Source organism: Nuphar pumila, chromosome 9 (assembly GCF_984573655.1).
Source record: "Nuphar pumila chromosome 9, dmNupPumi1.hap1.1, whole genome shotgun sequence".
Lineage (NCBI taxonomy): Eukaryota > Viridiplantae > Streptophyta > Magnoliopsida > Nymphaeales > Nymphaeaceae > Nuphar > Nuphar pumila.
The window spans coordinates 56731282-56803370 of record NC_143257.1 but is presented as its reverse complement, the minus strand read 5'-3'; the positions used below and the strand labels follow the sequence as shown (position 1 = coordinate 56803370).

General features: G+C 37.2%; 2 pseudogenes; both read left to right on the top strand.

Moving 5' to 3' along the window:
• The first annotated feature begins 30513 nt into the window (after positions 1 to 30513).
• Positions 30514 to 31826, top strand: LOC149828600 (K(+) efflux antiporter 5 pseudogene; annotated as a pseudogene).
• Positions 31827 to 39119: 7293 nt separating this feature from the next.
• On the top strand, positions 39120 to 69577 carry LOC149828599 (putative sugar phosphate/phosphate translocator At1g48230 pseudogene; annotated as a pseudogene).
• Positions 69578 to 72089: the final 2512 nt, after the last annotated feature.

The window sequence follows — 72089 nt, the reverse complement described above, 5'->3', positions numbered from 1 at the left end:
ATTTAAGAAACTTGAAAAACCATGCATTAACTAATGTAAATCAATAAAATAAACCATAAAAAAGTAAATAAAAATTATTTCTATGCTATAGAACGTAAAACAAACATGAATAAACCATGAAAATAAAATAAAAATAGGGAATCAATGGATGGAATTTGATATCACCTTTAAAACATAGATTTAACCCATTAAAAGGGTAAATCATATATTTTATTGGTTAATAATGTAAAGAATCATATTAAAATCAAATCTAATGGATTAAAATCCCTGTAAATCACATAAAACAGGGTTATATCACCTTATTGGATCGTTTTTGCTGATTCTTGAGGGTTCTTGAGGTTAAACCATGGTTGGATCTTCATAAGGAGGGGTGTCCAAGCCTAGATCTTGGTTTAAGTCATTAAAAACACTAAATAAAATATTAAAAATTGAAGAAATTATTTACCTTGGAGTTGCAGCAATGGAGAAAGTCTGGAGAGTAGAGTGAAGCTCCAAGAATCCAATGGGAGGTGGCTGGAAAAATCATCCCCCATGGGGCCTCTTTATAAAGAAAATTTGTTTAGGTTAAAAAATCAAGTTTTCTAAAATTTTTGGACTCTCTAAGGGGGGCGATTTTGGGGTGTAAAGACTATCCTACCCCTAGCCTAAATTATCCTATTTAATACCTAATTAACCCCCAGACTCTCCTAAAAAATCCCCAAATGTAATGCCACTTGGCATTTTTAACATTTGAATTTTAAAACACCTTTTAAAAACCTTTAAAAACACTAGTTTTAAAAACTAAACTTCAAAATGAGTTTTTAAAATGAATTTTGACTCTTCTAAACCTCTAACACTAACCAAGACACTGACTAACCCTAGTCTAGCCCTGACTTACTCGAATATGGCACCACCCCGAGTGGGCCCTACTTGAGTTTTTACAAAAAGATGATTTTAAAACTTGAAATTGAAGGAGTTTTCAAAAGGATTTTCAAAGACAAACTTCAAAGTTATAATTTTTAAAATGGCATAGGGTTCTAACTGAGTTAGAATTCCTCTGGATATGGTGCCAACTGAGTGGGCCCACATCGAGTTTTGGAAATTTTGAAATAAACACTGAAAATGGCTTTGAAAAAGGGTTAAAATCGACATTTGAAATTCAAGATCTTTGAAAATAGGGTCCCAAGCGAACTGGAACTCCGAGTTAGAGTCCTGAACTCTTAGAACTCTGGGATTTTAAATTTTAGAATTCAAATGTAAAAATTTTTGAAAGATTTTACCAAGAAATGATGAAATAAGTCAGAAAACACAGTCAGGGTTAGACTCCTAACTCGAACGAACTCTAAAATAGAGCTTTGAACTAACTGGACTCTGTAAAATGACCTAAATTTTGAAAGCAAACGAAAAAGATTGAAAATGGAAGTAAAACAGACTTCAAAACAGACTTCTGACCGGATTAGGACTCTGAGATAGAGTCCTGATCGGACTGAAACTTTCAAAAATTTAAGAAATTTGATGAATAGAGGAATTCAGAAGCGACACCACCTCAATGGGTCTCATCTGTGAATTGAAATCGATTAAAATTTGAATTTGAAATGAATCCATATTGTTTCCTTGAGAAAATATTTCGAAATATAAAGTCCTGGGGTTGGAAAATGACAGAGTGTTGAATAAAAACCCAGGTTTTGAAATTGATTTTAAAATAAAAGCTTTAAAATTCAAATCTGGATTGAATGTTTTGAAAATAGGAGTGCTGGATCTCAAGAATGAGGTGCAATGTCATGCAATGCTATGCAATGCGATGGAATGATATGTAGAATACATGCAATGATATGCAATGACACATGAAATGGACAAACACTGGATGAGGGTGAAAATTGGGGGTGTTTACAAAAAAGCAGGATGACACATGTCTTCCCCTACTTTTTCTCAGAAAAGTAGATGACACATGTCATTTCTAGCTTCCTTCAGAAAAAGTAAAAGACACATGTCACTCCCTACTTCTCCCAGAAAAAGCAAGTGACACATGTCACCCTCTGCTCTTCTCAGAAAAAGCAAGGGACATGTGTCTCTTTCTGCCTCCTTCAGAAAAAACAACAATTCAAATATTCAAACTCCAGGCTGAGGTGGCGCAAATCCTGAAGTCTCCTCCCTAAATTCATTTTTTGAGATGGTGCCACGTGTCCCTTTCCCTCCTTTTCCTCCCTCTTGCCACATGGCATTGTAGGAGCCACCCTGAGGTGGCGCCACATGTCCACCCTCCATTCCTCCAGGGCCAACCTCCATTTAAAATTCAAATCCCCCTTTGAGGTGGCGCCATCTGAAGAACCTCCTCCAGCAAGCTGACACTTGTCAGGTATGGAACCATCCTGGACTGCCACATGTCCAGATCTCCTTTCATCAGAAAAAGTAAAATTCAAACTCCTCTGAGGTGGCACCTTCTGAGCCCACTGCTCTGTTCTTCTGACACGTGTCAAACACCTTTTGAGGTGGCGCCATTCCAGAGCTCCCACTTGGCTTCATTTTTATTTTTATTTTATTTAAAATAAAAGTAGCCCACCATGAGGTGGCGCCACCTGAGGGCTCCCTACAAAAGGCAAATTTTGAATTTCAAACCCCAGAGAGCACCCCCTGAGGTGGCGCCATTTGGGAGCCTCCTGCAGAAAAAATCAAGCAAGCTTTTTAAAAAATTCCAAATTCCCCTGCTGAGGTGTCTCACCCACAAAATTCTCATTTTTATTTTCTCAAAAATCCAAGTGGCACCCTTTGAGATGGCGCCACATGGAGGGCTCAGATTAAGCCACTTTGAATTTCAAAATTTTCCAAAAATTCTATAAAAACAAGGCCCCACGCCCAGCTTAGGGGGCTTCCTTTTGGACTTTGAAATTCAACCTAGATTTTCTTCAGAACACGATTTTAAACCTTGGAATTCATGCCCCTTGGGCTTAGTGGAGAAGGTGCAGTGAAGTACCTACGTTGCTCGTGCTGTGGCCAATTCGATTCAAGCGTGGGTCGATCTTGGGGAATCATTTGAAGCCCTTGGTAGCAGTCCCTTTCAAGAGTTTCAAAGCTGCGTAACGAAGCAAGGTGCACCTCTTTTCCTCTTGATTTCATATCACGATTTGATTCGGGAGCCGTTTGAAGAAAGAGCTCATCCGAGGGATGGATTGAGCTATTCTCATAAAATGACATATATAAAAATATATAATTATACTTCCTTGATGATTTTTAGCATTCATGCATTTAGCTAGATTTGATTTGCATTTTATTTTGTTAATTTAGCATGTTTCATGAGTTAATTAGGATTAATTTAGCATTTATTTCAATTATGCTCAGTTTCAGTAGTTCTCTATTTTTGTCAGTCAGTCCACACGTCATTTCATGCATTTAATTTTCATTAAAAATTCTCAAAAAATCATGGAATGCGCCCTTAGATTCGTAGAAATGTGCCAAAAATTTGGAGAGATTTGAATTCGTTTACTGCGGTAAACGTTCAAAAAGGTGAGTCGGGTTTTACTACCCGGGATGCATTTTAAAATTTTATTTTCAGCTTGTAAAATCGCGATCTCCCTCATGGGAGATCAGATTTTTTATCCGAAAGATGTTCTGAACTCAGAAGGATGTCTAGTTTTTAACATGATTTTCTACGATTTTTGTGAATTTTTTTAATGTCTGAAAAAAATCTGAGAGTTTGGGACACGTGTCAGAGCCTGATTTGGGCCTCTGAGACTTTGGATCGACTTAGGTCGACAGGTTCTCTTTGGGTATTGATCCAAATCCAAATCTGTAAAAGGTGAATGTTATGTCCGAGATGTACTATGTTTGCATCTGAAAGCCTGTGATTTTTAGAATAGTTGTGATATCTGTTTCGGATTTTTCTTGTCAGTCACCTGTTTGGTCACATTTGTCTGTTCTGTCGATTCAGGAATGAAAAGTTATATTTTTATCCATGTTTATGTTGATCAAATGCCAAAGTCATGAATATGAAAGTTGTCCCTGTAGGTGTCGTGAGTAGCTCTGTTAAATATCAGAAATTTCCATGGCATTTTTCTATTTTTTAGTATTTTATATTAGATTAGGTTGATTTTACCTTCGTCAGAACCAAATCCCTACTACCGAACTCACCATGGCTCAAATCCCGAGGCTGTAAAAACCAAAAATGTTCCATTTCGGGTCCTTTAACAGTCTTAAAAATATCAGAAGTTTTTATGGTGTAAATTCTGCATTATCATGTTAAGCATTGCATTTGGTTCGGGTCTGTAGGCGAAATCCACCATTTTTAGGACTTTCTTTAAATTTTAGCATTCAAATCATATCATTTCGTAAAGTTTATCATTCTAGGCTGTTTATCAGAGTATGTAGATACTTCATACCGAATTTGGTGTAATTTGGAATTCATTTAAGGTTTGATTTAGCCATATCATCAAAACAAGGACCCACGGGACCCAGTTTTAAGCGAAAAACAAGCGAAATTCGTTATTTTGGATAAATTGCAAAATGCCAAATTCTGATTTTACAGTCCTAATGTGTTTAGCAGCATGTCATAATGTCTCATACTGCATTTCATCATCATTTGATTCAATTTGAATTTCGAAATCTCAATTTTACCAAGTTTTCCTTCAAAAAAACCCTGATTTTAAAGGTATAACTTTAATATTAGGGGTATTTTGGTCATTTTGACCCCAATTCCGAATTTTAAACTATTTTCTACCGAATTTCTTGCATTTTCATCATTTCAAATATCAAGGAAGCATGATAATAGGGTTTATATCCAATTAAATCCAATAATTTCAGAATATTATTGGAAAATCTAGGAAAAACCCACATATTTGAGCTAACCCTATTTCAAGTTTGGCAGGGACATTCAAATGAAGGAGCCGAATTCGGCAATTTCCTTTTATTTCATTTATTTAGTGATGTAATAAAGTGAATTTTGGAATAAGAGATTTAATTTTCTGCTTAGACTAGGATGCATATCATATAGTTTGAATTCCTGCAATACCATGTTTATGTGATTCATGCACATTATTTCAAAAGCACTATGGATGTCCACGAATGGCACATGCACCAACTCTTAGGGAGTTGATGAACTCGGCGGAATCCATATTTACGGCCCTAGTCGGAATATGGACGAGACCTAGATCCATCATCTTTCTACTAGTCACATTGAGCCTACACTCTTAGGCTATCTTAAAATGCACATCATATTTTCAATTTTGCAAAGTATTGTGCATTAAATCAATTAAACTCTGAACATATTTATGGCCACAGTCAGAACATGTGAAGGATTTATTTTGACTTAATACACATTTTCCAACAAATTTCTTAGAAAATCTTTCAAAGTGCATTCATACACTCATATCATTTGCATCATGAACTCATTGGTTTTCTCATGATTTTCTTAAGAAAATTTCATTCTCAAAAAATCGATTTCTCAAGAAACTCTGAGGATTTTCCAAAATCGGTTTTCCCAAGCCAAGTTTTTCACAGTTTTCCATGGAAAAGGTTATTTTCTCAAGATTTTCAAAAGAAGTCTCTCACCTTTCTCAAAGATCAAAATCGATTTCCAAGTATTTCAAAGGTAAGATTCCCAGGATTTCAATTTCCCAAGTTCAGTTTTTTTTCTCCAATGAGTTTTTCCTATAAATTTTCCATCATTTTCCTAAGAAAGTTCTCAAAGTCCGAGTTTTCCTGACAAGCAATTTTCCTTCAAATGTTTACCTTTCTCTCAAGAATCACTTCTATTTTCCCCGGATTTTCAACTATTCATGATTTTCCCACATCTTTATGAACTTTCTCGTGATTTCAAAAGCCCTTTTTCATCTGAGTTTCCTGAGAAATTGACTTCCCTGAGAAATATCTTTCAACTCCGAAGATTTTCTGAGCATACATCATGTTTTCCAACTTACATTTTCCAAAGTCTCATAGCACATGCTTGAATTCTCTGTGCATTTAGGATAGAACACAATTTCAATGATTAAACTAAGTCAAGCACCATTTTGGTTCTTAGTTCGATTACCCCTGTTAAAGGCGGCATGAACGGTCGAACCTCGTACCGACAGGTCGAGCCCCATCCCATGGATTTTCCCGCAATTTTTAAAACGGAGGCGAGTATTTCAAAACAACTTCCAAAATCCCGTCAAGTTTGAATCGCGAAAGCATTTCCCTCTCTCTTTCGCAAGGAAGGGAAGACGGAAAAAATTTCGCGACGATAACACCCACCTGAGCCCACCTGACCTGGTCTGAGCCTGCCTGACTTAGCCTGAGCCTGCCTGACCTGGTCTGAGTCTGCCTGACTTAGCCTGAGCCTGCCTGACCTGGTCTGAGCCTGCTTGACTTAGCTTGAGCCTGCCTGATCTGGTCTTAGCCTGCCTGACCTGGTCCTAACCCACCTGACCTAGGTCTGAACCTACTTGACCTAAGTCTGAACCCAGTTGACTTGACTTGAACCTGGTTTGGTTCAAAGTCAAAGTCCAAGTCCTTTTTCGTCTGAAGTTCAAAGTTGATTCCTTTTTGGAGTCGAGCCTCGTTCGAAGCATCGAAGCGTTCCGGAGCCGTTTCTTCCATGATTTGAAGTAAGTTCGCTTCATTAATCCATCTCTCTCAAGTATTTGATTGTTTGTATATAGCATATACTTTCTGAAGTAGTATCTTGCTTTAGTTCTAGATTGAGCCCTTTTTGGACACTTCGGTATTCACCCACTCGTCTTGTAATTATCATCGGATATATCTATGTTCAAATATGCAGTATATGCGTTTTAAAAATGGTATCTCGCCTTAGTTCTTGGTTGAGACCTTCAGAACACTTCGGTGTTCACCCGCTCGCCTCGTAACTATCGTTGGATACGGATCTAGGTGTATATTTGTTGATTCTGCCGACGCGTCCTATATCGCACAGGCTATGTAATTTACCTTTGTCGTCGCGTCGTATGATGCCAAGGCTCCCTGTTTTCTACATTTCCGATTACTGTACTTCGGATTATGCATTTACTTACGCCGTCGCGTCGAACGATGCCAAGGCTCCTGCTTTCTGCAATGTATTTACTTACGCCGTCGCGTCGAACGATGCCAAGGCTCCTGTTTTGTTATATATGTAGAATATTTCGTTCAGTTACACACCCTGAACAATAGTATATGCATTTCTTTACACCGCCGCTGTATAAAGCATAGGCTTCTGCTTATACTACATATATGGCGCGTAAATGAGCGTTCAAATGGAGATCAAACTCCAGATCGCCCATGCGATTTTCTGACCGCTCCTCGTTCAAGATTCTGCTTGACGAATGAAGCCCCTATTGGAAAGGCTTCACTTTTTGGCAAAATGCTCTTTACGTAAAGACTAAGTCAATTACGTATGGCCTGGCTATGGCTCAGGGTTCCTGCAACCTTGATGGATGCAAAGTACGCACAACGGTGCACATCTATTCCCCCGAATTAAGCGTGGCGATTTCCTACCAAAGAGGGGAGATGCCGCTGAAATGGATAAAAGAAACGCACGCTTTCTCCGTAAAAGAGAGGAAGTGCTGCAAAAATTTATGAAGAAGCTAAGAATAGCTCAAAAAGAACGTAGCATGATACTCTGACATATAGCAGAGTGCTACCCAGTTCATGGTTTGCCTTCTACAATATAGAAGGGTTCGTCGCACCACTGCCGATAGAGCAGGGGAGGTGCTGACGAAATGGTTGGCAGAAGAGCTGCCGGAACCAGTTGAACGGCATAATGATGTCCATTGATGGAACGATGCCAGAATGGCTCGTATCCTTGTGCATACGATGGCACATTGCTCGTAAGGGCCGCTGAGCCGGAGTAGAGGTTGCGCCTTGAATAGGTTTGGACTCGTTGCGTAAAAATACGCTGAGTAGCTGATCTATTTAGATTGAGTCATATGCATGCTCATTGAGAACGGTTACGCAACCAGACTCGTAAGGGCCGAAGAGCCAGAGTGTGTTGTTTCCACCCAAAGAGGTGTGATGCTCGTGGTGGCCGAAGTGCCAAGAGCGGTATTTTGCATGCATATGAATAAGACTTAAGGTCGCATATGCCCCGCATTTGAAAATTGTGTTAGGGGTACCCCCTCAATAATGACTGTGTTGGGGCGAACTGAATGGGGTCAGGTACATACTCCCCTAGTGCTAAAGCACGGGCTGCCTAAATGGCATACAAATTTTGTCCAAGTAATTGTAAGACTGGCAGACACATTTAGGAATTATGCTCACTGTGGAATGACAGTGATGGTACAACCTTGAGTGACACGTATTTTACTTTAAACCTGATAGAGTCCACGATGGCCTCAGTCACTCATGGGTTTTTGGGTCATAGTTATCCTTAAGATCTAAGTATTGAACCCAACTACTGCAAGTAGAGGATGCATCCGAATATGGGCCTAGTAGGGTTCTCCCAGTTGAAACACACTGCCCTACTATGGATAGGGTCAACAGGCCTCTGGGGTATCTAAAATACATAGAATAATCAACCCCCAGAACGTCGCGTTGATGCCCGGACAATAGCTCTACCTGCATACCAAAGGCGGGAGCGGTTAATTATCAAAACAATGCATTAGTTCTAGGTACAGCGATGCTTGAATGTATGTGTGGATGGCCGTTGTTGAGTCAGTCCTGCATAACCTTTGTGAAGGTATCATGTTCGGTATACTACTGGACCGACTGGGCAAAGACCCGTGTTGTATCCGCACGACTAAGCGAAGCTTGAGGAGCTGTCTTTAGATGCGTGGGATACGGATGTGCCAAGTATGAAGACTTGAGCTAGACATCACTTTGAGACCCGAAAGAGGTCATGGCTAAGTCATAGAGACTTAAGCGGTTATTCAAATCACAACCCTGAAAAGGCTTGCTCTAAGTCATGAGGACCCGAGCGAATGCTCAACTCATAGCCCTGCGGAGGCTCTTGCAATATACGCTAAGTCTTGGAGGCTTGAGCGTCGTTATTGCACATTGCGACCCTGATTGGTCATTATTGTACTTGAGTTGAATGGATGTATTACTGCATGCTTGCCAGACCATCAGTGGTTCTGAGCCCGTTTAATGGGGATTTCAGGTGTTGGACCTGCGTGGCGATATGCGGAGCAAGGCGGCATCGAGTTCCAGGGTTTCTCTAGACAGAGTTGTACTGCTTCCTTTTATTAAACCTACACTGCTTTTTTTAAGCAGTAGTGTTGTAATAAACATGTGGTTTTCGATAAAATGGAACACTTTGGTGGTCAATGAGTTGCTTGGCCACATACCTGCAACGTGCTCGGAGTTTTCTAAAACCGACGACTCATTATCGTCTCATTCCGTTGCTAAGAAAAAAAAAAAAGAAATTCATGAAAATTTTAACTTAGCTTTGTTTTGAAAATCTGGGGCGTTACATGGTACTTCCAAAAATCCTGCTTTCGAGCTGGTCGGGCAAACAAATCCTGCTTTCGAGCAGGTCGGTCAATCAAAATCCTGCTTTCGAGCTGGTCGGTCAATCAAATCCTGCTTTCGAGCTGGTCGGGCAAACAAATCCTGCTTTCGAGCTGATCGGTCAATCAAAATCCTACTTTTGAGCTGGTCGGACAATCAAAATCCTGCTTTCGAGCTGGTCGGTCAATCAAATCCTGCTTTCGAGCTGGTCGGTCAAACAAATCCTGCTTTCGAGCTGGTCGGTCAATCAAAATCCTGCTTTCGAGCTGGTACTTCCAAGAATCATGCTTTCGAGCTGGTCGGGCAAACAAATCCTGCTTTCGAGTTGGTCGGTCAATCAAAATCCTGCTTTTGAGCTGGTCGGTCAATCAAATCCTGCTTTCGAGCTGGTCGGTCAATCAAAATCCTGCTTTCGAGCTGGTCGGTCAATCAAAATCCTGCTTTCGAGCTGGTCGGTCAATCAAATCCTGCTTTCGAGCTGGTCGGTCAAACAAATCCTGCTTTCGAGCTGGTTGGTCAATCAAAATCCTGCTTTTGAGCTGGTACTTCCAAAAATCCTGCTTTTGAGCTGGTCGGGCAAACAAATCCTGCTTTTGAGCTGGTCGGTCAATCAAAATCATGCTTTTGAGCTGGTCGGTCAATCAAATCCTGCTTTCGAGCTGGTCGGGCAAACAAATCCTGCTTTCGAGCTGGTCACTCAAACAAGTCCTGCTTTCGAGCTGGTCGGGCAAACAAATCCTGCTTTCGAGCTGGTCGGGCAATCAAATCCTGCTTTCGAGCTGGTACTTCCATCAAAATCCTGCTTTCGAGCTGGTACTTCCAAAAAATCCTGCTTTCGAGCTGGTCGGTCAAAGCAAAAATCTAAATATTCCTTCCCAAGTTCAACTCAAGGTTTCATCAAAATCTATATTGAGTGATTATTTCACTAAGGATTCTTGAAAACTATGCCAATTTTGCTAAAATAGTTGTTGATTCCAATATTCTTACTACACAAAAGAATCACCTCAGATTACTTCTAGTATTCTTTCCAAAAGGGTGAAACTTTTTGCGAAAAAGGGATAAAATTCAAATCTTTTCCCTGTTGATCAACCGAAAGGATGTAAAGAATATCCTCGGTATGATTAGCGAAAGAAATATTCAATGATGTTGAAAAGCCAAAAGTGAATTGATATAGATCATGCCTATGGCGCATGTTTAAAGACGACTTCCTGGCAATTAGGCAGTGGAAATATCATAAGCATCTACTCGACCCATATCTCCTTATTCATTTACAGTTGCAATCAAATATCTGCAAAAGGGATCTCTCAGCTGTCATCAAGATGAAGACGAGTAGGCGAGCTAGACCCCTGGGGCTAAAGAAGATTTGGATCATCTCCGAGATGAAGGAGTTTGTGAAGGATCCTTTCAGGAAAAGTTCAGATCACCGTTGAGATGAAGGCGAGTGCAATGAACCTACCAAAAAACCCTAAAAGATATTTGATTTCTGCTATCACCTAAAGACCTTTTGAGCCAGTATCATCAATACAATCCCTGAGAAAGAAAAAGAAGGATCAAAACATCTCCAAGATGAAGGAGTTTGTGACATACCCTTCCCTGAAAGAGAGAGAAAAGTCATGACACATCCAAATGAAGGATGAAGTAAACGCCCGAAAAAGCTCAATGACTCAAAAAGAGTGCAAGAAGGATCATCGTGGGAAAACACCCAGATATCAAACTGCCGAAATTGCCAGAAGTCATCATTTCTTACGCGAAATTCTTTTATCAATGTCTTTTCACTACTTGCTTTTATGAAATTGAGAATATTTCTTCTCTTCTCATACCAAGGAAATGGATAGCTTCCTTGAAGAAAATCATCAGCGCTAAAATTTTGAATCTGACTCTTAAGACCAAGAAGTTAACCTCGTTGGAGGAAATACTCTAGATAAAAGAGGGAATATCTTTTGCACACACGTGCACATTTTCAAGCGTTTGAGCCAACTACAATTTTATCTTATTGGCAAAATTTTCTAGCTATTCCAAGAATGAAGTAAATATTCAATATCCATTTTGATGCAACCGAGAGTTGTTTATATTTTTCAGAAGAGTTGCCTCATTCAGTTGAAGTATCTCTCCTGTCCATTCACGGTCTTTTCACTCGAGGATTCCGTATGGTCGTCCCCTTCAGGTTAAGGGTTAAGCCTGGACCTCGCCCCTCGAGGTATCTTCATTTTTCAGGTTTTGGTTAAACCTGAATCTTGTTCTAACGAGTCTCCCTCATTTCGACGAGGTGTTTTCTTCCAGTCCCATCATGGTTCTTCCCATCGAGGAATCCATGCTTTGTATATCCATCCAGGACAGGATCCTACTTGAGCTTTATCTCACGAGGCATTTTCCAAAAATATCCCATCAAAGTTCTCATGTATTCCTTTCCCCATCCAAATTACCTTGATATATCTTCGTCCCATCCAGGTTAAGGGCTAAACCTGAGTCATTCAAAAAGCTGATCTTGCCTCTCCCACGAGACTGGATCTAAATTCTTATCTTTTCAACACTTCGGGATTTTCATCCAAAGTCTCATCCCGATTTCTTCATTTTCATTCAGTCATATCATTTTCAAGGATTTCGTCTCCCCCAAGCCATTCAAGATCAGTTTTTAAGCCTGAAAGCCATGTTTTCAGAATAAATTCTTCTACACCCAGCTCAGATCTGCTAACTGGGGCATTTTTTTAAAATTTGGAGTGTTTCTTTGCCACTAAGCTCGGCTTTCAACCGGCTTAGTAGCAAAGAGGGGCATATGTGAACATCCCAAAATTTTTAAAATATTGTAAATATTCCCTTTTTGCCCCTGACCCCATCTTCTGAGAAAATCAAAGCGATTTCCGAATCAAATTTCAGTTATTCTTCAGATTTCCTAAATTAAACCCCATATCCAACTCGATTTCAGATCTGGACCCAGTGTTTAAAATCCAAATATGAGCTTCGTTACCCAATTTTAAATCAAATTCTCAAAATTATCAAAATAACTTTTTGAAAAGCTCAGACAGCTCGTCCGGTACCCGTTTGGGTCCATCGTGTTGTATTCCTCAATTCGAGGTTTAAAGCTCGAATGTTTTCTCAAAACCGGGTCCAAAACCCATTTTTCTGAAGAAATTTTCCCAAAATAGCCTTGAAAACCCTCTTTTGTAAATATTTCTCAAAAATACAAAAAAAAAGTTTTAAATCTTTGATTTTAGGGTTTGATTCTAAAAATGCCAAAAAATGTAGAAAATGTCAAGAAAAAAACAAAAAAAAAAGGAAATAGAAAAAGAAAAAAACACAAAAAAAACCTTTTGAAAACACCTTTTTAAAAATCGAGTTTTATGAAAACACCTTTTTAGCAAAAATGTGTTAACCCCCCCCCCCCCCTCTTTGTAAAAAAAAAAATCTTGAAAAATAAGGACTCGTATGGAATTTTCTTTTCTTTTTTAATAAACCTTCATTAAAAGAAGTCGCAGAAGAGGGTTTAGGGCATCATTTTCACCCCTCTCATTCTCCTCCTCCGCCTTTTTCAAAGCTTCCATCGTTCTTCTCCTTCAGTCGCCCATCACCAACCGAACCCCCATCAACCCTTGATCCCCAACGGCTCGACCCCTCTGGATTCTGCTTCTTCTTCTTTAAGAAGGGATCGCAAGGGCAGGTTTCCCCCATCGCATTTCACCTCCCCACAGTTCAATCCATTTGTTTCCACCCTTTCCCCTTTTCTCTTTCCTTCAAAATCCATCGCTTCTTCACCACCGCACCCCTCTCCTCTTCTTCTTCCCTATGATTTCTTTGGTTTTTCCCCATTTGGCTTAAGAAAGTCGATCATCCCGACAGCATAGTTACAGATAAGTGACCACCTTCCTTTACTTTTTTTTTTGTAAGCCTTTCTTTCTGTTGGTTTTTAGCATTTCTCTGTTCTGATTTTTATTCCTCTTCATATATTTTCTGTTATTACAAAGCAAAATGATGGAATCGACCGGCAATATATGCAGGATCAATCCATCCATTGCGACATTAACGGAATCCATCGATTCCAACACCAGATTTCTTTTTTTTTTCTTTTAATCTGTCTCTTGTATTTGATCTCTTGTTTTAATGGCATCGGATTACTAGTAGTTCGTTCCATTTTATCGTATTCCTGCCTTCAATTTCATTGCACCAGATGGTTCATTATATTTTATTTTCTTTATTTTTCTTTTCTTTTTTTTTTTCCTGTTTATCGCCTCTTAAAGCATCCCCTGTGGCGTTGAATCGCTTATTGCAATATCAACTGATGTCTTCTTTTAAATCGTTGTAATTTTGAAAAGATTTTTATATGAAAAACATGTGAAAACCAGACATCAAATAGTAAAAACCGGTTCTCACTAGTGGATGAGACCGGGTCGAACTCAGGGAACGGGAATATTTCGTATTCAAGTACACAAATCTAACTATTCTTTATTGCCGAATTTATTGAAGTGTAAAATGTTTAAGAAAAGTAAAAACAACTAACTATTACAACAAATGAATACCCTTCGCAGAGGGCGTAAAGTGCAATATTTACAAACCCAATTAAAATTCTAAGTCTAAACTGAATAGTAAAAATCTTCTATCTTCGTACTTCGTGTCACGTAGTCTCTTCTGCTCCAATCTCATGCAATCCTGCACAAGTCAAAAGGACACGAGCAGTACCAGAAATAGAAATATACTTGCTAAATGATCTAATGAAATCACAATTCACTAAGAAATGCTAAACAAGTAACTACTTAATCTACTAGCAAAGCACTTAACAACAACTAATTATATCTAGCTAATTATTTACTAACATATAACAATTAACTAATATTCAATTAACTAATGTCGAACAAAAACAAGGAATGAACAAAATAAGAGATTTATGTAAGGAAAAACAAAACAGTAATTGAAACAAGAACAAAATAGTGAAATTCAACAACAAATGAGAAAATACTAAACAAGGAAAATGATTAAACTAAGTAATTTGAAAAAGATATGAATCATAAAAAAAAAACATTGAAGACAAAGAATGCAAACAATCGGAAAATGAACAGTAACAGCTATTAAACTTTGAATAACGGATTGAGTTCAATTGATCAATCGCCAGCTTCTATCAGACACTTTAAGAAAATCATAGTTCAGCTTTGAATAGTTTCAATTTGAACAGAATTTTACAGTACTGAACAGAATTTCTGCATATTAGTGAAATACAGTCAATCACAATACTCAATAACTCCAGTGGATGCCTGGATTCACTCAGGCGATCAATTTCAGTTTGATCAAATGCAGATGTAATGTAGATAATCACTGGAGATGCAACAATTGCAGGAAATCACTGTAAATTTAAAGCTCAAAAACAACTTCAATTCACCAGAGAGATCAGATGATCTATTACCGGAAAAAAAACAGAGATACCGGAAAAAGAAAACACGATGATAAAAAATTAGAAACAAATGTATTGATTTGCATTTTAATCGATTAGAAATATCTCAATCCGGCTTCTTCAGTTGATCAAACGAGGCTCACTCATGCTGGTATTTCTTAAACATTATTAGGACATTTACCAGATTTTCATTATCCAAGATTTACTCACCGGAAAACAACAACCGCACGGTGATCAGAATTCCAGAACTTATCTTTCACCGGAAAATGCAAATATCGATCCAGATGATCGATAATGCTTAGAACAGAAACTTTTTTTTATTTTCTGATAACAAGAAACGAATTCACTAAATCTGAATCAAGAATTTGATCAGATCATCAAGATTTATTCATCAGAACAACATTCCGGCAGAATACTTGTCAATCACCGGAGTTCTTCACAGAATTTTTTTTTCCTTTTTATGTTTCTTGTTTTTTTTTTCCAATTTGAAATTCAAACATTATGATTCAGAAAGAATTAAACCGAAGAAGAAGAAGAAGAAGTAGAAGAATAAGAAGAAGAAGAAGAAGAAGAAGTAGAAGAAGATGCAGAACACTCAGCACTCACCGTGAACCTGAGGGGTTAGAGAAGAATGGCCGGCCTCCTCCCGTACGCCGCCGCCGTTGCTGGAATTCTCTCCACCGGAAAATAGGGAAGAAGATAGAAAGAGGGAGAAGGAGAAGAAAGGATTAGGAGAAGTGGAGAGGAAGGAGAAGAAGAGAGGGCTGTAGCTCAGGAAGGGGGAGACGATCAAAATGTTTGCCCCTTTTCGGTTTTTAAAATCCATTTAAACCAGTTCACCGGTTTGAAACAGTTTTATTTTGAAAAGCAAACCGGTTAAACCGGTTTGTGTTTATTTTTGCAATTTTCAAAAATCAAAAACTATATACCAGTTTATTATAAAATTTTCAAAGATTTAAAAACAAAACTTATTTATGAAGAACTAAAAAAAACTATTCTAAAAATTTTTTCTTTTCTAAAAAAAACACACTTAAAATGAATATAAAAATATTTTTTCTCTATTATTTTTTTTTATTTCATTTTTAATTGCAAACTAAAACTAAACTACTATGAATATAACAAAAACTAAAATATGTAAAATAAAACTATTTTTCATGCATTTTCTATTTTTAAATCATTTTAGCACATTTACTCGAAAACTAACATAAAATTGGGTTTTTGAAACATTATTTTATAAAATCATGCATATTTAAATGTTAATAAACCCTGAATTATATGCATGATCATCAACCCACGGATGCGCGATATCCTCAGGAACGATGACACTCAAACGTTGATTTTCCCTTGCCAAACTCCCTTGATTTCCTGTAAGTTTTACATAATTTACGATTCACCTATACATAGTACAATAGATCCTTTTCTTTGGTTTTTGTTTCAGTAGTTTGATATTCAAATATAATGGTGCAGGTGTTCTCCATTTCAGATTTTAATTTGTATATGGGTCTTATTTTCACCGATTTTTCATTTTATTTCATCTGTCCTGATCTCTCCTTTACTAGGTATTGCATTTTCTTTGAACCTATATACCTCATGCAAATTTGATGTTTCCCCCAAGATGCGGGTCTTTCTTTTTCAGTGTCATCTGCATCAGGCCAACGTCCAAAAGCACATTCACCTGGATATGTGTATTTGTCTCCTCGTTCATCGTGGATTGGCACACCAATTCCCCAAAGGATCGATCGTCCATCTGCTGATGAGATCATTCATACACCCCAGGTGCTACTAAAACATATGAAAGGAACGACAAACCTGGAGGAGGAACAATTCCACTATTATAGCAGTTTGTGGATAGAATCTCTCTTTCAGAGTGCCAGCATCAAGAATGTTTCGTGAATGACATGGTGATTTTCCCGTTACAGGTTTCATTTCTTTTTTCTTTCTTTCTTTAGAAATCATATCTAGGGAATGAGGGATGGTTAACGATTATTTCTTCTCCTGTTACAACGATATGCTGGCCCTGGGTGTTATCAAAATAATGGTTACCTATGCTCTCACATGGAATCTCATGAATGAATCGTGCATTGTTTGAGGAACAACTCACGTTCCATGGCTTTTACTAAGTTTTCATGTGGAAGATCCCACCAAGGTTTGGCTGTAAAGGTTAGTTTTACAGGTTATGCCCCTAATCATGTGATGGACCAAAAGCTACAATCTGAACTTACATGAAACTCATGCCCAATCATGGTTCATACTTTTGAATCTTCAGTTCTGTGCCAATTAGCCATGACATCGTGATTTGGTGTTACATATGATTGGAGGTGGTCTATGCATATTGGCTCATGAAGGAGCCATCCATACACAACAAAGAAAAATTTATCTGGTGACTGTGTTAGGTTTATCTGCAAAAGATAGCTCTATAAAAAAAAACAGATAAAATGGCCACTGTCTTTGGCTACATTTGTTCGCAATTAGGACGAAGCATTGTCTGAAGCAATCTATGTTTAAAAAGTGATTTCAATAAGAAATTTCAAAGTATCGAGGAATGCCTAATCTGTGGCAGTGTTGTGCACATATCAAAGTATAATTTCCCAGGTCTTGCCAACAAGATATGCAGACGCCAGCTCCATTCATTTTTTCTCTGCAGGTGATTCTTTACACCCCGCCAATCCACACCCGCTGTGGACTCTTGAATTTTCTTTTCTTTTCATTCTTATGAAATTCAGACCTCATTTATCTGCAAATAATTTCTTTTTTTTTTGCTTTTTTTTATGTTCTGTTGCAGAGAAGTCATTTGTATTAAGATCCAATTCTGATTTATAGCAATTTCGATTAGCATTATTAATTATCTGTTGAATTTATTAATTGCCATCTTGTTTGGGTTTTGCATTTGGCACCTAAGTCATTCTTGTTTTGGCGTATTTACAGGATTAGCATGCAGTCAATGGACATATCGCAGGGTTTGTGAGGTCCTGCCTTAACCAGAGGGGTCCTGGAATTTGCAGGAGGACATCCGTTAAGGGAAGTCAGGATTGTCTTGGTTAAAGTATACATGACAGATATATATGCTGGTGGTATGGACAGGCTATTATCTGATAGCTAATTAGTTTCATTAAGAATCATTTGGATAATATGCTTGATTCAATAGATATAACTATACAACATGTTTCCTGTAATTACCTTCTCTCACACCATTTTTTTTCACTCCCTGCTGCCCTATCCACCTCTTTACAGTTGTTGCAACAACAATTTCCTACATACCATCACCAGCACAACATATCTACTTCACCATCTGTTATAACACTCATGTATATCTTACACTCACTTTTCACTCATACTTGCCTTCTCGTTTCCAGCGTCACCATTGACACCTTCACTTGCAGCTAGTCACACCACACTAACAATACTTATATTTGCTGCAGTTACCCACTTCACCCTCTTTCATTAGCACATCACTTTACGCCTTGCATGTTCGTGTACTGTTGTACGTACACAACTCTCCCTATCATTATATATCTCTCATATTTCCCTGCACAAGTACCTTCCATCACCTTCATGTGTATGGCCTTTGTTACAGCAAGGTTTATGGTTCTGATTACAACTTATAATAATTTGTTCTGAGTCGAGTTGTTGGACATCAATTTGAGCCTTCCTGCAGTGATGCTTCTACAAGTGGCTTGATTAAAGTGCAGAGGCCTTACCCACTTAGTGTGGATATCATGTGGCATAGTAGCTGCAGTGAGCTGTCGTTCCTTAACTCGTTGAAAATGAAGATGTCAATCCTCCTTGGGACAGCACAACTGCCCCTATTCCCTTCTTGTTTCTACTATATACGAGACTTGCCTTTGTGTCATACAGAAACTTTTTCTGCAATGTTTAACAGAGGTACGGATTTTAAATCCTCATGATCCTATATGCAGGTTTCGTTTTTGGCTATTTGTAAGATATTTAAGCTCAAAAATCTGTTGAGGTGATCTTCATGTAGTTGCATGCTCCTTTCTTCTAGATGGCTGCCCTTCAATTTGGAGATTTCTATTACTGTCAGTACATCACCATATATAATGCTTTTATGGTACAATTGCAGGAGCTATTGATATGTGGTGTTCTAATATTGAAAAGAATTGCTATTGGGCTATGTTTTTGGTTATTTTTGTATTCCATATTTGTATTGTCTGCTGTATTGCTTATGCCTTGATTAACACAAATCCCCATAGCTGTGCTAAAAAGTTTTTTTTTTTTTTGTGAAAGGTTTTTCATATGGTTTGAAGTTTAATTATATTATAATCTGCAGATAATTCTCCCACCAGGAACAAATATACCAGAAACATATGTTAGTGGTTCCAGTGAGGAGCAGGTAACCTTGATTTCATCTTTTCCCTTTGTTATGGGGATGCTTCCAAAGGATTGATCACTTAGCAAGCATGCCATTAGGATGTTCGTAGGATCTGGTTTTTTCTTGAAGCCACAACTGCTGATGTATATATGTATTTTTATTCCTATGCAGGCATTTATTCAAAATTTGGCTCTTTTCTTTACCTTTTTTTTTTCTCACTTATCATGATCTTGATTGAATCTATCGAGTATGTTGCTGAATCGGACATGGACTTCAGACCTACTGCTAAGTCGAGTTTTGGTTTGCAAAACATTAAGGTTAAAGCTAATTATACAGTCTGTTCATTCCATTTATTTCTGCCACCATGCAACTTGTTTGCCATACCATTCCTCCTATATATATAGATATATACGTATATATACATTCATGTGCATATATGTATATAGGTATATATATAATATATATCATGTTTTCCACACTTTTAGATCTCAAATGCCTCGGCATGTGAGCATTCTTTTACTATTCACACCCATATGGTATGTACAAATTTTCTTCTCCTTTTTTCATATTAACCAGTTGTGTTGCAGGGAATATATGGAAAATATCATTACTTGGAGTTGTAAATTCAACTTTATGTGTTGTAATAGTTAGATTTTAATGAGAATTTACATTTCCAGCTTTTAGATAGAATGAATGAGCATTGTAAATATCACAAATTGCTTATTTTCATGCTTTTTGTCTTTATTTTTCAAAAACCTCACAAATGGGAACACGAATGGCACGTGCACCATTTCGTAAGAGGTAATTAATCCTAAGTTGATGATTTACATCAATGGCCATAGTCAGGATGTAAACAAAACTTAGGTTTTTTATCTTTTATAAAATAACATTGGATCCACACTGGATCCTCTTCAAAAATCATCATATTTTCAAATATTTTCTTCTTTTATTAGAGTTTAACTTAAAATTGGCTCAAAAGGATGTATGTGAACACCCCAAATTTCTCAAAATTTTGTAAAAATGACCCTTTTGCCCCTGATTCCATTTTCTGAGAAAACCAAAGCTAAATTTCAGTCATTCTTCAGATTGTCTGAATTAAATTCCATATTGATATATTCAAATTCAATCCCGGATCCGAATCCAGTGTTTTAAATCCATATTTCCTCAAAATCCGGATCCAAACCCATTTCTGAAGAAATCTTCTCAAAATAGCTTTTAAATCCTTAGAAAAATTCCCTTTTGTAAATATTTTTGCAAAAACACAAAAAATTAGTTTTAATCTTTGTTTTTTCACAAACTTTAGGATTTTATTCTAAAAATACAAAAAAAAATAAAAAACAACCCAAAAAACCAAAAAATTGAAAAAAATACGAGAAAAACAAATGAGTTTAAAAGCTTTAAAAAAAAATTAAAGTTTGCTAAAAACCTCAGGAGCCCCCTCTTTGTAAAATATCAAAAATTAGAGGGGCTCCTCCGCAAAAACTCTTTTTATGGTTTTAAAGCCCTTTGTAAGCGAAAAAGGGACGGAGAGAAAGCCGAAACCCTCAGCTGCCTTCTCCCTCTCCTTCTCTCTATCTCGGCTGGCTGGCGCCTCCTCCGCTCTCACCTCCCATCTAAGCCGCTCATCTTCAACGATCTTCCTTCCCGAATCTCCTTCTCCCTCTTTAAAAGGGGCACGAAGGAGAAGCCTTCACCATCCGTCTTCACCCCACCACTACATTTCTGCTTCTTCTTCTTTACATTCCTCCCCTTTCCCTCTTTATGGACCCCTTTTTAACCCACTGGAGGAAATCGATCCTTCTGGCAGCAAAAGTGATCATGCATATAATTCAGGGTTTATTAACATTTAAATATACATGATTTTATAAAATAATGTTTCAAAAACCTAATTTTATGTTAGTTTTCGAGTAAATGTGCTAAAATCATTTAAAAATAGAAAATGCATGAAAAATAGTTTTATTTTACATTTTTATACATATTTTAGTTTTTGTTATATTCATAGTAGTTTAGTTTTAGTTTTCAATTTAAAATAAAATAAAAAAATAGAGAAAATAGTTTTTAAAATCATTTTAAATGTTTGTTTTTTTAGAAAAGAAGAAAAAATTAGTAGAATAATTTTTATTTTCCTTATAAATGAAAAAAAGTTTTGTTTATAACTTTTTGAATTTTTTTTTTCTAATAAACCGGTTTACACGGTTTGGTTTTTGAATTTTAAAAACTAAAAAAAAATAATAATAGCAAACCGGCTGGAACCGGTTTGCGTTTTTTTTAAAACTGAAAAAATCGGTTTCAAACCGGTTCCAGCCGGTTTGGGGTTTTAAAACCCACGAAGGAAAAAAAATTCATTTGTCTCCCCATTTACGCCAAGTCCTTCTTCTTTCCCCTTTGTTCACTCTCTTTTCCCCCTTCTTCCACCGGATTTCCCCTTCCTTTCTTCCCTCTCTCTTTTCCCTTGCCTTTCTCTTCTCCCTCCTTATCTTCTTCTTCAATCCGGCGGTGGAGATATTCAGTCCAGCGGCGGCATGAGTGGTGGAGACCACTTCTCTTCCAATCTACCTCCAGTTCACGGTGAGTTTTCTTCATTATCTTCTTCTTCCTCTTCTTCTTTAAATTTCTTCTTCTTCTTTGTTCGCTGATTTCTTTTAATCTCGTTCTTCATCATCTTCTTCTCCTTCAGATCTCCTTCTTCTTCTTCTTCTTCTTCTTCTTCTTTATTTCTTCTTTATCCGAATCTTCATCTTCTGCAGCTTCTTCTTCTTCTACTTCTTCAGATCTTCTTCTTCTTCCAATTTCTGCAGTTTCTTTTTCTTCTTCCTCCGATTTTTCTTCATCCGATCCTCTTCTTCTTCTTCTTCTACTTCTTCCTCCTCTTCATCTTACTCCAATTCTTCATCTTCTTCTTCTTCTTTGTTTTTTTTTTGTTTTCTTTTTCAATCGATCATCTGTGTGTTTCTGTTTTGTTTAAAAAAAAAGAAAAAAAAATGGTAGTTGTTTCAAATTTGTCTTCATCATCCGATCTGTTGTTTCTTTTATTTGGATTTCTTTAATGCATTAGATTTAATTGTGTGTTAACATTTACGTTTCATTAGTTTAGTTCATTAAGTAATTGTTAAATCATGTCTTTGTTCATTGCATTAAGTAACTTTCTGTGTTCAGTTTTTTTTTAATTTCCTGCTACCGATTATTCATGTTGTGTTACATTTTTCATTGTAATTTCCTGTTTTTTTTTTATTGCATTTTTTATTTTCTTTTTAGTGTAATCAATCATTTTCTGTATTTCCTGTTTTGCTTAGTATTCTTTGTTTTTCTATTGTTTTTTTTTTACTTACGAATTTCTTGTTTCAAGTGTTCTTCATTTTCTGTATTTCCTGTTTGATTTGTTTGTTACAACATTGCAGTTTATCTTCATCATTTTCATTCATTAGTTGTTTGCATCATGTTTTCATTATCACATTAAATTTCTGTTTTGCATCATGATAAATCTTTCATTTTATTGTTTTAGTTTTAATATAGATTTCATTTTACTGTTTTAGCTTTTGCACTGCATTGCATCTAGGTTCTTGAGTTGATTACATATAGTATAGTTGCTGTATAACGTTTCATCATATCTTAGATCTTTGGTCAGTTCTAGATTTACATTGTTCATAATACACTTTTTAGTATCTTGTACTGCTTGTGTTCATCTGAATTGTGCAGGATAGCACAGGACTGGAGTGGAAGCGATTAAGTGACACGAAGTACGAAGAATAAAGCTTCGTTTTACTTTTTAGTTTAGAATTAGAAATTTGAAATTGGGTTTGTAAATATTGCACTTTACGCCCTCTGCGAAGGGTATTCATTTGTTGTAATAGCTAGTTGTTTTTACTTTTCTGAACATTTTATATTTCAATAATTCGGTAATAAAGAATAGTTTAGACTTGTTTGCTTAAATACGACATATTCCCGTTCCCTGAGTTCGACCCGTTCTCATCCACTAGTGAGAACCGGTTTTTATTATTTGATGTCTGGTTTTCACATGTTTTACATTTAAAAATCTTTTCAAAATTACAACGATTTAAAAAAGAAGACATCAAATTTTTGGCGCCGTTGCCGGGGAACGGCGTAATATTAGTATTCACTTTATTGCCTAGTGTTTGTGTGTGCATTTAGGTTTAGAACCATGTATGTGCATATCTTAGAGACGAGCTTACTTTTCTGCACAACCCACCTATTAGGATTCCTTTAGAGGTGACTGTGTACGATTGGTACCATACACATAGATTTCATATTTCTTATGCATAATCTCTGTTATGTGTAACTGCGTGGTGTTTGTTTAGTTTTTGGGGTTTTTAGTTTACTCGCTTTGTGGTTTGCGTGGTTTGGCCGCTTAGTGCGTTAGTTAGGTAGAAAACCCAAAGTTAGGACGTGTGCTACACCGGTCTACTCTAAGGTGTATGCAATGGCTGACGATCATCATTTGATCCATCCTTTGAGGGAGTACTTCATGCCAAATACGTATACTCCCACCTCCTGCATCACGAGACCTGATGTAGGAGCGAGCCATTTTGAGATTAAGGCCAGTGTGATTCAAATGTTACCTTCGTTTTATGGCCTTAGCAATGAGGACCCATATCGTCATCTCGACGAATTCCTTGAGATTTGCTCGACTGTGCGAATCAATAACTTTGGAGATGATGCTATGAGGTTAACTTTGTTTCCGTTCTCTCTCAAAGATAAAGCCAAGCACTGGTTAAAATCTCTTGAGACGGTTCATATTACTACTTGGGAAGGAATGCAAAAAGAATTTTTAAAAAAATATTTCCCAATTAGTAAAACGAACTAGTTTCGTAAAGCTATAACCAGTTTTTCTCAAATTGAGGGAGAACAATTTCACGAGTCTTGGGAGAGATTGAAAGATCTTCTCCGCAAGTGTCCCCATCACCAGGTGCCTCGTTGGCAGTTGGTGCAGTATTTTTATGACGGGCTTACTGAAAAGCATCGTCAAATGGTTGATTCGTCTTGTGGGGGCACTTTTATGCTCAAGAGTGAAGATGAGGCGTGGTCTCTATTTGAGACCTTGAGTGAAAACACGATGCATTATAATTTGTCTTCATGGCTCGATAGGACTACATCTCTGCCTAGTGGTCCTAGGAAGGTTGGGATTTCCGAAGTTGGGTCCGAATTAGAATTGCGTACCAAGGTTGACCAATTGACTATGAAGTTAGATCAATTCCTAGCCAATTCTTCGAGAAATCCAATAGAAAGAGTGTGCGAGATATGTGCTAGCCCTGCACACTGTGTTGCGGATTGTCCGGCAGCGCCATTATATCCTGAATTCGTTCAGGAGCAGGTGAATGCTGCCCAAGGTTTTGCTAGACCCATGCCTGATTCGTTTACATCATCATATAACCCAGGTTGGCGAAACCAGTCTATTTCCCCATCCCATCAGCCTTCCCAGACACAGTATAGACCCAGTAACCCTTCACAAGGTTACTCGCATCCTATATTTCCACAGGTTCATTCCCAGTATTGTCTACCTTTTCCTCAGGAGTCCATTCCAAGTTCATCATTTCAAGAGAAGATGTTAGAAGCCTTTTCTGATATCAAGGCTACTCTTTGTTCCCATACGCAGTCAATAGCCAAGCTAGAGACTCAAATGGGGCAGTTAGCTCAGACATTGAGTAGGCAAAATCAGAGGAACCTTCATAGTCAGTCTGTTGTCTCAAAGGGAGAGGATTCAATGTCATTTGACTTGCAACCCACTGATTCACATCATGAGCAAGTCAAATCTATTACATCCCTTTAGTATGGGAAGGCGTGTCACTCCACTCAGGAATCGACTCATGAGCCCCATATCACTTCTACTGACGAGTCAATTTCCATATTACCTCAGCAGGAAGGGCTTTACTCACAACATACATTTTCATCATATAAAGCCCTATTTCCTCAGCCTTTAGGATCACCAATCGTTTTGAGTAAGCAAGAGGTGCAGATGCAGAAGGTGCTTGACCAAGTCTAGCTAGATCATATTCACCACTTGTCTGAAGTAGCATTCATTGATACTTGGTCGGTCCTAGACTCTCATTTCCTGACCAGTCTCTCACATGAGACTAATCTCAGTTCTTCATGTCAAGAGAGTCATGATACTACATTTGGAGGTAGAAGGGATGGAAACACAGTGCGTAGTGTCACAGATGACACTCGTGTCTTCATAGAGCCCGGTTGAGTCTGACTTCATGTCCATTGATCTCATGGACGATGAAGGTTTTTCCAGGGATCCGTCTGGCTGGGGACGTGAAACTTAGCGCTTTATGGGAGGCAACCCATATCTTGTATATTATTAGATTTGCTGAGAATTTATAGATTTTATTTTGTTTGTACTTTTTCATGAGTTTTTCATGTTCTTTTTTGTTTCATTCATGAGTTTTGTGTTTTGTCATGTATACATTGCATTTATTACATTCATAGAACGTGTATTTTTAATTCATCTCAGGTCATTCTACTCTTTTCCCTCAATTATTTTCTTTCATGTGCATTCACTTAGTTTCATATAAGCATGGGGGAGTGCCACTGCGACAGTGTCATTCAAGCATGGGGGAGGGTGTAGTTTGCACACCTTGATATTTCTGTTTATGTTCTTGCACATGTTTACACATCTCTCATGAAAAGTAGATTTTTAAAGAAAGAGTTTGAACTTATATGAATGTTATTTCAAATCTGATGTTTTTAAAGGATTTTTAAGCCCCACAAAAATTTTTTCTGACATAGATTTAAAAATTATGGTTGTTTATGCGGATTTCAAAGAAATGATGATAGATACATGTTAGAATTTATTTTGAATCATAAATATGAATATGCACAGTTCTATTTTTGAAAAACTAAGCAAATGAACAAAAGCGTAAAAATGAGCTCAAAAGAAAAAAAAAATAATATATAGCATGTGTTAGGTTGTTTGGATAATTCCACAATCCTTAGTATATGGAACTTAGATGTAAGTTGAAACTTTTAATTCCATTTCGAAAAGGAGAGTGGAAAACTTCGTGATCCTAAGTAACTGAGAACAGATACAAGTTGAAATGTTTGACTCTCATGTTATAAGGGTGAATGAAGGAAGTCACTTTTATGTCTTAGTTGATATCTTGTGATATGTATTGAAAAAGTATAGAAGATATTGACATTGCACAAGGCATAAAAGCAGACCACACGCAAGCTATATGAGAAAAATAAGTGCGCAAAAAGAAAAAACGTGAAAAAAAAAGAGAGAGAGAAAAGAGCTTAAAAAGAAAGAAAAGTTCAATGCTTAGAGGTGTGATTGAGAAAACCTGTGCAGAAAACATATGAGTGAGGATAAGTAAATAATAATATGTTTTTATTGGATTTTCTAAGAATAAAACATAAATAATTGTGATATTTAGAAAAGTGAAAGAAATTCTTTTTCTGTGGTGGTGCATAAAAGACTAATTATATTTTGATTTTGAAATAATAAGAAATATTTGTGAAAATAAAGTCTTTGATTACCTACTGCTTATGAGGATGTGTAATATCATGCATACATGAAAAGATGTTTGTGGGTAGCATCACTGCAAACCCTCACGAGACCTTACTCGTCCACTGAGGTAACCCAGGGGTTGAAAGGGCTTGTTGCATGAGCTAAATGCAACCGTGATTCCTATGAAAGTGAGTTAGGTGATAGTTTGATTTCTTGCATTTTTCTAGTTTGCTCGAGGACTAGCAAAACATAAGCATGGGGGTATTTGATCATGCATATAATTCAGGGTTTATTAACATTTAAATATACATGATTTTATAAAATAATGTTTCAAAAACCCAATTTTATGTTAGTTTTCGAGTAAATGTGCTAAAATGATTTAAAAATAGAAAATGCATGAAAAATAGTTTTATTTTACATTTTTATACATATTTTAGTTTTTGTTATATTCATAGTAGTTTAGTTTTAGTTTTCAATTAAAAATAAAATAAAAAAATAGAGAAAATAGTTTTTAAAATCATTTTAAATGTTTGTTTTTTTAGAAAAGAAGAAAAAATTAGTAGAATAATTTTTATTTTCCTTATAAATGAAATAAAGTTTTGTTTATAACTTTTTGAATTTTTTTTTTTCTAATAAACCGGTTTACACGGTTTGGTTTTTGAATTTTAAAAACTAAAAATAAAAAATAATAGCAAACCGGCTGGAATCGGTTTGCGTTTTTTTTAAAACTGAAAAAATCGGTTTCAAACCGGTTCCAGCCGGTTTGGGGTTTTAAAACCCACGAAGGAAAAAAAATTCATTTGTCTCCCCATTTACGCCAAGTCCTTCTTCTTTCCCCTCTGTTCACTCTCTTTTCCCCCTTCTTCCACCGGATTTCCCCTTCCTTTCTTCCCTCTCTCTTTTCCCTTGCCTTTCTCTTCTCCCTCCTTATCTTCTTCTTCAATCCGGCGGTGGAGATATTCAGTCCGGCGGCGGCATGAGTGGTGGAGACCACTTCTCTTCCAATCTACCTCCAGTTCACGGTGAGTTTTCTTCATTATCTTCTTCTTCCACTTCTTCTTTAAATTTCTTCTTCTTCTTTGTTCGCTGATTTCTTTTAATCTCGTTCTTCATCATCTTCTTCTCCTTCAGATCTCCTTCTTCTTCTTCTTCTTTATTTCTTCTTCATCCGAATCTTCATCTTCTGCAGCTTCTTCTTCTTCTACTTCTTCAGATCTTCTTCTTCTTCCAATTTCTGCAGTTTCTTTTTCTTCTTCCTCCGATTTTTCTTCATCCGATCCTCTTCTTCTTCTTCTACTTCTTCCTCCTCTTCATCTTACTCCAATTCTTCATCTTCTTCTTCTTCTTTGTTTTTTTTCTGTTTTCTTTTTCAATCGATCATCTGTGTGTTTCTGTTTTGTTTCAAAAAAAAAGAAAAAAAAATGGTAGTTGTTTCAAATTTGTCTTCATCATCCGATCTGCTGTTTCTTTTATTTGGATTTCTTTAATGCATTAGATTTAATTGTGTGTTAACATTTACATTTCATTAGTTTAGTTCATTAAGTAATTGTTAAATCATGTCTTTGTTCATTGCATTAAGTAACTTTCTGTGTTCAGTTTTTTTTTAATTTCCTGCTACCGATTATTCATGTTGTGTTACATTTTTCATTGTAATTTCCTGTTTTTTTTTATTGCATTTTTTATTTTCTTTTTAGTGTAATCAATCATTTTCTGTATTTTCTGTTTTGCTTAGTATTCTTTGTTTTTCTATTGTTTTTTTTTTACTTACGAATTTCTTGTTTCAAGTGTTCTTCATTTTCTGTATTTCCTGTTTGATTTGTTTGTTACAACATTGCAGTTTATCTTCATAATTTTCATTCATTAGTTGTTTGCATCATGTTTTCATTATCACATTAAATTTCTGTTTTGCATCATGATAAATCTTTCATTTTATTGTTTTAGTTTTAATATAGATTTCATTTTACTGTTTTAGCTTTTGCACTGCATTGCATCTAGGTTCTTGAGTTGATTACATATAGTATAGTTGCTGTATAACGTTTCATCATATCTTAGATCTTTGGTCAGTTCTAGATTTACATTGTTCATAATACACTTTTTAGTATCTTGTACTGCTTGTGTTCATCTGAATTGTGCAGGATAGCACAAGACTGGAGTGGAAGCGATTAAGTGACACGAAGTACGAAGAATAAAGCTTCGTTTTACTTTTTAGTTTAGAATTAGAAATTTGAAATTGGGTTTGTAAATATTGCACTTTACGCCCTCTGCGAAGGGTATTCATTTGTAGTAATAGCTAGTTGTTTTTACTTTTCTGAACATTTTACATTTCAATAATTCGGCAATAAAGAATAGTTTAGACTTGTTTGCTTGAATACGACATATTCCCGTTCCCTGAGTTCGACCCGTTCTCATCCACTAGTGAGAACCGGTTTTTATTATTTGATGTCTGGTTTTCACATGTTTTACATTTAAAAATCTTTTCAAAATTACAACGATTTAAAAAAGAAGACATCAAAAAGCCTTCTTCATTCCCCTCATTCTCTGATATCAACCTCCAGGTTTCAGCACATTCGCTATATATCAGAGGATTTTTACTCTTTCCCCAAATCAAAGCTCCATTAACTCAGGGATCACTCAAGAAGTCGATCTGCGAGGAAATCCTCTCATTTCAGCTAAGTCAGGTTTCCAATACTTGCAATAACAGCAAGCCAGAGCATCACTTTTCTCCTTCTTCCTTCGAAATCTCTGCAGAAATCAGGTAAGACACTTATCCGCTTCCTCATTTCTTCGGTGTTATTCATTTTTCCGCATTTTTTCTGATTTTTTTTCTTTCTTTCGCCGCCCTTCCTCTTCTCATTTCTGTTGTCCACCTTTTACTTTGATTCTCCCAGTTGTATTCCATTAACACACTATGGATTGTGTTGAGTTGCTTATAGCACCTTCAACACGGTCCTGTGCAACAGCAACGGAACCACTGTGTTCCAACATTTTTTTCTTTTATTTTATCATTAATCATTTCTGTTTTATGTTGATCTCGGTTATAATGAAGTGTTACATTTAAGAATCATGTTCAGCTGCTCTGTATTATATTACCAACATACGATTTGTATGGCATTCATTCCATTTTCGCACTAATCTGCTCTGCATGATGAATGGTGATGAGGTTCTCCTACATCCCTTGTATTGCTGGATATGCCCAATGAGATTCCAGTTAGTAGCAGTTCACTTCAGAATTAAATCTGACATGTCTTATGGGGTATTAAAATAATATATGGAGAACTCCTTGTTCAAAATGGCAATACAAGGTTTATTAAGAACACAAGGGATGAATTGGTGGCCCTGGATTCAGGATGCAGAAGCTCTGAGGCTTAATCCTGTAGATGAGCTTTGGAGTACAAGTGCTCATTCTTCAGAAACTATAATAAACCAATAATATTATGGTATATCGGCATGACTCAATTGGAAAACCATGTGAGAGTCGGCTTACAGAAGATGAATCTGAAGAGGGATGTCCAGGAAAAGGTGGAACTCAAGTTAATCTCATTCAAAATTCCAGCACCTTTTTGTTTTTCTTAGTTAAAGGTAAGCCTGTAATTTATATTTTTGAACCTTTTTTTTTTCTTTCTTTTCCTTTTTATTTGCAATTATGTGATGTCAGTTCATGTAAGTTTTGTTCAGTTTGCATCATCCATGGCTTGATTTCATTCAGCACTATACATTTTCTTTCATCCTGCATCATTAGCTATTAGTTGATCTTATACATCGATGGTTCCATTGCATCTCATGTTTTTTTATCATTTTCAAATTATCTGGCATCCCTGCATCCCAACAGTAACGTGACCCTGAGATAAAAGACAACCAGTTAATCAAAAGGATGGAGTTGCAAGCTGTATTGGAGAGAAGAGCAAGAAAATGATACCCCGGAGTCAAATGGCACTAGGTCATTCCAAATTCAAGATGTTTTTTGAGGGTTTGGATGAGATGCCCACTTTAATTGATAAAAAGGATAATGTTTTCATTATTTCCAACAAGAAGTCAAAGTATCCAATTCTTCGAGTGGATCTGCGGTTCATGTCAGACTTGGTGGTTGTAATTTTTTTGGTGGAATTACCTTTGCCTAATTGGGACAACCTATGATAACTGGTTATCTCCTAGCATGTCCTATTATTGGACCTGGAGGCTTGAGTTTTGTTGGTGAACTAGTCCAGGTTGAAACTGTGGCCCAGTTTGGTGTCGCCTTTCTCTTATTCGCGTTGGGCCTTGAGTTTTCTTTGACAAAGTTAAAAGTCGTTGGGCCTGTTGCAATATTTGTTAGTCTGCTTCAGATTGTTATTTTCATGTGCTTATGCACCATGATTGCAATGCTATGCAGTGCGAAGTTACCAGAGGGCGTATTTATTGGTGCTTTTCTGTCCATGTCATCAACAGCTGTGGTGCTCAAGTTTTTGGTGGAGCGTAATAGTACCAATGTTGTTTATGGCCAGGTCACAATCGGAACACTTATTTTCCAGAATTGTGTTGTTGGTCTGTTATTTGCTTTGCTTTCAGTTTTAGATGGCAATGGTGGCCTTATTCAAGGGATTATATCCATAGCAAAAATTGTTGCTTGTATTGACCGTGTTCCTGACTGCTGCATCCATATTGTGTTGATCATTTGTTCCCCGTTTCTTAAAGTTGATAAGCCAGTTGTCTTCCCAGACAAATGAGCTTTATCAGATAGCTTCTGTGGCTTTTTGCTTATTAGCTTGGTGTAATGATAAACTTGGCCTCAATCTTGGGTTAGGGTCATTTGTTGCTGGTGTTATGATATCAACCACCGATTTTGCTCAGCATATACTAGATCAGGTGGAGCCTATTCGTAACCTATTTGCGGCACTTTTTCTTGCTAGCATTGGAATGCTTATACATGTCCAATTCCTGTAGAGCCATTTTACTTGCATCTGTCATTCTTGTTGTTATAATAAGAACAGTAGTGATTAGTGTGGTGACTAGGGCCTTTGGTTATGGAATGAGGTTTTCTTTCCTAGTAGGCGTTTCTCTTGCGCAAAATTGGAGAATTTGCTTTTGTCCTTTTAAGTTGTGCCTCAAATCTTCATCTTATTGAGGGAAAGATGTATCTTCTTCTTTTGGAAACTACAACCCTTAGCTTGGTAACAACTCCTTTCATGTTCAAACTGATTCCCGCATGGATGCACCTGGGAGTACTCATGCATTGGCATCCATCGTATGTCACCTTTTGTCATTGCTCTACTATCATTCAACACGCCTAATTCATTCCCTGTTGTACCCACCCTACTACACATATCTTAACTATACTTATAAGGCACCCAGGTACATTTTCCTGCCACATTTCTTAATACACAGTTATACCATATCAGCAGGCTTCATCCCTTGTCATCACCATAACCATACATCCTGCACATTACATCCCTTCAGTCACCTCTGCACCTCACTACACTCAGCACATTTGTTGTACTGTAACGCCTATCAGCCATCCCACCATACCAAGCCGATTTGTTCCAACTGTTACTAAAATTGATGGGCCGATATTGAGTGAAGATTAAGACCAAGCCACCCTCGCATCAAAGTAAAATCTGATCATGAAGAATTAGGGTAAGTTACCATGCTTATGTTCACCTCTTTACAGGAATTCAATGTGATTGTAATAGTAGTTCATAAAATTCATGATTGTTTTCTGCATTTCTCTTTGATTCAGATTTTTTTTTTTACTGTCAATCATAGTATGCTGCATTCCATTAAATATACATTTTCTGCATACCCACATTACTATTTGATGTGTTAGCTACATCACCAAACACCTCATACCTTGTATCCAGCCTCCACTTATGTATAGCTCACTGTTAGCATTGCAGCCCCTTCACATTCAGCATCTTCTACTGTTTACCAGTCCACACACCTGCTGCATGTCATTCCCTCTGCATGTTCTACCATTTCAGCCATGCCCCTACCCATAATATGTTAAAACAAAATGGTTAAATTTCCTGCAATAAACAACTATTCTTAGCTGAGAACCATTTCCATGTGACTATTCAGGGACAATCTGAATGTAATGCTTGCAAAACAGCAAGAAGAAAATCCAGAGTCATGATCATAAGCTGAATCCTATATAAAACAACTACCTTCAGCCCATCTACTGCATACCATTACACTCATATATATATATATATATATATATATATATGTGTGTGTGTGTGTGTGTGTGTGTGTGTGTGTGCATGAATATATATCATTTTTCCACACTGTTAAATCTTAAATACCTTGGCATGTGAGCATTCTTTCACCATTAACATTTATATGATATATGCAATTTTTCCTCTCTTTTCACACTAATCAAGTTTTTTGTAGGGGAATATATGGAAAAGGTCATTATTTGGAGTTGCAAATTCAATTTCATGTATTGTAATAGTTAGATCTTAAATGAGAATTTACATTTCCTGTTTTTTGAATGAATGAGCATTGTAAATATCATGAATTACTTGTTTCTCATGCATTTTGCCTTTATTTCTCAAATTCTCACAAAATGGCAACACGAATGTGCATCATTTCGTAAGAGGTAAATTAATCCTAAGTTAATGATTTACATCAACGGCCATAGTCGGGATGTAAACAAGACTTAGTATTTTTATCTTTTATAAAATAACACTGGATCCTTTTCAAAATCATCATATTTTCAAAATATTTCTTTCTTTTATTAGAGTTTAACTTAAAATTGACTCAAAATATATACCAATGGCCATAGTCAGGGTATATTGAGAGTTAATTTCATTTTAAATTCTATAAAAGCACAAAAAAATGTATTTTATTCTTCACTTGAATTTAAATATGGTTATTATATAATATATCCAATGACCATAGTCAGGGATATATTATATCTTCAACCTCATTCTTAATTCATTTAAAGAATGGAATAGCTTTTCAAAAATCCAATTTCAAAATTATTCAAATTCATTTAGGATAGAATTGCATCATATTTTCAAAAAATCTTTTTAAAATCCAAGTAATTGTGAATATCTCTTCTTCAAATTCCTATTTATCAATTCTATCTCATTTCTTAAAATCCAAACTTTGAAATCAAACTCAAAGTTTAAAATTCAACTTGATTCATTTTATAAATTCCAAATTCAAAGTTCAAAGTCCAAATTGACTTTGAAATTCATCCTTGAAATTCCAAAAATCCAAAGTTAGATCCTAATCTCAACTTGGATCCAGATTTCCAAGTATCAATCTCCACTTTTGGATCTCAGACTTCAGATCCAAAATCCATTTTAGGATCCAGAACCCAATTCTACTTTGGATATCAGACTTCAGATCCAATTCCATCTTAGGATCCAGAATCCAACTTCACCTTGGATCTCAAACTTCAGATCCAATTCCATTTTAGGATCCAGAATCCAACTTCATTTTGGATCTCAGACTTCAGATCCAAAACCCATTTAGGATCCAGAATCCAACTTCACTTTGGATCTCAGACTTCAAATCCAAAACCCATTTAGGATCCAAAAATCCAACTTCACCTTGGATCTCAGATTTCAGATCCAAAACCCATTTAGGATCCAGAATCCAATATTGGATCTCAGATTTCAGATCCAAATTCCATCTTGGATGCCAAATCTTGGATCCAATTCCATTTAAAATTCAGAGTCCAACTTCATCATTAAATCTCAAATCCCAGATCCAATTTCCATTTAGGATTCTAAACCCAGAATTCAATTTTGAATCTCAACTCTATTTAGAATCCAGACTTTGGATTCAAATTCCATCTTGAATCCCAACTTTCAAATCAATTTTATTTTCTCAATTCTATTTCCCACATTTCATTCTGATTTCAAACTTCAAAAGTTAGAATTCAATTCAATTTCAAAGTCCATTTATGACTTTGAAATTTCCTTTCTTCTCCTTTTATCTCAACTTCAGAATCATTCCTTTCAAAATCAAGATTTATTCTCAAACTCTGATTATTCAAAAAAAAAAAAAACTTAGAACTTTAAATCTTAAGTTCTAAGTTAGAAACCATTTCTTCACTCCATTATCAGATTCATCTCAGAAGCACTTGGAAATTTTCAAAACATCTTTCAAAAGGGCATACATCTTTGCATTGCATAAGTATGGTTCTTTGTGCATTTAGACCTAGAATAAGTTCTTAGATAATTTCTTAGCAAAGCAAAAGACATAAAATTCGACCCTTGGTTCGATTACCCTTGGTAAAGGCGCCAGGAACGGTTGAACCTCGTACCGACGAGCGGATCCCGTCTCCCAGTTTTCCCGCAAATATTTTAAAAACGGAGGCGAGTCATTTTCTCAAATATTTTCAAAATTAAGGTCAAGTGAGACCTCGCAAAAAGAGTTCCTCTTCTCTCTTCTTTTCTTTTCTTTTCTCTTCTCTCTTTCTTTCTGTCTTTTATTTTCTCCCTTCAAAAAGGAGGAAATAGAAGTCGGAAAGGAAAAGAGAAGGAAGAGAGAGAACATTACGAGAGGAAAAATTTTGCAATGATCACAATGTATTATATTTTCAATCTTATTTCAATTCATGTAAAGAATAAAATATGATTTTCAAAATCCAATTTCAAAATTCTTTAAATTCATTCATCATTTAGGATAGAATTACATCATATTTTCAAAATTCTTTTTCATAAATCCAAGTGATTTTCTTCAAATATCTTCTTTGCTTCTCAAATCAGTTTTCAACTCTTGTAAATTCAAATATCATTTTCAGATTCTAACTTTAAATTTGAAGTCCAATTTGACTTTGAAATTCATTGGTATATCCCAAAATTCAAATTCTAAATTCAAACGAAATTTCAAAGTTCAAATTAACTTTGAAATTTCTGATTCATCTTCAAATTCAAGACCAAGTTTATCTTTTATCTTCAAAATTCAAAATCAAAGTTTGAGATTGATTGTGAATTTCAACCCTTCCTAAATTTTAAATTCAATCTGGGTTTTCAAAACCCAGATCCATCTTCAAAAAACCCATTTGGACTTTCAAATTCAAAGTTAGAACTCAATCCCATCTTGGATTCCAAATGTTGGATCCAATTCCGTCTTTAGGATCCAGAATTCAACTTCACCTTGGATCTCAGACTTTAGATCCGCAATCCATTTTAGGATCCAGAATCCAACTTCACCTTGGATCTCAGACTTTAGATCCGAAATCCATTTTAGGATCCATAACCCAATTTTACTTCGGATCTCAGACTTCAGATCCAAATCTATTTTAGGATCCAGAATCCAATTTCATCTTGGATCTCAGACTTCAAGTCCACTCCATTTTAGGATCCGAAATCCAATTCTACACTGGATTTTAGTCTTCAAGATCCAAATCTATTTTTAGGATCCAGAACCCATTTCAACTTTGGATCTTAGACTTCAGATCCAAAATCCATTTTAGGATTCAGAATCCAATCCCATCTTGGATTCCAGATCTTGGATCCAACTCTACTTAGGATCTAGAAATCCAATTTCATTCCCAAGTCTGGATTTTCTAGTTCCATTTTCAGATCTCATCTGAACTTCCTAAATCTATTTCTATTTTTTATACCATTTGATTTTCTCAAATCCATCATGACTTCAAATTTTAAATCTAGAATTCAATATCACTTCAAATTTCATCTCTTTCTCTTAAATTCATGTTTGAATTCAAATTCAAAGTCCATCTCTGACTTTGAAGTTTCATTTTTTTCATCAGTCATCTTCCAATCATTCTTTTCAAATTCAAAGATTTATTTTCCCAGCTCTGATCATTTCAAAGACTTAGAATTTCAAAATATCCTCCCTGATCTATCCCAAGTTCTAAGTTAGATTCTACCATTCAAAAACCATATCTTCACTCCATTATCAAGTTCATCTCAGAACACTTAAAAATTTTCAAAACATCTTTCAAAAGAGCATACATCCTTGCATTGCACAAGCATGATTTTTTGTGCATTTAGACTTACGATAAATTCTTAGATAATATTTAGGCAAAGCAAAAGGCATAAATTTGATCCTTGGTTCGATTACCCCTGGTAAAGGCGCCAGGAACGGTCGAACCTCGTACCGACGAACGAATCCCGTCTCTCCATTTTCCCGCAATATATTTCAAAACGGAGGTGAGTAATTTCCTAAATATTTTCAAATCAAGGTCAAGTGAGACCCCGCAAAAGAGTTCTTCTTCTCTCTTCTTTTTTGTCTTTTATTCTTCTCAATTCAAAAATAAGGAAAATAGAGGCTAGAAAAGGAAAAGAGAAGAGAGAAAGATACAAGAGAGAATTTTTTTTTGCGATGATCACAGTTGGTTCTCTTGTCAATTAGAAGGAAGGGGAGGATATGGTGTTATCTAGGAAAAATAGAAAGAAGACCTAGGTTTAAATTAATGGGAGGTATGGATTTAATGAGAGAGATGAGAGGTGTGCATGTATCCCCACATGCCCAGCCGTGTAGCCTCTTTTATTTGGAAAGAGATGGGAGTAATAAGAAGGAAGTAAGGAAGGGAGGGAAAGAAAGAAGGAAGGAAAGAGGAAAGAAAGAAAAGGAAAGAAGAAGGAGAAGAGAAGGAAGGAAGAGAAGAAGAAGAAGAAGAAGAAGAAGAAGAAGAAGAAGAAGAGGAAAGGCTGTACGTGAGTGGGCTGGAGAAGAAAGAAGAAGGAAGAAGGAGGAAGAAAAAGAAAAAAAAAAGGAAAAGAAAGAAGAAAAAGAAAGGGAAGACAAAGAAAAGAAAAGGAAAGAAAAAAGAAGAAGAAGAAGAAGGAAAAGGGGGAAGGAAAAAGGAAAGAAAGAGGAAGGGAGTGGGCTGCTGGTCGACCCCCTTGTGGGTCCCACCTTAGATAAAAAAAAGAAAATAAAAATAATAATAATAAAGAAGAAAATATAATAAATAATTTTTTTTCGTTTTATATGCAAATTAAAACAGAAAACGCAAATGGATGGGCCATCTCAAAGAGGGTCCAAATTACACTTTTGAAATTCATTTTGACGATTAAAGGGGTAAAATAGTCTTTTCAGAAAATTTCCAAAGGAAATGAGTTATTTTTGACAGTTTTTGAAACAAGCTCGGATTTTGAAGTTCAATACCTCGTTGCGAAGCAAATTCAGCATAGATTTTGAAAATTTGAGTTTAAAATAAATCCAGATTGCTTTTCTTGAGAAAATATTTCCAAATTTAGAATTTCGGGGGTAAAGATGTCAATTTTGGAAATCCGGGGTTTGAAATTGATTTCTGAAAGCTTTTAAAACTCAAACTGGATTGAAATTTATAAAAGTGGAGTTCTGGACTTCGAAAATGAAATGAAATGTGATGAAATATTATGAAATGCTGAGAAATGATATGAAATGATGAGAAATGATATGAAATGCAGACTCTGAATGAAGAATTTTTAATGTTAGACCCCGATTGGTAGCTGTACCAGTTTAAAAAGCATTAAAATTGATAAAATTTGCAAAATGGGTGAAGAAATGGTTTTTGGACTCTACTGGGTTAGAGTGACACTGAAAATTGGGATTTGAGCTAGATTGAACTGAAATGAACTGGATTGAGCTGGGTTTTAGAGTTTTAGAACTCAACTGGACTGACAATATACTAACTCAATTGACCTTTCCGACTAAATTTTCAAGAAAAGCTGTCATTTTTAGAGAAATGGTGCGGAATGGTCACCAGATTGAAGTGAATTACAGACCAGAGCTGGGTTTGAGATAGAACAAAAGTCAGTAATACTGACATGAACTAAAATCAAAGCTTGAACACTAGCTCAATTGGCTGAACTCAGCTCAGTTTCAGCTGAAAGAGCTGAACTGGACTAAAATGGGCTCCTAGACACTTGGAAATGGTTTTGAACTGAAACTCGAGCACTTGAACTCCTGATGAGCTCAGGCAAGACTCAAAAAAACATGACTGACTATGAATGACTGACTCGGAGACCATTGACTTGCATTTGAGTGAGAAATGAGCTCATTTATGAAGAAATGATCTCATTTTGGTAGGAATGGTCAGAAATGAAAATGGTTTGTTCATTATGAGCTTAGATGAACTTGAAATGACTGATATTCTAACTGTTCTAAACTGACCAATGAGCTTGGTTGACTCTGACTGACTGGGGTCCGAGATGACCTAGGGGTAAAATGGTAATTTTCCTAATAAAAGTGGGTAAAATGGTGATTTTTTGAAACTGACTCAGAGTTTGACTCTTACACTTACCTAATAGGGTTGGCACTACACGAGGAGGGTTATTTGAGCATGGATGAGGAAAATTTGGGGTGTTTACACACTGACTGCTTTGTCCAATGTTTCAATTTTGGACTTAGCCAAGAGTTCCTACAAGCACCAACAAGTACTGGACGATTTGCTTAGAAAAATTAAAGTCAAACCCAGTACCATGCCTGAAGACATGGCTCAAATTGTGAATTCAGCCATGACAAATGCACCAATCACCTTCTCGGATGAGGACCTTCCAAAGCCTCACTCCTTTCATAATAATGCCTTGTACATCATCATTCGAGTAAGAGGGTTGACAATACCCCATGTGCTGGTTGATGGAGGCAGCAACCTCAACATATGTCCTGAAATGACAATGAAGGCACTAGGGATTAAGGAGGAAGAGTACATTCCAGATCCTATCACTATATGTGGATTTGATAACCACGGTCAAACGGCTAAAGGCAAGATATTTCTGGAAGTGTTCATCAATTACTTAGTAAATTCCATCCTTTTTCATGTGGTCAATGTGCCACCCACCTACAATCTGCTGCTCGGAAGGACATGGATTCATAATGCAAATGCAGTACCTTCCACCCTTCACCAATGTGTAAAATGGTCCAAAGGTGGAATGATTACAACAGTATTGGGAGAAGACCCAGAAGAAAGGCTCCCGCAGCCCATAATCCCTCGACCGACATTCACATCAGACATCCCTAGCATCAGGGAAAGTGAAGAAATCAGTCTTGGAGAAAATCTAGAAATACTCCAGACATCAGATTCATCTCTGCACACCGTAGACATGACCCGTTGGAGAGGTCCTAAATTATTTAAGATTGGAGGTCGGATCAACTACAACACTCTCAAAGATCATCCATTGTTTCCGCAGTTCATGAAAGCAAGAAAGGGATTTGATTTACTTCTGAAGCATGGTTATCAACCCTTCAAAGGAATGGGTAAAAACGAAGACGGTCGCATCGAGCCAATGATTCAAAAGCATCATCCCCACAAAGCAGGACTAGGGTTTTCCGGTGAAGACTCACAAAAGAAGACTGTTTTTGTTAAGGGGGCACATTGAGAACCATTTGTTATTTCCTTTCTATTCTTTTCAAAATAAATGTCTCATTCTATCAATGTCTTTGATCAATTCAAAATCAATAAAAATTCAAGTTTCTTTGTCTATCTGGATGCCATCTATTTCCCTTCTCTATCTCCTAATTTTATAATTCCAATGTCATTTTATGTATGGTTCTTTTCAAATGTTGTTTGTCTTATGATGAGCAATTTTACCTGAACCAAATTTCTTATCCAAAATTTCAGAATGTCTTCCCGAACAATCTAGAAACTCGTTATCAATCCAAAGGCTTTCCAGAAATCGACAACAATTCACTGAGTCCAAGTGAGCACAGAATATGACAAGGTTGCAAAGCAGTCAGATGATTATGCAGAATTTGATCAGTCTCTTCAGGAATTACCAGAGTTCGCCTCAGCCCAGAAGCAGGATGAACCATTAGTTATAGTCCAAGATCCAACTGAAGATGTCAATATAGGTTTGGAAGACAATCCCAAGATTCTAAAGATCGGTATCAGTCTAAGTCTGGAAGAAAAGAAAAGACTCACTAATTTTCTCAAGCAACATAAAGAGGTGTTCGCATGGACATATCAAGATATGTTGTGCTTAGATCCCAAATTAGTCAAACATCATCTTGTTTTAAAGCCAGATGCAAAGCCAGTCAAGCAGAAGCTGGGGAAAATGGATCCCAGAATAGAACAACAAGTCAAAGAAGGACTCGAAGATTTGCTCAAAGCAGGGTTCATCCGAACTATTGACTACCCCGATTGGTTAGCCAATATTGTCATTGTTCCAAAGAAAAGTGGCAAAGTGAGGATTTGCATAGACTTCAGAGACCTCAACAAAGCAACTCCGAGAGATGATTATCCACTTCCAAGCATTGATCTTCTAATTGACAACATGGCAAGACATGCCATGTTCTCTTTTATGGATGAATATTTCGGCTATAATCAGATTAAGTTGGTGTAAACACCCCAAATTTTCACTCACCTCCCCGACATTTCCACCCAGCATCATCATTCACCTCTCCGGAAATCGCCGAAGGGCAAAATGGTCATTTTCTGAGCCCGGACCTTACAGAAGTCTAAATTGCATCTGCAACTCTCAAAATTTCTCTATTTTTACCTTAGATGTTCAAAATTCTACTCCTGACAGGAGACTGGAATCTCCAAAGCCCGGTTTAGGATTACATTTCGTAAGACATGTCATTGCATAACATTGCATGAACATTTCATATCATTGCACTGCACAGCATGTCATTTTGAGGTCCAGAACTCTTGATTTCAAAATTTTCAATCCAGATTTGAAGTTCAACTCTTTTTAAAATCAATTCCAAAACCCTAGGTCTTCAAAATTATCAATTCTTCCCATTTTACCCCCAAGACTCTGAATTTCAAAATATTTTATCAGGAAAACAATCTGGATAATTTTCAATAAATTTTATCTCAGATTTTGCCCTTTTGTCAAACTATTTCAACTATCATTCTTTTATAAAATCGCCCTACAGGGGCCAACTCTTTTCAAAAACTTATGTTTTACCAATTAGTCCAGATTTTTTTTTAAAATTCCAAAAAGAGGTTTTGTTGTCTTGTCCTTATTTCAATAAAGAAGCAATGTGGGACCCACACTGAGGTGGTGTCACATAGGCTTTTCTTTTGAAAAACCTGAAGTTTGAAAAACCCAAAAATATAGGAGCCTTGTCCCCTGGATTGGCGCCACTTGTCTTTTCTCTCTCCTCCCATTGCCCTGCCATGTGTCAGCGTGGGGTTCACCTAGGGGTGGCGCCACATGTCATTTTCTCTCTCCTTCCATCCTTCAACACGTGTCAGTGTGGGGCCACCTTAAGATGCCTCCACATGTCATTAGACATCCTCTTCATTCCATGCCATGTGTTAGTGTCCACCATCTTCACCCTGCGCCATGTGTCATTCCAAAGTCACCATGAGATGCCAAGTGTCATATGTTGTCCTGTTCAGAAAAAGTAAAGTTTGTCTCCCTTGAGGTGGCGCCAATGGAAGTGTGTCTCCTGCAGAGGACACGTGTCATTCTCTGCTCTTCCCATAAAAAGCAAATGCCACGTGTCATTCTCTACTCTTCTCAGAAAAAGCAAGTGACACATGTCATTCCCTGCTCTTCTCAGAAAAGCAAGTGACACGTGTCATCCTCTGCTTCTTTCAAAAAAAGCAGGATGACACATGTCTTCCCCTACTTTTCTCAGAAAAGTAGGTGACACATGTCATTTCTAGCTTCCTTCAGAAAAAGTAGAGGACACATGTCACTCTTGGCCTTCTTCAGAAAAAGCTACAATTCAAACAAGGTCTAGGTGGCGCAAATCCTGAACTTCACCTTTTCTATTTTGTCTGAGATGGTGCCACGTGTCCCTTTCCCTCCTTTTCCTCTCTCTTGCCACATGGCACTGTAGGAGCCACCCTGAGGTGGCGCCACATGGCCAGACCTCCCTGTATCAGAAAAAATAGAAATAGCTCCCCTCTCAGGTGGCGTCTTTTGCTTCTTCAGCTCCTGCCTCCTGACACATGTCAATGTGGAGCCACCCTGAGGTGGCGCCACATGTCAGTCTCTCCTTTCCTCTAGAAAAAGCAGAAATTTAAATTTCAAACTCTCTCTGAGGTGGCACCATTTGAAGAACCTCCTCCAGCAAGCTGACACTTGTCAGGTATGGAACCATCCTGGACTGCCACATGTTCAGATCTCCTTTCATCAGAAAAAGTAGAATTCAAACTCCTCTGAGGTGGCACCTTCTCAGCCCACTGCCCTGTACTTATGACATGTGTCAAGAGCTTCCAGAGGTGGCGCCACATGGCATGCTCTTGCTGTTTCCAATTTTCCACCTCAGAACCTATTTGAGGTGGCGCCATTCCAGAACCCCACTTGGCTCTATTTTGATATTTATTTTATATTTTTTAATAAAAGTAGCCCCTGAGGTGGCGCCATTTGAGAAGCTTCAGAAAAGCAAAGTTTGAATTTCAAACTCCAAGAGAGAACCTCCTGAGGTGGCGCAATTTGGGAGCCTCCTGTAGAGAAAATCAAGCAAACCCCAATTTTGAAAATTTTCAAATTCTGCTGAGGTGTCTCACCCACAAATTTCCCATTTTAATTTCTCAAAAAATCAAAATAACACACTCTGAGATGGCGCCACATGGAGGGCTCAGATTGAGCCTGTTTGAAATTCAAAATTTTCAGAAGAATGCTACAAGTACAGGAACTCACGCCCAGCTTAGAGGACTCCAATTTGAGACCCCAATTTTGATTTTGAACTTCAGCCTAGATCCCTATTGGAACTCAATTGTGTTCCTTGGAATTCACGCCCCCCTTGAGCTCAGTGGAGAAGGTGCAGTGAAGTACCTACATTGCTCGTGCAGTGGACAATTCGATTCAAGTGTGGGTCAATCTTGGTGAATCATCTGAAGCCCGGATCGAAGGACGAACGAAGCCATTGGTAGCCGTCCCTTTCAAGAGTTTCAAAGCTGCATAACGAAGCAAGGTGCACCTCTTTTCCTCTTGATTTCATAATATCATGATTTAATTCATGTGTCATTTGAAGAAAGAGCTCATCCGAGGAATGGATTGAGCTATTCTCATAAAACGACAAATATAAAAATATATAATTATACTTCCTTGATGATTTTTAGCATTCATGCATTTAGTTAAATTTAATTTATATTTTATTTCGTTAATTTAGCATGTTTTATAAGCTAATTAGGTTTAATTTGGTGTTTATTTCAATTCTGCTCAATTTCAGTAGTTCTCTGTTTTTGTCAATCAGTCCACACGTCATTTCATGCATTTATTTTTCATTAAAAATTCTAAAAAAATCATCAAAATGATAAGTCGGGTTTTGTTACCTGGGTTGAGTTTTAAAAACTCATTTCCAACTTATAAAATCGAGATCTCCCTCATGAAAGATCTGATTTTCAATCTGAAAGATGTTCTGAGCTAGGAAGGATGTCTAGTTTTTAACCTGATTTCCTCAGATTTTTATGATTTTTTTTAAAGCCTGACAAAAATCTGAAAGTGCGGGACACGTGTCAGAGCCTGATTTGGGCCTCTAAGACTTTGGATCAACTTAGGTCGACAAGTTATCTTTGGTTATTGATCCAAATCCAAATCTGTAAAATATGAATGTTATGTCCGAGATGTCCTCTGTTTGCATCTGAAAGCTGGTGATTTTTAGAACAGTTGTGATATCTGTTTCGGATTTTTCTTGTCAGTCTCCTGTTTTGTCACATTTGTATGTTCTGTTGATTTAGGCATGAAAAGTTATATTTTTATCTATGATTCTGTTGATCAAATGTTGAAGTCATGAACATGAAAGTTGTCCCTGTAGGTGTCGTGAGTAGCGCTTTTAAAAATCAGAAATTTCCATAGGTGTTTTCTATTTTTTTAGCATTTTATATTAGATTAGGTTGATTTTGCCTCCATCAGAACCGAATCCCTGTTACCGAACTCATCATAGTTCAAATCCCGAGGCTGTAAAAATCAAAAGTGTTCCATTTTAGGTCCTTTATCAGTCTGCAAAATATCAGAAGTTTTTATGGTGTAAATTTTGCATTATTATATTAAGCATTGCATTTGGTTCGGGTCCATAGGCGAAATCCACCCTTTTTAGGACTTTATTTAAAGTTTAGCATTCAAATCATATCATTTTGTGACTTTTAGCATTATAGGCTGTTTATCAGAGTAGGTAGATGCTTCATATCGAGTTTGGTGTAATTTAAAATTCATTTGAGGCTCGGTTTAGCCATATCATCAAAAAAGGGTGCCACGAGACCCGGATCGAAGCGAAAAACAAGCGAAATTCGTTATTTTGGATAAATTGCAAAGTGTCAAATTCTGATTTTACAGTCCTAATGTGTTTAGCAGCATGTCATCATGCCTCATACTGCATTTCATCATCATTTGATTCAATTTGAATTTCGAAATATCAATTTTACCAAATTTTCCTTCAAAAAACCCTGATTTTAAAGGTATAACTTTATAATTAGGGGTATTTTGGTCATTTTGACCACCATTTCGAATTTAAAACTATTTTCTACTGAATTTCTTGCATTTTCATTATTTCAAATATCAAGGAAGCATGAGAATAGGGTTTATTTCCAATTAAGTCTAATAAATTCGTAATATTATTGGAAAATCTTGGGAAAACCCACATATTTGAGCTAACCTTATTTCAAGTTTGGTAGGGATATTCAAAAGAAGAAGCTGAAGTCTGCCATTCCTTTTATTTCATTTATTTAGTGATGTAATAATGTAAATTTTGGAATAAGAGATTTAATTTTCTGCTTAGACTAGGATGCATATCATATAGTTTGAATTTATGCAATATCCTGTTTATGTGATTCATGCACATTATTTCAAAAACACTATGGATGTACACGAATGACACATGCACCAACTCTTAGGGAGTTGATGAACTCGGTGGAATCCATATTTATGGCCTTAGTCGGAATATGGACGAGACCCAGATCCATCATCTTTCTACCAGTCACATTGAGCCTACACTCTTAGGCTATCTTAAAATGCACATCATATTTCAAACTTTGCAAAGTATTGTGCATTAAATCAATTAAACTCTGAACATATTCATGGCCACAGTCAGAATATGTGAAGGATTTATTTTGACTTAATACACATTTTGCCAACAAAATCTTTTCAAAGTGCATTCATTCACTCATATCATTTGCATCATGAAATCATTGGTTTTCTCATGATTTTCTTAAGAAAATTTCATTCTCAAGAAATCGATTTCTCAAGAAACTCTGAGAATTTTTCAAAATCGGTTTTCCCAAGTCAAGTTTTTCCACAGTTTTCCCTGGAAAAGGTTATTTTTTCAAGATTTCTAAAAGAAGTTTCCAATCTTCCTCAAAGATCAAAATCGATTTCCAAGTATTTCAAGGGTAAGATTCCCAGGATTTCAATTTCCCAAGTTCAGTTTTTCTTCTCCAATGAGTTTTCCTATAAATTTTTCATCATTTTCCTAAGGAAATTCTCAAAGTCCGAGTTTTCTTGAGAAGTGTTTCCCTTTTCAAATGTTCACCTTTTTCTCAAGAATCACTTCTATTTTCCCAGGATTTTCAACTATTCATGATTTTCCCACATCTTTATGAACTTTCTCGTGATTTCAAAAACCCTTTTTTAAATGAGTTTCCTAAGAAATTGACCTTTTCCTTGAGAAATATCTTTCAACTCCAAAGGTTTTCTCAGCATACATCATGTTTTCCAACTTATATTTTCCAAAGTCTCATAGCACATGCCTGAATTCTTTGTGCATTTAGGATAGAACACAATTTCAATGATTTAACTAAGTCAAGCACAATTTTGGTCCTTGGTTCGATTACCCCTGTTAAAGGCGGCAGGAACGGTCGAACCTCGTACCGACAGGTCGAGCCCCATCCCATGGATTTTCCCGCAATTTTCAAAATGGAGGCGAGTATTTCAAAACAATTTCCAAAATTCGGTCAAGTTTGAAGCGTGAAAGTATTTCCCTCTCTCTTCCGCAAGGAAGGGAAGACGGGAAAAATTTTGCGATGATAACAGGTTTGGCGACCGAGATGGGACCTGTCCTTGTCTGATTAAAATCATGCTTGACTTAGTTCAATTATTGAAATTATGTTCACAAAATGTCAGCTCTTTTATTTTGATATCATGCGAACCTAGGAGTCTAGATTCTGACCTAGCTGACATTGACTGCATATAGCCTAGGCATGGTTTGGTAGGACCAGATTGAGGAGATATTTTCATACTCACATAGACTTAGGTCTAAATACGACTCTCCTCAATTTAGGATCTGAATGCAAACAATGTATGCTTCTTCAAAGTTTTCAAAATCTATCTCTCTAAGATTTAGAGCCCTCTATTTCTTGCATGTGATCATTTTTCCAAACCCCTTTACCTATCATTACCTGGTCTTCACGTTGCTGGGCTCTCTTCCAGAACCCTAGTTCGAGACAGAGCCTCACAACTGGGCCAATTATTTGGGTTAACACCCCTCTACCACGTACCGCGGGCCACAGTCCGAAGTATATCGGTAGGCGCTCAAGGATGTTGGAAAACCTTACCTTAGAACCGGAGTTGAAATTATATGCCACGTACCTCGGATTTCGATTCGGGTATATTGGCATAACTGGATTGGATAAAGATGATCTGAACCTAGAGTTAGGGTTAGGATCCTACATTTGTTTTCAAAATAATGCATCTAGAGTCAGCCTTTTAGGGAGTGTTGTATGTGCATAAATGTTTGTGCTGGATGTGATTGTCCGTATGTTACCTCTATTTTCTTATATTTTCCCAAAAATATTTTTCAAATTTCCATATTTCTCACCTTTTCCTTTATTTTCTCAAACCCTGGATGATTTTCCCAAATATCCAATTTCCTTCAAAACTCCAGGTGATTTTCCATTCTCCCGTTCTACTGGATCTCGAATTTTCAGCTGCATTTTCATCCTGCCTGCAATTTTTCAAAATCATATGTTTTCTCTCATTGAATTTTCAATCCTTTTGTCTATTTACAAAATTCTTCACCTTATTTTCCTCGTGCATACCTTGATTATTGCGAAAAAAATTGTTTACCCACTTGCCTTCTCCTTATTCTAAATTCGTTTGCGGATTGTTTTCCAAGAGATATCTCTTTCCTTCAAAATGGTGTTTTTCCTCGTGGTTGACGACCTCGCCTAGGTAACAAGGCACATTTTCTGTTGTTATTTCTCTTACAAAGAATGACAACACAATTGTCGTGATTTCAGCGGCGACTCCATCCCTAGTAATGGGATATTCTTCCAATTGTCTACCATATCGTCAATAATCATTTTTTTTCCCAATCCAAAGTTCCCTCAGAGTCTAATCAAGACTTCATCCTGCAGAGAGCATCCGCAACATTTGATGGTTTGAACAAGGTCAGGAAGAAGAACCACATCACCACAGTACTCCTCAGCCTCAGAAGAAGAGATGGGCTCCTCGTGACCCGTCAGAAGTCAAGAACATCAGCAAGAGGATGATGGCATAGATCCTCAGATGTACACGATGTTTTAGAAAATGATGAAGAGGATGATGAGTGAGCAGGCTGGCACCAGCTCAGACAAAAATCCATTCAGTCAGAAAATTAGAGATTGTGTGGCCAATAAATCAACCAAGGAGCATGTTCAAGATACTTCGGACGAAGAAGAATCAGCAGATGATACCGAGGAAGAATGCGAGATCATTCATGGAGCAACTCGCAAACCAAAGGGTCAAGCAATAGAAAAACCGCTTCAAGCACAGTTAAATGAAATGGCCAAGATAGTCAAAGATCTACAGGTTCGGGATAAAGGCAAGAAAGTCTTCACTAGCGAGGACTTCTATGATGGCCTCGAAGGGGATGAAGATCTGGAGAACCTTCCTCACAAGTTCATCAAATTTGATGGTTCTGGTGATCCCAAAGCCCACCTCGCCATGTTCTTCGCCGAATGCTCCAAATTCAAGAGAGGCAATAGGGACCTGTTTTCCTCGTAGCCTAGAAGGCACTGCCACCAAGTGGTACTCTGAGCATATCAATCCAATCGAGCTGCGAGAATTCGATAAGGTGGTCAACCTATTCATTGAGCGATTTCTGTTCAATACTGAAGCGCTCCCAATATTGAGCCATCTCTGCAATCTAAGGCAGAATGAAAATGAAAAGGCAAGGGACTTTATTCGCAGATGGAGAGAGACCTGCAACAAAATGAGGGATCCTATATCAGAGAGGCATGCTTTATCGCTGATCCTGAACAACTTCTCACAACCTTTGAGAAGTCTTATCTCCACCTCGCCTTCCAAGTCTTTCATAGAGCTTACTTAACGAGCCGAGTGGCTCGAGATGGGGTTGGAGAACGGTGTCTACGATGATATCACCCTCGTCAAGAACAATCTAGATCCAAAGAAAAAGGCAATTTCACCTCCTCCGCCAACATCAGTCGCAATGATAACAAAAGTAGTAAGGGCAACCATGCAGATCGAGAGGAAAGACAGAATAGCAAGCTATCTCAGCCCAACTTTCCACAAAAGGAAAAGATAAAGCGTGAAGGTTGGAGTAATGATCGTGTGTTCACTCCTCTCAAACAAACACTCGAAGAAGCCCTTGAATTCATGCTGACTAAGGGATTAGTGAAGCTCTCAAAGGCCACAACTCCTCCCACCATCATGGGAAGGTTCAAGAATCAGTTTTGCAAATTTCATCAGGCAGTGGGGCATGACATTGATCATTGTTTTGTCTTCAAAAATATTGTTCAGGATTGCATTGACAAGAGCCTCCTTGCTGAAGATGAAGAAGAAGACGAGATGGCCATCCTAACCAAGCCTTTCCCAGATCATTCAGAAAGTTGATAATGCCAAAGTTTCCTGCTTTCTTCCTTTCGTTTTGCCAGGCACCTCGTAGGGGCAAGTCCGCCCAGTTTTGCAACCTTTTGGTCGAGTGCTTATAAATATGCACTCTTTTTGTTATCAGTTCTGCTTATCAATAAAATGTCAATTTTCTTCATCCAATACTTCTTTCTTTTGCCCCATTAGGGCACCTGTTTTCGTTTTAAATAATCTTCTTTGCCCATTCTTTTCAAGATGAGGGGCAATCCCAACATCATTCATGAGAGAAATGAAATTACCTATGAGGGTTTTTAAAAATCATGAAAATTTTCTACAAACATCTTCGTTATGATCACCCAAAAGTTTAATATTTCGGTTCAATCTTTTTTAAAAATCAACCATCGCGGTGATCTTCTTTTCTTAAATTGGTTTCAAACCATTATCTTTAAAATCAACCCTTGTGTTGATTTTCTTTTCCAAAATTATTGTTAAACCAATTCATTTTCAAAATCAACCCTCATGATGATCTCTCTTCAAAATCAACCCTCGTGTTGATTCCCCTTTCAAAGATCAGCTCCCACGCTGATCATTCTTCAAAATCAACCTTGCAGTTGATTTTCTTCCCAAAATGATTTCTCACTTTCAAAATAACATTTTCCTTTTACTTTAAAAGATCTCATGTGCAAGTACTTTCTTCATGTCAAAGGGATAATATAATTTTGTTTCCTTTCCTCGATTTTTAAGCATCAATAAAATTTTCCAATAGTTTGGCACCGTTTTATTTTTGTCTCTTTCCTTTTCACAAATATGTCTCTTGTAAGAAACGATCTTGAGAACGTCTCTCAATCAAGAAGCATGTCACCTTATTCCTCGATTATCCTTCTTTGTATTCAAAATCTTCCTCCCTAGTTACACTGGGGCATTTTTTTTGAAAAATCTATCTTTACCTCAAAACATCCTGTATGCAGGCAGGATAAACCAATCTCTCATTTTGCATGTATATGCACCCACTTGCATTAATTTTGCATTCATTTACATTTCATGTGCATTTGCATTTCATTTTGCATCAATTCTGCATCCATTTTTTCCCCCTTCAGGTTAAGGGATAAACCTGAATCATTTTCCATGATTTTCCAATTTCTATTCATATCCCCGTTCAGGATAAGGGGTTAATCCTGAAAATCAGACCACATACATCTAAATATGATGGTCTTTTTCATTGCAAGTCAAATAATCCAGTCCGCGAACTGGCCATTCTCAAAACTTTCAATCTCAGCTCTCGCACTATCGATTTTCAAAAATTCAATCTTTTGAATAAAGATTTTCCTTTGAGATTCGAGCCCTGACTCGAACTTCCCAGCTTTCCTTTGAAGATTTGAGTTTTAACTCAAGTTTTCTTTCCTTCAAGACCTAAACTTTCTACTTACCTTTTGAGATTCGAGCCCTGACTCGAACTTTCCTGCTGTCCTCCGAAGATTTGAGTTTTAACTCGAGTCTTCTTTCCTTCAAAATCTAAACTTTTCAGTTTCCTTTTGAGATTCGAGCCCTGACTCGAACTTTCCTGCTTTCCTTCGAAGATTTGAGTTTTAAACTCAAGTTTTCTTTCCTTCAGGATCTAAACTTTCCAGTTTCCTTTGGAGATTCGAGCCCGACTCGAACTTTCTAACTTTCCTCCGAATATTTGAGTTTTGACTCAAAAATCTGAATAGGCCTAGTTTTTCCTTTTAAGATTTGGGTTTCGACCCGAACTTTATCTCCTTAGAAACCAAACTTCCTAGCTTTTCTTCGAAGGCTCGAGTTTTGACTCGAATCTTCCAACTTTCCTTGTAAAACCTGAGTCCTGACTTGGATGGTATTTCAATACCAGCTTTTGAGTTAGGCTTACCTTCAAAATCCAGCATTATGCCAGGACTTACCTTCAAAATTCCAACTTCGTATTGGATTTACCTTCGAAATTGAGTACCATCGTCAGGGATGTGTCAACTCGAATGTCAAGCGATCTCTTTTACTAAGGATTTCAAGAACACTTTGTAAATTTGTCAATCAATTACTTATTGATTTCAGAATTTTATTGCATAAAGTTTTACCTCAGTTTACCTTCAGTATTACTTCCAAAAAGGCAAAGCTTTTGTGAAGAAGGATTCAAAATCCAAATTCTTTCTATTGGCCAACCAAAAGGATGAAGGATAAATCCTCGATATGGCCAAAAAAGAAGATTCAATATTTTGCAAAGCCATAAATGATTGATATTGATCGCAGTCAATAGCACATCTCTAAAGATTATTCTTATAAAGACGAGGCAGTGAAAATATCCTGAGCGCTAGAAAAAGAGAGAATTCACCCAAGCCCTGTCTCCTCAAAATCACCTAAGCTGCAATTAAATATCCGCAAAAGGGATCTCTCACTTGTCGTCAAAATGAAGGCGAATTAAGCGAGTAGACCCCCGGGGCCAAAGAAGATTTGAAACATCTCCAAGATGACGGAGTTTGTGACGGATCCTTCTAGGGAAAGTCCAAAGCACTGTCGAGATGAAGGCAGATGCGATGAACCTACCAACAATCCCTAAAAGATATTTAATTTCAGCTATCCTTCAAAAATCTCCAGCCAATAAGCCAATACCGTCAAAGAAGGATCGAAACATCTCCAACTTGACGGAGTTTGTGACGTACCCTTCCCAAAAGAGAGCAAGAGAGGAAAAAGAAAGAGAGAAAAAGTCAGGACATCTCCAAAATGAAGGAGAATGCAACCAAAACCCAAAAGAGTGCAGAAAGATTATCATGAGAGAAGCTCTTAGGATGTCAAACTGCCAAATCTATCAAGAATCCTCTTTAATCTTGTGAAATTCTATTATCAATATTCTCTCATCAATTGCTTTCATAATATCAAATTCTCTTGTTCATATCAAGGAAATTGATAATTTCTTTGAATAAGGTCAATCGCGAGCAATTTGGATCCCAAATCTTGATTCTATGAAGTCAATCCTTTTTTAAGGTAATACTTCAGGTAGAAAAGAAGGAATATTTTCACAACAATAAGCATCATTTTCAATTACTTTGAATCAACAACAAATTTTCAACATTTTGATAATATTTTCTAGCTATCCTGACGTTAAATGAGAGCTTGAGGTCCATATTGATGCATCTTGACCCCTTCGAGAGATTTTCCTTTGTCATCTTTCACATTGTTGAAAGATTAATCTTATCTTCGAAAGGATATCCTTTATTATCTTTCACGTTGTTGAAAGATTAGCCTTCTCTCCGAATGGATTGCCTTTATCATCTTTCGCGTTGTCGAAAGAATCGCCTTATTCCTTCGGATTGCCTTTGTCATCTTTCGCGTTGTCGAAAGAATCGCCTTGATCCTTTGATTTGCCTTTGTCATCTTTCGCGTTGTCGAAAGAATCGCCTTACTCCTTCGGATTGCCTTTGTGATCTTTCGCGTTGTCGAAAGAATCGCCTTATTCCATTGGATCGCCTTATCATCTTTCGCGTTGTCGAAAGAATCGCCTTGTTCCTTTGGATTGCCTTTGTCATCTTTCGCATTGTCGAAAGAATCGCCTTACTCCTTCGGATTGCCTTTGTCATCTTTCGCGTTGTCGAAAGAATCGCCTTATTCCATTGGATCGCCTTATCATCTTTCGCGTTGTCGAAAGAATCGCCTTGTTCCTTTGGATTGCCCTTGTCATCTTTCGCATTGTCGAAAGAATCGCCTTACTCCTTTGGATCACCTTTGTCATCTTTCACGGTGCCGAAAGAATCGCCTTATTCCTTTGGATTGCCTTTATCATCTTTCGCGTTGTTGAAAGAATCGCCTTATTTCTTTGGATTGCCTTTGTCATCTTTCGCGTTGTCGAAAGAATAGCCTTGTTCCTTTGGATCGCCAGCGTTCATCTTTCGCATTGCCGAAAGAGTTGCCTTATTCTTCGTTAAAAAAATTGCCTTATTCATCTTTTGCGTTGTCAAAAGAGTTACCTTACTCTTCTCTGAAAGAGTTTGCCTTGTCTGTCTTTCGCATTGCCGAAAGAGTTATCTCGTCAAAAGATTTCCATATCCATCTTTCGCATTGTCGAAAGAGTCGTCTTAGTCCTTACCTTATTCATATTTCACATTGATAAATTTTTTTTTTCACCGGATCGTCTTGATCATCTTACAATATTGCCTCTTACAATTCCATTTCCATCGCCTTGTTCATCTTCAAGAAAAGTTGTCTTATTCACCTTCCAATATTCCATTTTCCACCCGATCAGGATAAGGGTACAAACCTGAGCCTCATTCATTGAGGTATTCCATTTTCCACCCAATCAGGATAAGGGTACAAACCTGAGCCTCCTTTGATGAGGTATTCCATTTTCCACCCGATCAGGATAAGGGTACAAACCTGAGCCTCATTCATTGAGGTATTACATTTTCCGCCCAATCAGGATAAGGGTACAAACCTGAGCCTCATTGGATGAGGTACTCTATTTTTCGCCCGATCAGGTTAAGGGTACAAACCTGAGTCTCATTTCGATGAGATACTCCATTCCCCAATTAGGTTAAGGGTTAAAACCTGAGCTTCGTTCCATGCGAGGTATTTCTGTCCCATCCAGGTTAAGGGCAAAACCTGAACTTCGCCATCAAAGAGTGAATCTTTCCTCTTCATTCTCCACTTCATATCTACCATCTTTTTTGGGCTAATTTCTTCATACCCAGTCAGATCCTTCTAACTGGGGCATTTTTTTTATAGCCCAAATTTGGTGTGTTTTTCTTTGCCACTAAGCTCGGCCACGAGCCGACTTAGTAGCAAAGAGGGGCATCTGTAAACACCCCAAATTTTCACTCACCTCCCCGACATTTCCACTCAGCATCATCATTCACCTCTCCGGAAATCGTCGAAGGGCAAAATGGTCATTTTCTGAGCCCAAACCTTACAGAAGTCTAAATTGCATCTGCAACTCTCAAAATTTCTCTATTTTTAGCTCAGATGTTCAAAATTCTACTTCTGACAGAAGATGAGAATCTCCAAAGCCCGGTTTAGGATTACATTTCGTAAGACATGTCATTGCATAACATTGCATGAACATTTCATATCATTGCACTGCACAACATGTCATTTTGAGGTCTAGAACTCTTGATTTCAAAATTTTCAATCCAGATTTGAATTTCAACTCTTTTTAAAATCAATTCCAAAACCATGGGTCTTCAAAATTATCAATTCTTCCCATTTTACCCCCAGGACTCTGAATTTCAAAATATTTTATCAGGAAAAAATCTGGATAATTTTCAATAAATTTTATCTCAGATTTTGCCCTTTTGTCAAACTATTTCAACTATCATTCTTTTACAAAATCGCCCTACAGGGGTCAACTCTTTTCAAAAACTTCTGTTTTATCAATTAGTCCAGATTTTATGAAAATTCCAAAAAGAGGTTTTGTTGTCTTGTCCTTATTTCAATAAAGAAGCAATGTGGGATCCACACTGAGGTGGTGTCACACAGGCTTTTCTTTTGAAAAACCTAAACTTTGAAAAACCCAAAAATATAGGAGCCTTGTTCCCTGGATTGGCGCCACTTGTCTTTTCTCTCTCCTCCCATTGCCCTGCCATGTGTCAGCGTGGGGTTCACCTAGGGGTGGCGCCACATGTCATTTTCTCTCTCCTTCCATCCTTCGACACGTGTCAGTGTGGGGCCACCTTAAGATGCCGCCACATGTCATTAGACATCCTCTTCATTCCATGCCACGTGTTAGTGTCCACCATCTTCACCCTGCACCATGTGTCATTCCAAAGTCACCATGAGATGCCAAGTGTTATATGTTGTCCTGTTCAGAAAAAGTAAAGTTTGTCTCCCCTGAGGTGGCGCCAATGGAAGTGTGTCTCCTACAGAGGACACGTGTCATTCTCTGCTCTTCCCAGAAAAAGCAAATGCCACGTGTCATTCTCTGCTCTTCTCAGAAAAAGCAAGTGACACATGTCACTCCCTGCTCTTCTCAGAAAAAGCAAGTGACACATGTCATTCCCTGCTCTTCTCAGAAAAAGCAAGTGACACGTGTCATCCTCTGCTTCTTTCAGAAAAAGCAGGATGACACATGTTTTCCCCTACTTTTCTCAGAAAAGTAGGTGACACATGTCATTTCTAGCTTCCTTCAGAAAAAGTAGAGGACACATGTCACTCTTGGCCTTCTTCAGAAAAAGCTACAATTCAAACAAGGTCTAGGTGGCGCAAATCCTGAACTTCACCTTTTGTATTTTGTCTGAGATGGTGCCACGTGTCCCTTTCCCTCCTTTTCCTCCCTCTTGCCACATGGCACTGTAGGAGCCACACTGAGGTGGCACCACATGGCCAGACCTCCCTGTATCAGAAAAAGTAGAAACAACTCCCTTCTTAGGTGGCGTCTTCTACTTCTTCAGCTCCTGCCTCCAGACACATGTCAATGTGGAGCCACCCTGAGGTGGCGCCACATGTCAGTCTCTCCTTTCCTCTAGAAAAAGCAGAAATTTAAATTTCAAACTCTCTCTGAGGTGGCACCATCTGAAGAACCTCCTCCAGCAAGCTGACACTTGTCAGGTATGGAACCATCCTGGACTGCCACATGTCCAGATCTCCTTTCATCAGAAAAAGTAGAATTCAAACTCCTCTGAGGTGGCACCTTCTCAGCCCACTGCCCTGTACTTATGACATGTGTCAAGAGCTTTCAGAGGTGGCGCCACATGGCATGCTCTTGCTGTTTCCAACTTTCCACCTCAGAACCTATTTGAGGTGGCGCCATTCCAGAACCCCACTTGGCTCTATTTTGATATTTATTTTATATTTTTTAATAAAAGTAGCCCTTGAGGTGGCACCATTTGAGAAGCTTCAAAAAAGCAAAGTTTGAATTTCAAACTCCAAGAGAGCACCTCCTAAGGTGGCGCAATTTGGGAGCCTCCTGTAGAGAAAATCAAGCAAACCCCAATTTTGAAAATTTTCAAATTCTGCTGAGGTGTCTCACCCACAAATTTCCCATTTTATTTTCTCAAAAAATCAAAATAGCACCCCCTGAGATGGCGCCACATGGAGGGCTCAGATTGAGCCTGTTTGAAATTCAAAATTTTCAGAAGAATGCTACAAGTACAGGGACTCACGCCCAGCTTAGAGGACTCCAATTTGAGACTCCAATTTTGATTTTGAACTTCAGCCTAGATCCCTTTTAGAACTCAATTGTGTTCCTTGGAATTCATGCCCCCCTTGGGCTCAGTGGAGAAGGTGCAGTGAAGTACCTACATTGCTCGTGCAGTGGCCAATTCGATTCAAGTGTGGGTCGATCTTGATGAATCATCCGAAGCCCGGATCGAAGGACGAACAAAGCCATTGGTAGCCGTCTCTTTCAAGAGTTTCAAAGCTGCATAACGAAGCAAGGTGCACCTCTTTTCCTCTTGATTTCATAATATCATGATTTGATTCATGTGTCGTTTGAAGAAAGAGCTCATCCGAGGAATGGATTGAGCTTTTCTCATAAAACGACAAATATAAAAATATATAATTATACTTTCTTGATGATTTTTAGCATTCATGCATTTATTTGAATTTAATTTATATTTTATTTCGTTAATTTAGCATGTTTTATAAGTTAATTAGGCTTAATTTGGTTTTTATTCCAATTCTGCTCAATTTTAGTAGTTCTCTATTTTTGTCAGTCAGTCCACACATCATTTCATGCATTTATTTTTCATTAACAATTCTATAAAAATCATGGAATGCGCCCTTAGGTGTCTCTAGAAATGTGCCAAAAATTTGGAAGGATTTGAATTTTTTACTGTGGTAAACCGTCAAAATGATAAGTCGGGTTGTGTTACCCGGGATGCGGTTTAAAAACTCATTTCTGACTTATAAAATTGAGATCTCTCTCATGGGAGATCCGATTTTCAATCCAAAAGATGTTCTGAGCTCGAGAGGATGTATAGCTTGTAACCTGATTTTTTCAGATTTTTATGATTTTTTTAATGTCTGACAAAAATCCGAGAGTGCGGGACACGTGTCAGAGCCTGATTTGGGCCTCTGAGACTTTGGATCGACTTAAGTTGATGGGTTCTCTTTGGGTATTGATCCAAATCCAAATCTGTAAAAAGTGAATGTTATGTCCGAGATGTCTTCTATTTGTATCTGAAAGCTGGTGATTTTTAGAACAGTTGTGATATCTGTTTCGGATTTGTCTTGTCAGTCTCTTGTTTTGTCACATTTGTATGTTCTGTTGATTTAGTCATGAAAAGTTATATATGTATCTGTGTTTCTGTTGATCAAATGCCAAAGTCATGAACATAAAAGTTGTCCCTGTAGGTGTCGTGAGTAGCTTTGTTAAATATCATAAATTTCCATGGGTGTTTCTAATTTTTTTAGCATTTTATATTAGATTAGGTTGATTTTGCCTCCATCAGAACCGAATCCCCGTTACCGAACTCATCATAGTTCAAATCCCAAGGCTGTAAAAACCAAAAGTGTTCCATTTTGGGTCCTTTAGCAGTCTGCAAAATATCAGAAGTTTTTATGGTGTAAATTTTGTATTATCATATTAAGCATTGCATTTGGTTCGGGTCCACAGGCGAAATCCACCCTTTTTAGGACTTTCTTTAAAGTTTAGCATTCAAATCATATCATTTCGTGAGTTTTAGCATTCTAGGCTGTGTATCAGAGTAGGTAGATGCTTCATACCGAATTTGGTGTAATTTGAAATTCATTTGAAGCTCGGTTTAGCCATATCATCAAAAAAGGGCCCTGCGGGACCCGAATCCAAGCGAAAAACAAGCGAAATTCGTTATTTTGGATAAATTGCAAAGTGTCAAATTCTGAGTTTACTGTGCTAATGTGTTTAGCAGCATGTCATTATGCCTCATACTGCATTTCATCATCATTTGATTCAATTTGAATTTCGAAATATCAATTTTACCAAATTTTCCTTCAAAAAACCCTGATTTTAAAGGTATAACTTTATAATTAGGGGTATTTTGGTCATTTTGACCACCATTTCGAATTTCAAACTATTTTCTACTGAATTTCTTGCATTTTCATTATTTCAAATATCAAGGAAGCATGAGAATAGGGTTTATATCCAATTAAGTCCAATAAATTCGTAATATTATTGGAAAATCTTGGGAAAACCCACATATTTGAGCTAACCTTATTTCAAGTTTGGCAAAGATATTCAAAAGAAGAAGCTGAAGTCTGCCATTCCTTTTATTTCATTTATTTAGTGATATAATAATGTAAATTTTGGAATAAGAGATTTAATTTTCTGCTTAGACTAGGATGCATATCATATAGTTTGAATTTATGCAATATCCTGTTTATGTGATTCATGCACATTATTTCAAAAACACTATGGATGTACACGAATGGGACGTGCACCAACTCTTAGGGAGTTGATGAACTCTGCGGAATCCATATTTACGGCCCTAGTCGGAATATGGACGAGACCCAGATCCATCATCTTTCTACCAGTCACATTGAGCCTACACTCTTAGGCTATCTTAAAATGCACATCATATTTCAAACTTTGCAAAGTATTGTGCATTAAATCAATTAAACTCTGACATATTCATGGCCACAGTCAGAATATGTGAAGGATTTATTTTGACTTAATACACATTTTTCCAACAAAATATTTTCAAAGTGCATTCATTCACTCATATCATTTGCATCATGAAATCATTGGTTTTCTCATGATTTTCTTAAGAAAATTTCATTCTCAAGAAATCGATTTCTCAAGAAACTCTGAGAATTTTTTAAAATCGGTTTTCCCAAGTCAAGTTTTTCCACAGTTTTCCCTGGAAAAGGTTATTTTTTCAAGATTTCCAAAAGAAGTTTTCAATCTTCCTCAAAGATCAAAATCGATTTCCAAGTATTTCAAGGGTAAGATTCCCAGGATTTCAATTGCTCAAGTTCAGTTTTTCTTCTCCAATGAGTTTTCCTATAAATTTTTCATCATTTTCCTAAGGAAATTCTCAAAGTCCGAGTTTTCCTGAGAAGTGTTTCCCTTTTCAAATGTTCACCTTTTTCTCAAGAATTACTTCTATTTTCCCAGGATTTTCAACTATTCATGATTTTCCCACATCTTTATAAACTTTCTCGTGATTTCCAAAACCCTTTTTTATATGAGTTTCCTAAGAAATTGACCTTTTCCCTAAGAAATATCTTTCAACTTCAAAGGTTTTCTGAACATACATCATGTTTTCCAACTTATATTTTCCAAAGTCTCATAGCACATGCCTGAATTCTCTGTGCATTTAGGATAGAACACAATTTCAATGATTTAACTAAGTCAAGCACAATTTTGCTCCTTGGTTCGATTACCCCTGTTAAAGGCGGCAGGAACGGTCGAACCTCGTACCGACAGGTCGAGCCCCATCCCATGGATTTTCCCGCAATTTTCAAAACGGAGGTGAGTATTTCAAAACAATTTCCAAAATTCGGTCAAGTTTGAAGCACAAAAGTATTTCCCTCTCTCTTCCGCAAGGAAGGAAAGACGGGAAAAATTTTGTGACGATAACAGTTGGCCGCCCGCGATCAATTAAAAACTTCTTTTACTACGCCTTGAGGCACTTTTTGTTATACCGTTATGCCTTTCGGACTCAAGAATGCTGGAGCAACATATCAACGAGCAATGGCCGTCATTTTTCACGACCAGATGCGCAAAATCATGGATGCGTATATTGATGATATCCTCATGAAATCTAAAGAGGAAGATGATCACATCGAAGCTCTTGATTAAGTGTTTAAACAACTCGTTCTTTATAAGTTAAGACTTAACCCCCAAAAGGGTGTTTTTGGAGTTGAATCAGGCAAACTGTTGGGTTTTCTGGTCAGCAAAAAGAGAATTGAAGTTGACACAACCAAAGCAAAGGCTATCATTGATATGCCACCCCCAACAAATCTCAAAGAATTGCGTAGCCTTCAGGGACACATGCAATCAATCCGGCGATTTATTTCCAACTTGGCAATGAGATGCGAGCCTTTCAATCACTTGCTCAGAAAAGGAGTGAAGTTCAAATGGGGACCAGAATGTCAGCAATCGTTTGATCAGAACAAAAAGTATATTCTCAATCCTTTCATCCTGAAGCCACCAGAATTAGGAAAACCTCTTTTACTATACATCTCAGTCAATCAAGTCGCATGCGGGGGATTCTTGGCGCAGTATAAAGAAGGTAGCTTGATAGAGCATGCCATTTATTATGTGAGTAAGACTTTCATAGACTACGAAAAGAAATACTCCCAAATAGAGAAGTCCTGCCTAGCTCTGGTATGGATGTGTCAGAAGCTAAGACACTATCTGCTAACATCTGAAGTCAAAATCTTGTCTAAACTCAATCCTCTCAAGTACATCCTAGAGTAACCTTTTCTCAGTGGACGAGTCACCAAATGGCAAGTTTTACTGATGCAATATGACTTAGAATATGTCTCCCAGCAATCAATCAAAGGTCAAGCAATTGCAGATCAATTGGCAGATTTTCCTTTGGCAGAAGAAGTGAAAGCCGAAGATGACTTCCCTGATGAGCAAATATGCAATATACAGCAATCTCCAATCTGGAATTTATTTTTCGACAGTTCCAAGAATATGGCTGGAATAGGCATTGGGATCGTATTAATCACTCCTAAGAAAGAGATGATTCCATTTTCTCTCAAGCTAGATTTCCAATGCACCCACAACATGGCTGAGTACGAAGCTCTGATACAAGGTCTAAAGATTCTACTAGACTTCAATGTTAAGAGAGTGCATGCTTACGACAACTCATTACTTATTGTCAATCAAGTCCGAGCCGAATGACAAGTGAAAGATCGGAAGCTATTTCCTTATCATAAGATCGTTTCAACTCTTGTCAGCAAGTTTGAAGAATTTCAGCTCTTTCACATCAAGAGAGATTTCAATCAAGTAGTTGATAGCCTCGCCAACCTAGGCTCCATTATGGCATTCAAGAACAGAGAATCTTGTCGCTCTTTTGAAATTGGAAGACTTGACCAACATGCCTTCCTTCCAACAGAACAAATAAACCAAGCTGAACAAAAGAAGAAGCCTTGGTATTACAATATAAAAAACTACATAAAAATCAGTGAATTTTCTCCAGAACTCTCAAAGAAAGAGCAGCGAGCAATCCAGTGTATGTCTACCAGATATTTCATTCTGGCAAATGTCTTCTATCGTCGTGGATTCAGTTCTGAGTATTCAAGATGTTTAAACGAAGACGAAGCCAAGGAAGTCGTGCGAGAAGTGCACTAAGGCATTTATGGTGGCGACGTCGGCTACCAAACCCTTGTCAAGCAAATCATCAGAGCAAGTTACTATTGGAAGACTATGCAGCAAGACTGTTACCATTTTGTGAAGAAATGTATCCAATGTCAGATACATGCACCTTCTATTCATGCTCCAGCAACTTATTTGCAATCTGTTGTATCTCCATGGCCGTTCTCTATGTGGGCCTTTGATGTCGTAGGTCCCATTACTTCTTCTGCTTCAAATGGCCACAAATACTTTCTTGCCGCAACAGAATATTTCACCAAGTGGGTAGAAGCTATCACCCTCTGCACAGTAGAAGGCCGACACGTGGTCTCTTTTATTCACAAGAGCATCCTTTGCCGTTTCGGCATCCCACATGACATTGTGTCAGATAATGGCAGTCATTTCAGGAATGAAAGAATAAAAACCTTCTGCTCGAAGTTCAAAATCCATCATCATTTTTCTGCTCCATATTATCCTCAAGGGAATGGTCAGGCAGAAGCTACCAACAAGATTCTAATCCGTATCTTGGAGCGAACTATAGAAACAGGTTGTGATTGGCATGAAAAGATCCACGATGCACTATGGGCCTACCAGACCACCATTCGCACTCCAACAAATGCTACTCCATCAAAATTGGTCTATGGAACAGAAGTAGTATTACCTCTGCATGTTCAGAAACCCGCTTTGAAATTTGCATCACTTCTAGAACTACCTCTTGATCAATACCAGCAACAGTGATCAATTCAGCTAGACTTGCTCGATGAGAGAAGGCTAAAGGCAGCAGAGCATGCTCAATCCTATCGCCAGAGAATAGCCAGGAAGTATGCGAAGTCTGTCATCAAAAGGAGATTCAAAGTCAATGATTTAGTACTTTGATCCACAACCTATCTCAAGCATCATTCTGGTGGCAAATGATCGGCAAATTGGGAAGGTCCCTATGTCGTCAAAGAAGCATTACCTGGCAACTCATATCGGCTCATTAATGCCGATGAGGTAGAATTACCAGATCCCATTAATGCTCGACACTTGAAAAAATTCTATACTTAAAGCATCTATTCTTCTTTTGTTATCTTCCTATTTCCTTCAATAAGGATCAAACTTTCTCTTCCCAGTTACACTGGGGCATTTTTAAAATTTTGTTCTGTATGTAGGCAGGATAAACAAATCTCTCATTTTACACACTTGTGCACCCATGTGCATCAATTTGCATTCAACTGCATTAATATCAATTGGTCAGTATTGGGGTTTCAACAAACAATCCCATCACAATTCCTAATTGTCATTTAAAATTGAAGGACAGTCATTAGCACTGAACCAAAATTCAATGCTCGAACTGGTATTATTTCAAAAACCAGTGCTCAAACTGGTATATTTTCAAAAATCCAGTGCTCAGACTAGTATATTTTCAAAGATCCAGTGCTCGAACTAGTATTATTTCAAAATCCAGTGCTCGGACTGGTATATTTTCCAAAAATCCAGTGCTCGAACTGGTACATTTTTAAAACCCAGTGCTCGAACTGGTATATTTTCAAAGATCCAGTGCTCGAACTGGTATTATTTCAAAATCTAGTGCTCGAACTGGTATATTTTCTAAAAATCTAGTGCTTGAACTGGTACATTTTCAAAACCCAGTGCTGGGACTAGTACATTTTCAAAATCCAGGGTTTGAACTGGTGCTATTTTAGAATCCAACATTCGTACTGGCATATTTTCCAAAAATCCAGTGCTCGTACTGGCACATTCCCAAACCCCAGTGCTTATACTGGTATTCTTCCAAAATCTAACCCCGTGTTAGTATTCAATCATACCGATCAATCTTCTAGGTTCACTCCTCGTACGAACCTCTCATCAAAATCCAATTTCCAATTTTGACATTCGGGTCACCCAATTTCCAATTTTCAATTGTCATTTCCAGTCACCAAATTCTCAATTTCGACTGTCAGGTCATCCAATTTCCAATTTTAACCTTCTGGTCATCCAATTTGGACCCTCGGGTCAAGCCATTTTGATCTTTGAGTCAACCAATTCTCAATTCCGACCGTTGGGTCACTCAATTGCCAGTTTTGACATTCGGATCACTTAATTCCCAATTTTCAATTTCGATCATTAGGTCATCAAATTTCAAACCTTCGGGTTACCAAGTCTATCTTAATCATTTTCAACCTGCGGGTCACCTTTGCCAATCATGGTCGTATTCATTCCGACTATTGGCCCAATATCAAAATTTCAATCATTTTCTCTTGCGAGAGACCCTTTCTAGGGAGAGTTCGAGGGAGCTCGTTCTTCTGGCATGCTATCCAATTCGTTCACTTAGCCCCTTTTCAGGGAGAGTTTGAAGGGACTCGTGTCTTTGTGAACCGTTTGCAAAATAATTTCCAATTTCACACAAGGAACCCTTTTGTAGGGAGAGACTCGACGGAGACTCGCATTCCTTGTGGCCCCCCAATTTTCATACTAGGCCATTTTCGTCATGGAGAACCCTCTTCTTAGGGAGAGTGTGATGGACTCGTTCCTTTCATGACCCAATTTTTCGACCTCATTATTATCGGCCCTTTTTCCATAAGAGAAGCCTAATATTATGGAGCTTTGATGAAAGCTCAATTTCTCTTCGAAAGTTCGTTTTGCAAACACTTCCACTTTTAGAGAAGAGAGCAATAATTTTCATTTTCCATTCAGGTAAGGGCTAAGTCTGAGTCTTCTCCTTTGGGGAAAGGAGCGGATAATTTTTGTCACGGATGTGTTAAGCCGGACCTCAAATGCTCTCTTTCGCCAAGGATTTTAAGAACATTTTGTCAATTTGTCAATCAATTACTTGTTGATTTCGAAATCTTTATTGCAAAAATCTTTGCCTCAAAACACCTTCAACATTACTTCCAAAGAGGCAAGACTTTTGATAAAAATTCAAAATTCAAATTATTTCCATGGACCAACCAAAAGGATGAAGGATAAATCCTCGATATGGCCAGAAAAGAAGATTCAATGTTTTGCAAAGCCATAGAATGACTAATATTGATTGCAGTCAATGGCACATCTTTAAAGACCATTCTTGTGAAATGAGGCAGTGAAAATATCCTGAGCGCTAGAAAAAAGAGAGAATTCACCCAAGCCCTGTCTCCTCAAAATCACCTAAGTTGCAATTAAATATCCGCAAAAAGGATCTCTCAATTGTCGTCAAGATGAAGGCGAATTAAGCGAGTAGACCTCCGGGGCCAAAGAAGATTTGAAACATCTCCAAGATGACGGAGTTTGTGATGGATCCTTCCAAGGAAAGTCCAAAGCACTGTCGAGATGAAGGCAGATGCGATGAACCTCCCGACAATCCCTAAAAAATATTTAATTTCCACTATCATCCAAAGATCTCCAACCAATGAGCCAACATCATCAACATAACCCCTAGAGCAAAGAAGGATCGAAACATCTCTAAGTTGAAGGAGTTTGTGACGTACCCTTCTAAAAAGAGAGCAAGAGAGGGAAAAGAAAGAGAGAAAAGTTAGGACATCTCTAAAATAAAGGATGATGTAATAAACTCTCCCGAAGCCCAAAAACGTGCAGAAAGATTATCATGAGAGAAGCTCCCAGGATATCAAACTGCCAAATCTATCAAGAATCTTCTTTAAATTTGTGAAATTCTATTATCAATATTCTTTCATCAATTGCTTTCATAATATTAAATTCTCACTTTCCTGTTCATATCAAGGAAATTGATAGCTTCCTTAAAGAAGGACAATCGCAAGCAATTTGAATTTTGAATCTTGATTTTATGAAGTCAAACTCGTTTGGAGGTAATACTTCAGGTAGAAAAGAAGGAATATCTTTGCAACAATGTGCATCATTTTCAAATACTTTGAATCAACAACAGAATTATCAACATTTTGACAATATTTTCTAGCTATCTTGACGTAGAGTGAGAGCTTGATGTCCGTTTTGACATATCCCGACACCAATTTTCAATCCCTCTTTAGGACTTGATTACGAGAGTTTTCAAGATTCCTTCCCTTCTTTTATAATCTGAGCGCTTAGGCTCTCAGATTCACACACTTCCCTGTGTCCCCACTGTCCAACCACAGACAGTCCAATTTCGGTTCGAGGTCAAACCACCAATCATTTTCTCGCACAAGGCAATTTCAAAAGCCATTTAGTCTCAGCGATGAGACGCCCAAGATCAATCCCTTTTTAAAGCTTTAGAGACCCCATTTTTCCTTCTTTTTGCAAAACCCCTAACAGATTTATTGTGCAAAATCCAAAGGTTCCATCATGGTCTCTTCCTTTGAGGATTCCATTCATTTTCCGCCCGATCAGGTTAAGGGTATAAACCTGAGCCTCATTTAAGGAGGTATTTCATTTTCCGCCCGATCAAGTTAAGGGTATAAACCTGAGCCTCATTTAAGGAGGTATTTCATTTTCCGCCCGATTAGGTTAAGGGTATAAACTTGAGCCTCATTTAAGGAGGTATTTCATTTTCTGCCCGATCAGGTTAAGGGTATAAACCTGAGCCTCCTTTGATGAGGTATTTCATTTTTTCGCTCGATCAGGATAAGGGTATAAACCTGAGCCTCATTTGATGAGGTATTTCATTCTTCTGCCCAATCAGGATAAGGGTATAAACCTGAGCCTCATTCGGTGAGGTATTCATTTTTCCACCCGATCAGGTTAAGGGTACGAACCTGAGCCTCATTTGATGAGGTATTCCATTTTCTGCCCAATCAGGTTAAGGGCACAAACCTGAGTCTCATTTCAATGAGATATTCTATTCCCTAATCAGGTTAAGGATCAAACCTAAGCTTTTTCCCATGCAAAGCATTTTTTGTCCCATCTAGGTTAAAAGAAAAAACCTGAACTTCACCGCCACAGAGCAAATCTATTCATCTCTATTCTCCATTTCATATCTACCATCTTCACCAGGCTAATATCTCTATACCAGTCAGATCCTTCTAACTAGGGCATTTTATATAGCCCAAATTTGGTGTGTTTTCTTTGCCACTAAGCTCGGCCACAAGCCGGCTTAGCAGCAAAGAGGGGCATCTGTAAACACCCCAAATTTTCACTCACCTTTTTGATATCTCCACCAATCATCACATTTTGGTTCTCCGAGATCACTGGAGGGAAAAATGGTCATTTCTGAGATTGGACTTTGCAGAAAGTCCAAAATTTTATTCCCGAGTCTCAAAATTTCTCTATTTAGGCTCAGAAATATCTTCAAATTACAAATTTTCAAAATCCTATTCTTGACAAGAAGCTAGAATTTCCAATTCCTGATTCAGAGTGGCATTTCATGAGACATGTCTTTGCATATCATCACATGAGCATTTCATATCATTTCACTGCACAACATGTCATTTCGAGATCCAGAATTCTCAATTTTCAAAATTATCAATCCAGATTCAGATTTTAACTTTTTCAAAATTGATTTCAAATCCCTGGGTTTTTCAAAATTGTCAGTTTCCCCCATCTTAACCCCCAGGACTCTGAATTACAAAAGTTTTCTCGGGAAAACAATCTGGATATTTTGATATTGATTTTAAAATTTTGTCAGTTGGAAAGAAAGGGACACAATTCTAAATTTAGAAGATTTTATTTTAAACTTTTGCAAAAAGGCGCTGAGTTTCTTTACAAAATCTCTATCTTTTCTTTATATATATAAATTTTTTGCCCTGAAGGACCATTTTCCTTCTAAAATTTTGAAATCAAACCAAATTTTACTTAGTATTTTCTAAACTAGCCTACTATTATAAAAATCCCCAAAAGAATTTATTTTGTTTTTATTTTAAATAAAATGACGTGGGACCCACCCTGAAGTGGCATCACACTCAAATTCTCAAGTATTTCTCTTATTTTCAAACAGTGCCCACACGGAGGTGGCACCAATTTATAAAACCCTCTCTTTAATTTTCAGTTTTATTTATTTTAAAAAAATAATCAGTGGGCCTACACATAGGTGGTGCCTCACTAGAGCTCCCTGCAAAGAAAAACAAAAAAATCTTTTTTTATTTCAAAAAGTTTTCAAATCTGGTTGAGGTGGCACCACCTTAAAAAAAAAGGAAACAAAACCCGTTTTACCCGGTTCTTTTTCTTTTTACTTTTTCAGCCCCAAGTGGCGCCACCGTGAAAACCTCACTTTACCTAAAAATTTTGGATAAAAATGAATTCGAATTTTCTTTAGATAAAGGAGTCCCCCCCCCCCCAAAGACGGGAGTTTTCAAAAAAATTTCAAACACTTTCGAAAACCGGTTGAAGAGCTTGGAAAAGCTCAGATTCTGTGGAGAAGTATCCCTCCAAAATCTTTAAAAGGCCCCAATTTGGTCTCATAAAGACATCACTGGAATCCCCCTTTGATTACCTTTCTTCCTTCCTTCCAGCAGGAGAAGGACCCACGACTCCAACTTTTCCAACCTCCCGAATCCCCCTGCTTTTCCTCTTGTCTTTCTTCCTTCCCCAGACCCTCTCCTCCTTTTATCACCCTTCGACGGATCGATCAAGGACAGTCAAAAAGAGCGTGATTCTCCTTTTCCCTGGAGATTCGATCCAACACTAAAAGAAGCACTTCTAGCAATCGGCTAACGGTGAGTTTATTTCTCTACTTTCCTTCGCTTGGTTTCTACTCTTCTTCACTTTCCTGATTTCCCCATCATCCCCTCCTTGTTTTTCATTGATTTAATTGAAAGCATCCTCTGTAATACCGAACTGCTAGCATAGCAGCCTCGACTTACATAAGCTACATCAAGAGAATGATCACGTTCTAACATTTGATTGCTTGTTTACATTCAATTTTGGTTTTTGATGACATTTGATTTCAGTTTGCTTATCTGGCTCATTGCTTGAATATGCTCTCTGATCTGATGAACAGAGGTCGACTCATACCTCTGTCGTCGGCTGACTATTATCAATAATATTACTTTCCATTAAGGATCGACTTAAGCCTATAATGACTAATGTAAAAAGAACATCTGGCTAGAGGTAATTCATTAGTCGAGTTACCAAAAACCCATTTCTTTTGTCTGTGTTATATTCTCATTAGTTATTTTTTTTTCTCTTCTTTTTTTTTTGTTATAATCGTCATGTGTTGCTTTATTTCCCTTTTTCCATTTCATAAAATTGTATCATCAGTTACTCCATCACACTCCGACCTCATCGGTGTCCTCTCTGACACAATGTCATCCTTTCTGGAATCATAGAAGTGGGTAAGGATAGATCGTGTTACATCCAGAGTTTAGCTTGTTCGTAATGGTGCTGCCTTACTTTGGGTGATATCTATGGCCTTGTTGTAGTATCAGACCTCTCTTTGCTCGATAGAAGACTGTGCCACCAAGATTCTAGCATCCAGGAAATAAAATGAATATATCTCTTATTGTTAGATGCTTGATACACCTGATGCTGATTAGATAAGGATACTACTAAACAAACATTCACTGCTGTCTGTGAAGAAATTAGGTATGATGGTGATAGATTCTATCTCCAAAATATTTTAATTTTCCATTTCCTATAACACTTAACTTGATTCACATGGGACTTTCTGGTGCCATTGCATTCATTCTCGTTCATGCTCTCAATGGTTGTTGAACCTGTCAATGTGATATCTGAAATATATGCAACTTGTATGATTCCTCTTTGTGTATCCTTTGCCTCAAGTCTGTGGTTTGGTAATACTGCTCATCAGTATATTTCAGTGGCCTTCATACCAATGCTTAAAGCCCTTATGCCAGTGGCAACTTTCCTAATAGCCCTTATATATGACACTGACAAATTAAGTGTACCAGGTGATGGGTATGTTTGCAGGAACTCTTAGGCTTGTCTTAATTCAAGTCCTATAGAAAAAGGGCTTGGCATTGAATTTTATTAGAAGCTTGTGTTACATAGAACCCTGCAGTTTCCTGTTTCTATCAGTGCCTTGGTCTTTGTTGGAGAAGCCTGAAATGGAAACTTCAAAAGTCCAGCTCAACTTCTGGAAAATTTCTTTTATGTTGTCTGTGCTTTAGCATTGAATTTCTCAATATTTTAGGTAATTGGAAAGGCTGGAGCTGCTGCCATTCATGTTACTGGTATTTTGCATAATTGGATATTGATGGCTCTCTCAACCGTCATCTTTCCAATTACTGTCCTGAACATTATAGGCTATGCCATCACCTATTACTTCATTTACTACATAGATAGGATTCATTGTATATTAACACAATCACTTATACATAAAGGGTTTTTTGCTTTAATCCAGCAGTAACACCTGAGCCTATTGCATTTAGGTAGCACATATAGTATATGCCCTGCATCTATCTTCCAAACCAGCTTGTTGATTCGTCCACCATGATTTCTCAGGATTTCATTTTTATTTCTTTGTCACTTGTTTTGTTTCATGTAATATCATCCTAAGATCTGTTAATCGTTTTGCATATCTCTAGAAGCACGTTCCATTCCTGTATAATATATTCATGGGCATTCCCTTTAGTCATTAATAGCATATCTTTCTTTAAATCTTGTGTCAATAGTTGCATTTGCACAACAAAATCTATTTTCTATCCCATACTGTGTCACCACCCTCTCACACTTACCTTACATTGTATCTTCATCACCAGTTTACCTCTACACCGCCAGCCACGTTTTCATAAACATCACCTATTGCTGCCAAATTGATAAAAGTAAGAGAATAGGTTTTCTGCTGATGTGGTGACCTTCAAATCATTGAAAGCCAACTCATAATAGTAGGCCTAAACTTAATTTAACTCAACAAAACGCTGATGTTATCTGCTGGTTGTCTACATATTGTTCAGGTCTCTACTCCTACCCATCTTTTGCAATCCATCCACTATTGTGTTTTGCTTCAACCTATTGATATTATCCCCCAGCCACTACCCCATACACTTCACAATGTCAACCATCTGAAGCACCACGGCTTACCACTATACCGGCCCATATGCCTATTGTCCAGTAGATTGCCATTTCCTGTGTATGTCTGCATCCTATTGTAGATCATCAAATTTTGTTATATGTTATTACATCCCTTAGCATATTTGCATGATTTATATTCCAGTATATCATTATACATGGCATCTGTATAGTACATATATAAATATGATCATTTCGCATGTTCTCAATTATAAGGATATATATATATATATATATATATATATATATATATATATATATATATATATATATATATATATATATATATATATATATGTTTTCCTGAGCATTTTCTTTCATTGTAATATTATCATATGCCTTTAGGTAGATGTAATTTTCATGTTGATTTTAATGAAGATAGTTTCACATGTAGATTTCATTCAGTGCAATTTTAAGTGTTTAGGCCCATATATGTATAATCCTTCTTTAGTTTTAGCATGACTTCTAGATATTTTCATATGCATTCCCGATCATTCTATACATTCGCATGTTTCTACTGCAATTCATGTAAAATCACTTGTGTATTGTCATCAACATGGGATTTTCAATCTCCTCTCTGCATATTGTATTCCTTGTATCCAATCTCATTTGCAAAAAAATTTGGAAGATGTGACTTCTTTGGGGCTCTATATATTTATTTATTTTTGCTTTATGTCCGAGATGTAATAATCAAATTTGGAATAATATTTACTTTTACTGCTTAGATTAGGATGCATATCATAGAGTTTGAATTTCTGCAATACCATGATTGTGTGATTCATGCATCGTATTTTAAAGTCACTGTGGATAAACACGAATGGCACGTGCACCAACTCTTAGGGAGTTGATGAACTCGGTGGAGTCCATATTTACGGCCCTAGTCAGAATATGGACGAGACCCAGATTCAGCATCTTTCTACCAGTCACACGAAGCCTACACTCTTAGGCTATCTTCCAAAATTCACTACATATCTTTGAATTTTACAAAATATTTTAGAATTAACTAAGTAAGTTACAAGCATATTTACGGCCATAGTCGGAATATGTGGTAATTCTACCTTATTTAATTCTAAAATTGCATGTTTTCCTGAAAAGATGTTTTCACAAAGATACATTCATCCATTCAAATCATTTGCATCATGAAATTACATGCATTTCTCAAACTTTTTCTCAAGAAAATTTCATTACAAGGAAATCGATTACTCAAGAAACTCTGAAAATTTCCAAAGTTGGATTTTCCCAAGTCCAGTTTTTCACGATTTTCCCTGGAAAATGTTCTTTTCTTAAGATTCATTTGCAAAAGGAGTTTCTCATCATTCTCAAGAATCAAAATCGATTTTCAAATACTTCAAGGCTGAGATTCTCAGGATTTCAGTTTCCTGAGTTTTGATTTCTTTTCTCAAAAGAGTTTTCCTATGAATCTTCAATCATTTTCCAAAGAAAATTTTGAAATTTGGAGTTTTTCGGACAAGCATTCTCCCTTCAAATGTTTGCCTTTTCTCAAGAACCCTTTCCATTTTCCAAGGATTTCCATCCATTCATGATTTCCCCAAATCTTTATAAACTTTCTTATGATTTTGAAATCCTTTTATTTGAGTTTCTTGAGAAATTGATTTCCATCTTTTGCCTTAGAAATATTTTCCAACTCCAAAACATTTTCCAAGCATACATCATGTTTTCCAACTTGCATTTTATAAAATTTCATAGCACATCCCTGAATTCTCTGTGCATTTAGGATAGAATACGATTTTGATAATTTAGCTAAGTCAAGCATACATTTGGTCCTTGGTTTGATTACCCCTGTTAAAGGCGGCAGGAATGGTCGAACCTCGTACTGATAGGTCGAGCCC